Source organism: Triticum urartu, chromosome 5A (assembly GCF_056163025.1).
Source record: "Triticum urartu cultivar PI428250 chromosome 5A, HENAU_Tu73, whole genome shotgun sequence".
Classification (NCBI taxonomy): domain Eukaryota; kingdom Viridiplantae; phylum Streptophyta; class Magnoliopsida; order Poales; family Poaceae; genus Triticum; species Triticum urartu.
Window position 1 is genome coordinate 683,054,373 of NC_141877.1, and position 72,089 is coordinate 683,126,461.

The 72,089-nt window shown below is 47.8% G+C and overlaps 1 protein-coding gene and 4 pseudogenes across 1 annotated transcript; 4 read left to right on the top strand and 1 right to left on the bottom strand.

Annotated features, from left to right (window-relative positions):
• The first annotated feature begins 9,831 nt into the window (after positions 1 to 9,831).
• Positions 9,832 to 10,660, top strand: LOC125507693 (NAC domain-containing protein 100 pseudogene; annotated as a pseudogene).
• A 558-nt stretch (positions 10,661 to 11,218) lies between these two features.
• Positions 11,219 to 14,408, top strand: LOC125507692 (NAC domain-containing protein 92-like; annotated as a pseudogene).
• Positions 14,409 to 15,097: 689 nt separating this feature from the next.
• On the top strand, positions 15,098 to 46,588 carry LOC125506567 (NAC domain-containing protein 79-like; annotated as a pseudogene).
• A 747-nt stretch (positions 46,589 to 47,335) lies between these two features.
• Positions 47,336 to 48,240, top strand: LOC125507691 (NAC domain-containing protein 100 pseudogene; annotated as a pseudogene).
• Positions 48,241 to 66,327: 18,087 nt separating this feature from the next.
• On the bottom strand, positions 66,328 to 70,710 carry LOC147974146 (uncharacterized). Its single transcript, XM_087525188.1, has 2 exons — positions 70,687 to 70,710; positions 66,328 to 68,325 (listed from the first exon to the last, which is right to left on the bottom strand). The coding sequence occupies exon 2, from the start codon at positions 68,314 to 68,316 to the stop codon at positions 66,328 to 66,330; it is 1,989 nt and encodes a 662-aa protein (XP_087381314.1). The 5' UTR covers positions 68,317 to 68,325; positions 70,687 to 70,710.
• Positions 70,711 to 72,089: the final 1,379 nt, after the last annotated feature.

Genomic DNA, 72,089 nt, shown 5'->3' on the forward strand with positions numbered 1-72,089 from the left:
TCGTCGTCGCTTCCTTTGGGTGTGTCCACCATGTATACATCATGGGATGAGGTGGCTGTCCGGTGCCTTATAGGCGTTGGTTCGTGTTCATCTCCTACATCGTCGTTCATACCGTCGATGTCTTCGGAGTCGAAGTCGAGCACGTCGTTTAAATTATCAAGAGTGGCTACGAACTGGGTGGTGGGTGGGCTTTGAATTTCTTCATCATTCGCATCCCAACCTTGTTGACCATAGTCCAGCCAGGGCTCTCCTGATAAAGAGAGAGACTTTAGTGAATTCAGAATATCGCCGAAGGGAGAGTGCTGAAAGATGTCCGCGGCGGTGAACTCCATGATCGGTGCCCAATCGATCGGTCGGGGCGCGGAGGGCTCGGAGTCTGGTGAGGAGTCCGGCTCCTTGGAGTCACGGGCTTCGCAGAGAATAGGGCTGGTGTTCGGCTCGATCGCCGTAGAGATTGCAGCCCTCGAGGCGGTGTCTAACCACCAATCCTCGATTGGTGTGATCGGCTCCGAGCTAGGGGTCGGAGCGGACACAGGTGCGGCCTCCAGGGCACTGTTCGGCGGCAGAGCTAAATCATGCCCATCGTGACAGTGCGGCGCGCTCGGCTGTGGCTCGAATCCCTCGAAGATCAAGTCTCCGGGGATGTCGGCCGTGTAGTTCAAACTTCCAAATCTGACCTGGTGGCCAGGGGCGTAGCTTTCGATCTGCTCCAGATGACCAAGCGAATTGGCCCGCAGTGCAAAGCCGCCGAATACGAAGATCTGTCCGGGGAGAAAAGTCTCACCCTGGATCGCATCTTTGTTGATGATCGGAGAAGCCATCGGGCCTAAAAGTGACGACACAGAGGAACTCTCAATGAAAGCACCAATGTCGGTGTCAAAACTGGCGGATCTCGGGTAGGGGGTCCCGAACTGTGCGTCTAGGCCGGATGGTAACAGGAGGCAGGGGACACGATGTTTTACCCAGGTTCGGGCCCTCTTGATGGAGGTAAAACCCTATGTCCTGCTTGATTGATATTGATGATATGGGTAGTACAAGAGTAGATCTACCACGAGATCAGAGAGGCTAAACCCTAGAAGCTAGCCTATGGTATGATTGTTGTCTTTTCTACGGACTAAAACTCTCCGGTTTATATAGACACCGGAGAGGGCCAGGGTTACACAGAGTCGGTTACAATGCTAGGGGATCTACATATCCGTATCGCCAAGCTTGCCTTCCACGCCAAGGAAAGTCCCTTCCGGACACGGGACAAAGTCTTCAATCTTGTATCCTCATAGTCCAGGAGTCCGGCCGAAGGTATAGTCCGGCCATCCGGACACCCCCTAATCCAGGACTCCCTCAGTAGCCCCTGAACCAGGCTTCAATGAAGACGAGTCCGGCGCGCAGATTATCTTCGGCATTGCAAGGCGGGTTCCTTCTCCAAGTACTTCATAGAAGATTTTGAACACAAAGGTGGTGTCCGGCTCTGCAAAATAAGTTTCCACATATTCCATAGAGAGAATAATATTTACACAAATCTAATCTGCTGACGTATTCCGTAGCGTGACATCACACCATGACCAAGTCTTTATTCGAATTATTTTATTATCCCACCTCGACGCGTTTTGCGAGGCGGTTTCCTTGGCACGTCTTGTTAAAGCAGAGATCGTGTCCCCTTATTACGGGATTCTCATCAATACGGGCGTGGGTAACCCAACCGTACCCGTTGGTATATTTTCTCGATCAAAGGTGAGTCCCAAACGGTCACGGGGAAGGCCCTTGGTATTCAACCTCTTATAAAGAGACCAAGGCCTTACTCCTTTCTTTCAATCTCAAACGAGTTCGCCCTTCGCCTCGAGTTCCAACACCCAAGGTTCCAGATTTCAGGCGCTTCGGACCTTCGACAATGTCCGGTTCCGACCTTCGAGGCCGATGGATGCCCTCCTCCATCACGGAGGAGGACGTGCTGAAGTTGAGAGAGGCCAGGTTCTTGACCGGCGAAATCTCGCATAGGCTGCCTGCTCAAGGGTAGGTCATTCCCACTCCCAAGCCCGGTGAGAGTGTGGTGTTCATGTCTCACTTCCTTCGGGGGCTAGGCTTCCCGACGGATCCCTTCGTGAGGGGGCTCATGTATTATTATGGGTTGGAATTTCACGACTTAGCCCCGGAGTCCATCCTCCATATTTCCTCATTCATCGTCGTGTGTGAAGCCTTCCTCCGTATCACTCCTCACTTCGGACTATGGCTCAAGACCTTCAAAGTAGAGACGAAGATGATCGAGGGACGGCACGCGGAGTGCGGAGGTGCTTTTATAAGCAAGAACGCTGGTACTCAATGGCCCAAGGGCTCTTTTCAAGAGGAGTCCAGCTTATGGCAACGAGAGTGGTTTTATATTAGCGCTCCCAGGGACCCTAAGTGGGTGGCGCCACCTGCCTTTCGCTCGGGTCCCCCGCCACGACTGGCGTCATGGGTCAATACGGGGCTGGAATGGGGGCCGGCAAAGGACGTGCCCCTGTTGCAGGGCCACATCCGAGATCTCCTAGAAAGAGACATCAGTCTGGTCGTGGTGACGCAGGTTATGTTAATTCGCCGAGTTCTGCCCTGCAAACGTCGCCCCCTCCGCCTGTGGGAGTTCAACCCGGAGGGACCATGAGTTCTCCAACATTTTCTTGGCATGACGCCCGTGGAGATGTACAAATTGTTCTTCGGACCACAAGTAGTGTGTCCGAATTCTACGGAGGACGCAGGTCTGAGCTGCAATCGTCCGGATACTCAAGTAAGTAGCCTTGTGCCCGGACTCGCTATCCGTATATTTATCATAAAATTGCCCCTAAAAGAGCTGTCCTTTAAACAGGAGTGGGTAGAGAAAGCAAAGCTAATCAGGTGTCCGGCCCCCCTCCCCAAGACCACGCCGGGTCCCGTGCTAGTCAGGATGTTGGAGGTTGTGCCTTCAAAGGGAAGCGAGGGAGGGGACAAGGAAGCTACAACCTTCTCAAAGGAGGTTGTCCGGAAGGGAGGAATCAAAAATTCCTCTCCTCAGGGGAAGAAGAGGACCACCTCTGAAGACCCAGAGACCATGGCCTTAAAGCGGGGGAAGAAATCTTCGCCAGAGGGTCCTTTGCTGGGGGATACTTCGTCCGAATTATGCCCTCAAGGGGATCAGCCCTCCACCGAGCCGTAAGTAGAGAGGAGTTTTCTTTTTAAGAAACGAGAGAAATCCCTGCTTTATATCTGAGAAAAGTAATCGAAAATTTACCTTGTAGCTCGGACCTTAGCCCTTCTCAGCAGAGCTCGTCTTTCGGGGAACTTCTTCCAGAGATGATGGAGAGCGGAACGCCTCCCCCTGCCGTACCGCCTTGCGAGGCGGGCGACCCTGAGGTATCGTCACGGAGGGTTTCTCCAAATTCGGCGGGGCCGGAAGGTAGTCATATGGCCCCCAAAGCCCTCCGCGTCCGGCCTTCGAGAAGGGCCATCGGACGAGTCCGGTGCCGTCTGGTGCGCGGTCGGAGGAGCTGAAGGATCTTCTAGGGCGAGCATCCATCTCAGAGGAGCACCGTGCATTGATGGGTATGGTGATTGAGAGGATTTCATCCGCGGAGAGAGGATTGTACGAGGCCGTCAGGAGTTTACTGACAGGTTTTGAGGTACGCGAAATAATGTACCCTTTTGGACAGTTGCGCATAAATAAGATGCGCCATGTGTAGATAGTAGCCCCTGAGACTCTGTGTGTTGTCAAAAGTGACGGCGCACAGAGGATCATAATCCCAGGTCTAATATGCTGCCTTTATACGTAGGTGGCGAAGTGTCCGGTGGCCAGCCGGACTGATGGATTTGCCGAGCTAAAGCGGCAACTTGACGTGGCAGATGCCGACATCGCGCTTGTCACAAGCGGCTTGACGAGGCACAAGGTATGTAATTCTGTCGGCGGCGCCTGGTAAGAGGAGCTTTATGCCAGTATCTTACAATGTGTGTGCTTGATGCAGATGGTGCTGCTGCCATGGAGAATCTTCGGGCGGAACTTGCCCGAGCCAAGGAGCAAGCCAGGAAAAGTGATGCGGCTGCCGGAAAGGTAATTGAAGAGCTGAAAGCCGAACAGGCTGCTCACTGCTGAAGCAAGAAGGAAATGGCCGAGATGGCCATGAGGCTGAAGAACGCTACTGACCGTTGCAAGCTTGTTGAAAAAGAAGATCGGGCGGAACGGACGGACCTGAAGAAGGCCGTTGCCGATGCCAAGGATGCTCGCTCTGCGATGAGAGCTATGAAGGAGGAGCTGCGTCAGCCCGGCGAGATCGCGGCTGGAAAGCCCTTTATGCTGTGGAGGAAGTTCTGTGATCCTAAACATTCTCCGTTAGACCAGATGTGGAGTACGGCGGACACCTATCTGGATTTAGCAGCGAGTGCCGTAGATGCGGCCGAACACTTCCAAGATCAAGAAGATCGCGAAGTGGAAAAGCTCTTCTGGTCGCAGTTCCACAATCTAGAGCGTCCACTGTCATTAGCCGATCATTTGGCCGAATGGGCCGAGCTAAATAGGTTGTCTGGACTCGCCATGAAGTATGTCATGAATCATCTGTGGCCAGAGAGGCCAGAGCCGGAAAGTTATTTCAACTTGGTGCAGCAGTTCCTTGGTGCGGCGCCGCATATCAATGCGATGAAGAGGTCAGCGTGCATAGAGGGTGCGCGGATGACTCTTGCCCGTGTCAAGACATACTGGGCGGAAATGGAAGCCACCACTGTTGCATCCCTAGACTCGGATGGAAGCCGAGTACCCGCCGAGCGCTATTTTCAGGAAGTTCTGCAAGGCGCTCATTTAATAGAGACGTAGTGCTCGAAGGATACTATATTCGAATAGCATGTATTATTGTAAAACAATATTTTGATAAATTGTAGAAGCTTTTTATACTTGTGCCTGCAAGTATTGGAATACCTCGTGTGCGGCCGTTTAACATATACGTGTATATAATCTGAAAGATGGCAGTCGTCGGCTTCAGCCCCCACGCACATAATGCGGGGGTGTTCGCAGAAGGCGCATTTTCACACTTGATCCAATGTCTTGGTCCTACAAAGGAGGTGATAGCGCAGCGAACTAGGCAATCGGACTATGATGCTTTATCACTTTCACTTAGCCATAGGAGTTTGACATTGAGGCTACTTATATAGCCCCTGGTGGCGCCTGCGCTCGCCCGAACTCGGGGCGCGTATGTGCCTGGCCGGGAAACGGCCCTTCGTTAATGCGGAGGAATCCTAAAGATTCCGGTAAGTCATCGAGTGGTTGACCAGTCTCACGCTATATCATGACAGTCAGTTTTCGGCTTTCTCTAGTGAGGTGCTCGCCTGGCCGAACCGGGGCACAATCGCAGTAGTTCTCCTGGTGCCGCCTTAGCCGATAGAGCGGAACGTAAGGCAGAAAAGCACAGGAGCCGGGCAAACCCAACATTTGACCAAAGACATGATTCGGAGCTGATGCATATAAGGCCAAACTCGCGACGCCGAACACTCCCTAAGGTATTCGGTCTTTATGAGGGCGGGCGGGGTAACGCCCTTAGTAATAAGCCCCAAGTGTCTAGGTACGCGCAAAACTCTGACGTAGCCACATGCCAAAATGCCAGCCTCCTCCTTGGTTATACCAAGAAACCAGGGGATGTGTATCAACAAGAGACAATAAAAAAAGGTTTATGCATGGTCTTAATCTGAAAAGAATCCTTGGAACGGGTCCCTGCTGCACGTCTGCGCCTATGTCTCCATTGTGCCGTATCCTGGACAGGTGTAGAACGTTGTTCATCTGTAAAAGAGAGGAACTTTGTTAAAGAAAGATTGTGCCGAACATGAGTTATACTAAATAAACAAAGTATAAATCGAAATGGGTAAAATTGAGCTTTATTGTCTCTTGTTTTATATGCGCGGAGCCCCTAGTGCAGGGGTATACGGTTATTAAGCCTTTATCAATTGTATGATTATGCCAGACTCGTCTAGCCGTGTACATGGTCTTGATGACCTGTTTAGATGCTTTGGCTGGTGAAGCCGCTTTATTGTGGGGCTGTCAAGGTAGCCGCACTATTTTCCGCGCGGGAGGAACACTCAATGTTTTCCCTTTAATGAGATGATGCCTCGTGGACTGGGCATCTTAAGCGTAAGAGATGCATAATGCAGTATTGCGTTAAAGCGGGCGAAAGTTCGCGTCCCAGTAGTGCTTGATAGCTACTTGAGAATGGGGCGATGTGGAAAGTTAGCTGTTCGCAACGGAAGTTATCGGGGGAGCCGAACATAACTTCTAGCCGGAGAGAACCCATGCAACGGGCATCCGGGCCTGGCGTTACCCCTTGAAAGGAGGTTTTGCTATGGCAAATTTTGGTTGGGTCTATCCCCATGTTGCGTATTGTGTCCTAGTATAACAGGTTTAGACCACTGCCGCCGTCCATCAGGATATTTGTAAAATGGAGTCCGCCGATTATTGGATCTAATACCAAGGCAGTCCAGCCTGTGTTCCGGATACTTCTAGAGTAATCCTGATTGTCGAAGGTGGTCGGTTTAAACAACCATTGGCGAGACTCCTTTGGGATATAGGCTGTATGGCGCGTATCTGTGGTGGCGCCGTTTTGTTCGTCACATGAAGTAAGTGTACTGTTTTATCTTCTTGTGGGAAATCCTTTTGTTTTCTGGTGCTCTGCTTGTGGGGTTCGTCGTCGTCCTCACTTGGTGTATCGAGCCCCTTGTGTTCGGCGTTGAGTTTGCCGGCTTGCTTGAAAACCCAACAATCTCTGTGGGTATGGTTCACAGGCTTCCCGGGAGTACTGTGTATTTGACATATCTTGTCCAAGATTTTGTTTAAGTTGGATAGCTTGCCCCTGTTATCCTTGAGGGACGACTTTCTCTGATTCTGCCGCGAGCTTTTGAATCCGGCGTTGACTGCCGTGCTCTTTGGGCTGTTTCCCTTATTCCGGCGCTGGTCCTTGCTGCGCCGGGGTTTTCCGTTTCCATCCCTAACTTCGGATGTACATGGGTCGCTGGTGCTACATCTTGCCAACCAGCTGTCCTCTCCTGCGCAAAAGCGGGTCATGAGGCTTGTTAATGCGGCCATTGTTCTTGGCTTTTCTTGGCCGAGGTGTCTGGCGAGCCATTCATCTCGAACGTTGTGCTTAAAAGCTGCTAGGGCTTCGGCGTCCGGACAGTCGACTATCTGATTCTTTTTAGTAAGAAATCTGTTCCAGAATTTCCGGGCTGACTCTTTGGGCTGTTGAGTTATGTGACTGAGATCGTCTGCATCCGGAGGGCGGACATAGGTCCCTTGAAAATTTGCCCGGAAAGCATCCTCAAGCTCTTCCCAACTTCTAATGGTGTTTTCGAGAAGGCTTTTGAGGCAATGCCGGGCTGGCCCTTTAAGCTTGAGGGGTAAGTATTCTATGGTGTGGAGGTCATCTCCTCTGGCCATGTGTATGTGGAGGATATAATCCTCGATCCAGACCCCAGGGTCTGTTGTTTCATCGTACGCCTCTATGTTCACGGGCTTGAATCCCGCTGGAAATTCATGTTCCAGCACCTCATCGGTGAAACATAGGGGGTGTGCGGCACCCCTGTATTTGGGTGTGCCGTGATGTTCGGATATTTGTTGTGTTGCATTGCTTTCTTGGCCCGTATATAGATCTGGCTGGGCCGTATTTTTGATGCGGATCCTTTGGTGGATCGTGTGCCGGCTTGTGTGCGGCGCCGCTTGCCGCTCCATGCTGGCCATGCAGTCGTCCATCCGACCGGATGGCTTTCCTATTTTTTGACTGCGGGGCCTCTAAGGCCTCCTCGTCAAATTCAGGCAGTAGCTTTCGCTTTGGATAGCTTTTTGTGCGGCGACTTCCGGCATATTTGTCTGCGGTGTTGCGTACTTTGCTCCATCTGATTCTGAGTGCATCTTCCACAGTTTTGAGCTTTCGCTTCTGCTTTTTCAGGCTATGCGTAGTGGCGACGAGCCTTTTTTGGAGGTTCTTCTGCTCCATGAGTTTATCCAGCGTAAGGTCGTCCGGACTGTTGTTTTCGCCAGGGACGGGGTGTTCGGTTTGTTTATCCAAGTTTCCCTGTTCGGACGCTTTCTCGAAGACATGTTCATCGTCCGCTGACTCGTCCTGCTCTATGGCTGGGTGTGTATGGCTGCTGTCTCTGTCGAGGCGGGCTTCGAGTGGCGCTTACGTCGCCGCTTTGATTGCTTTTCGAGTGAACGATCCGTCGTTGCATCCCTGTGTTCCTCGTCGTCGCTTCCTTTGGGTGTGTCCACCATGTATACATCATGAGATGAGGTGGCTGTCCAGTGCCTTCTAGGCGTTGGTTCATGTTCATCTCCTACATCATCATTCATACCGTCGATGTCTTCGGAGTCGAAGTCGAGCACGTCGTTTAAATTATCGAGAGTGGCTACGAAGTGGGTGGTGGGTGGGCTTTGAATTTCTTCATCATCCGCATCCCAACCTTGTTGACCATAGTCCGGCCAGGGCTCTCCTGATAAAGAGAGAGACTTTAGTGAATTCAGAATATCGCCGAAGGGCGAGTGCTGAAAGATGTCCGCGGCGGTGAACTCCATGATCGGCGCCCAATATATCGGCCGGGGCGCGGAGGGCTCGGAGTCTGGAGAGGAGTCCGGCTCCTTGTAGTCACGGGCTTCACAGAGAATAGGGCTGGTGTTCGGCTCGACCGCCGTAGAGATTGCAGTCGTCAAGGCGGTGTCTAACCACCCATCCTCGATTGGTGTGATCGGCTCCGAGTTAGGGGTCGGAGCGGACACAGGTGCGGCCTCCAGGGCACTGTTCGGTGGCAGAGCTAAATCATGCCCATCGTAACAGTGCGGCACGCTCGGCTGTGGCTCGAATCCATCGAAGATCAAGTCTCTGCGGATGTCGGCCGTGTAGTTCAAACTTCCAAATCTGACCTGATGGCCAAGGGCGTAGCTTTCGATCTGCTCCAGATGACCAAGTGAATTGGCCCGCAGTGCAAAGCCGCCGAATATGAAGATCTGTCCGGGGAGAAAAGTCTCACCTTGGATCGCATCGCTGTTGATGATCGGAGAAGCCATCGGGCCTAAAAGTGACGACACAGAGGAACTCTTAATGAAAGCACCAATGTCGGTGTCAAAACCGGCGGATCTCGGGTAGGGGGTCCCGAACTGTGCGTCTAGGCCGGATGGTAACAGGAGGCAGGGGACACGATGTTTTACCCAGGTTCGGGCCCTCTTGATGGAGGTAAAACCCTACGTCCTGCTTGATTGATATTGATGATATGGGTAGTACAAGAGTAGATCTACCACGAGATCAGAGAGGCTAAACCCTAGAAGCTAGCCTATGGTATGATTGTTGTCTTTTCTACAGACTAAAACTCTCCGGTTTATATAGACACCGGAGGGGGCTAGGGTTACACAGAGTCGGTTACAATGGTAGGAGATCTACATATCCATATTGCCAAGCTTGCCTTCCACGCCAAGGAAAGTCCCTTCCGGACACGGGACAAAGTCTTCAATCTTGTATCCTCATAGTCCAGGAGTCCGGCCGAAGGTATAGTCCGGCCATCCGGACACCCCCTAATCCAGGACTCCCTCAACAAGCATCATACAGTTGTAAACGATAGGGACCCATGTCTATCTATCTAGCTATCTCGCATACATCCATCCAATGCCAATAAAAACAAATTAAACAAAGCCCAGAAAACATCAAGACTTCTCTGGAAAGTATCTTGCTAGTACATGCATTCGGTCCTATTTATGGATCTCCCTCCTATATCTCTATATATCATTGAATTCCTTCCATAGATAGACATATCTCTATCGTTGCCCCCAACATCTGTTCCAAACTAGCACACATTTCCCAAAGAGCCTTTACCATGGCAAGCCACCTTCAAGTTCAGCAGCAGAAATAACAGTTGAATCTGCCGCCAGGTTCAGATTTCACCCGATGAACATGGAGATCATCATCTTCTACTTGGTCCCCAAGGTTCTGACGAAAGCCCTCAACACAATGATAGTAAGGGAGGTGGATATGAAAAAAATACGAGCTATGGAATCTCCAAAATTAGGTAGACATGGGGGAGAAGGAGCGATACGTCTTCTCCTACAAGGACCTCAAGTACCTCACCGGGATACGGACCAACCGGGCCATGAACGCTGGCTATTGGAAGGCTACCGCAAAGGAGAAGGAGATCATTCTACCCCGCTGACCAAAAGTCTCATCAACATGAAGAAGACACTGGTCTTCTACAAGGGCAGGGCCCCTAGGGGGAGGAAGACAAACTGGATCATGCATGAGTACAGAATTGAGATCGTCAAGCAGCCGACACCCAATTTGTCGACCAACATCGTCGAAGCCGCCACCATTAATGTGTCTTCCAAGGTATTTTGAGTCCTTGACTAGTAGTACTCATGACGGATGAATTCTCTTGTACATACATATCTAGCTAGTGGAAATTGTTGATTTTAAATAATTTGGTTTATGTATGTTGGTAGGAGGAGTATGTTGTCTGCAGAATTTTCTATAAGAGCATAGGACGAAAGAAGGTGGTGATGCCATCATATGCCCCGCCCATTCTTATGTCTATTGGGGCAGAGCAGTATCGAGGCTTCCTCGAATCCAGTACATTGGCTCCTCTCATGGACTACAACGTGTTGTTGTCAATGGCGCCATTGCCGCTGCTGCCTGCAACTTCTGTGTACTAGATGCTTGCCATCGGGGCCGGATCATGATGGGTAGTGTGGCGCTCCCAACTTCTGTGTACATATTTTTACATTACAAAAACATTTTGTTTTACATTGCATCCAAATCTTTCAAAATGTCACAATTTTTTTTTGGACTAGTGAACATTTTTTGAATGTATGAAACATTTTTAAAATTTTGCTAACCTTTCTTAAACTGTATAAACACTTCCTAAAATGGCACTTACATTTGTTAAAACAAGTGACATTTTTCACCACCTTGACATGGCCAACACAACAAGACAAGCAGCATACAGTTCTAAACGATAAGTAGGCATGTCTATCTATCTAGCTATATCACATACATCCGTCCAATGCCAATAAAAACAAATTAAACAAAGCCCGGGCAACGTCAAAGCTTCTCCAGAAAGTATCTTGCCAATACATGCATTCGGTCCTATTTAAGCATCTCCCCCCTATATCTCTATATATCATTGAATTCCTTCCATAGATAGACACATATCTATCAATGCCCCCAACATTTGTTCCAAACCAGCACACATTTGCCAAAGAGCCTTCGCCATGGCAAGCCACCTTCAAGTTCAGCAACAGAAACAACAGTTGAATTTGCCGCCAGGGTTCAGGTTTCACCCGACGAACATGGAGATCATCATCTTCTACCTGGTCCCCAAGGTTCCGATGAAAGCCTTCGACACGACGATAGTAAGGGAGGTGGATATGCAAAAATACGAGCTATGGAATCCCCAAATGAGGTAAACATGGGGGAGAAGGAGCGATACTTATTCTCCTACAAGGACCTCAAGTACCGCACCGGGATACGGACCAACCGGGCTATGAATGCTGGCTATTGGAAGGCTACCCAAAGGACAAGGACATTATTATAGTGCCGACCAAAAGTCTCATCGGCATGAACAAGACACTGGCCTTCTACAAGTGGTGGGCCTCTATGGGGGGAGACAAAATGGATCATGCATGAGTACAGAATCGAGATCGGCAAGCAGCCGACACCCAACTTGCCCACCAACATAGTCGAAGCCGCCACCATTGATGTGTCTTCCAAGGTATTTTTGTCCTTGACTAGTAGTACTCATGACTGATGAATTCTCTTGTACATACATATCTAGCTAGTGACAATTATTGATCTTTACTATTTTGGTTTACGTATGTTGGTAGGAGGAGTATGTGGTTTGCAGAATTTTCCATAAGAGCACGGGACTGAAGAAGGTGGTGATGCCATCATATGCCCCGCCCAGTCTTATGTCCATTAGGGCAGAGCAGTATCGGGGCTTCCTAGAATCTAGTACATTGGCTCATCTCATGGACTATGACATGTTTTTTTCACTGGTGCCACCTGTCGTGGATCTAAGACTGACAGTAGAATGGGGGGTAGGTATGAGGAGGCAAGATCCTAGCTATGGAGTAGTTGTACACACGAGTTTTATGAGTTCAGGCCCTTCTCAGAGGAAGTAACAGCCCTATGTCTCGGTGCCTTGAGGCGGTCGACTAGATTATGTGTGTGTGTGTGTTTACAAAAGTGCGAACCCTTGTCCCAGAGGAGGGGGTGGCTTATATAGAGTGCGCCAGGACCCCAGCTCCCCTCCATTACACAGGGTTCAATGTTCATAAAGGTGGGGCGTTACTGGTAACGTCTACAATAGTGTTATAAATGCCCATAATGCTATAGTTTAAGTCACGACCATTGCAGAGTGGAGGGCTTCTCGTGTTTTGGTGGTCGAGTGTCTTCAAGGAAGTCGAGTGAGCACATCTTCATGGTCGAGTGGATGACGTTTTCTCTTCGACTGCTTCTGATTCTTTGTAAATATGTCCTCGGGGAGGGTATGCTCGACAGGTCCATGACCCTACCCTAGGTACATAGCTTCATCATTAGCCCCCGAATGGATGAGGGTTCAAGTCAGGAAGGGGTTGAGAACACTTCCGACCCACTCTTTGTACTATGAATATGCCTTGTCCTGAAACAATGAGTTGAGGAGACGACGTCGACTCCTTTCTCAGTCGCCTTGGTCCATGCTTGGTTGTTGTTGAGTGAACTTTCATGGTTGAATTCTGAATGATGATGTAGAGGGTGTTTGTCTTCAGTCTCACAGGTTGTTCCGCTCTCCACGGATCTCGCAGGATTCAAATTTTGGGAAGCGCGCCAGACGGGAGGAAACGAGGTTATCGGGACGGATTAGGTAAGTCTCCTCGATCCCCGCGCCACCTTTTTTGCCACGTACTACGCGCGCGACTGTTGCGGGATTTGTTTAGATCGCTTGGGTCCACTAGTCAGCCACTCGGCAGGAGGTCTTATAAAAGGTCTCGGGTAGGCCTCTGCTCCGCACGCCCCCATTCTCTCTTCTCTTTCTCCCGATCTCTCCGCCACTCTCGCTTCCGCCTCGTCGCCGGACCTCCGTTCGAGCTCGATCTGCCACGATGGGGAAGGATAAGATAGCGGCACTGGAACGCGCGAAGAAGGCGACCACGAAGGCGAAGGGCAAGCGGACCAGCCGGGGCGGATCCTCGTCGAGGTCCGGCCTGCCGGCGGGCTGGATCCAGGGCGACTGGATCCGCTCGACAATCACGCAGGATGACCTCGACGACCTGGTGGAGGGGGGATTGATCCCCCACAAGTCGGCTCGGCTCCCGGGGGACGAAACCGAGCCGCAGCCTAGAGAGGGTGAGTGCATCCTCCTAGCAACCCACGTAGATCGTGGATTCTCGCTGCCTCCCCACCCGTTCTTCCAGGGTTTTTTGAACTTCTTTGGGGCTCAGCTCCACCATTTCACTCCAAACACCATAGTCTATCTGGCCGCTTTTGTGTTCATATGCGAAAACTTCTTAGGCTGTCGACCGCACTGGGGGCTTTTCAAACACATCTTCACTTGCCGTTCCCAGTCGGTCAAAAAGGCCAAGTCGAGTGACGAGAGGACGTGGGTGATCCAGATGTGCGGTGGTCTGGGGATCCAGATGAGGAGCAAGAGTACTTTCCTAGCGATGATCTTCCTGACTCGGTCCGGGGCTGGCAGTCGACTTGGTTTTACTCCAAGGATCAGCCAACCCCTGGCCAGTCGACTGAATTTCCTCCTTTTTCCTTGGCTCGTGTGGAGAAGCCTGCTCCCCTGAAGGTAGTTCCAGAAGAGAAAGCGCAGGTCAAGGAGCTGGTTGAACGGGTCGTCCAGCTTGTCCGCGACGGAGTGACAGGGATGGATCTGCTGGAGGTCTTTCTCGGTCGACGCATCCGACCTCTTCAGGCGCGTGATAATCCGATGTGGATGTACTCTGGGCTCGAGGATACCACTCGGATCCACCCGGAGGAGGTCAGCGAGGATATCTTGGAGAACTGGTTGAGGGGAATCACTGGCAACAAAGACAACCCTCGGGGATCCAGGAGGGTGATTCCATTCGACAACTCGTGCCAGCCGGAGCAGGTATATTTCTGTTTTATCACGTATCTTTCCGATTCACCATGTGGTGTCCCGTCTGTGGTAGACTGAATGTCTTTTGATTGTTATCCTTTCAGGCCCTCATTGAAATGTACTCGATGCCCAATGGAGTGCAGGACCCCGGCGCTGACGAAGAAGGGAGCGGGGGCGAGAGCGGCGAGGAGCATTCAGAAACCGAGGACGACGAGGAGAGTGATGAATCGACCGATGAGGAAGAAGTCGACTCGCCTCCTCGCAGGGAGAGGAGGTCCAAGGACACTCATGATCCGGCACGCGATCCGGACTTGGTGGCTGCGCCAGACGCCGACTGAGAAGCCTCCAAAGCAATCCAAGGTCGCGCCGCTTCTAGCGCCGAAAGTGCCGAAAGCCATCTCTTCCAAACCGCCCAAAGCTTTGCCTCGGATCAAAGTGACCGTTCCTACTATCTCCGGGTAACCATCTGACTTGTCCTTTATGTGGATTCGATTAATTGGGTGTAACCGATTGAATGCGGGCCTTTGCAGTGCTGCTACGTCAGGGACATCTTCATACCAGTACCGGGACGAGGAAATGGAGGATGCGGTAACCTCTAACCCAGGTATGAACTCTTGCAATTTCGATTCTTGATCCTTTTACGGTCGAGTGGTTCACTTGGGGTCGAATGTTCTGTCTTGCAGCTCCACCCAACATCATTGACCTTCCGGACGACGACGAAGATGTGGCTCCTAAGCCTAGGAAGAGCAAGAAGGTAACAGCTGGCAGGGTGGCTCGGTAGGAACCAACTGCAACGCCTCCCGTCTGTCAAGCCGAAGATGCGGGCAGGGCCGCTGTGATGTTCGCTGCACCCTTGCCGAGTGGGCATCCCACGCGTTCGACCGCGCCTGTGGTGCCTTCAACTATCCAACTCCACACCACGGAGCCTCAAGCAGCTGCACCTGGGTCATCTGCACATTTTTTCACCAACTACCCCGTCCCAGACAACCAGTCAGAAGAGGCTGCGGAAGCCATCCGACAGGCTGACATGATGATGGAGCGGGTGAAGATAGGGCACGACAGCAGTCAGGCTGCCTACGACGCTAGTGCCGCTCTTCGGGCCAACGTCCAGGTGAGTAGACTTTCCGACTGTTTTTGTTCTCGAAAAATCTTCTTCTGCACAATCTCCTGTTGTTCGCGTTGAATTAGAGCACCCACTGGGTGTTGCTGTCGTTTTTGGTAGTCTCGCTCTTCCACTTGGTCTGGGCGAGTGGGATCAGAACCGGTGGGGGCACGCCAAGTGCACCCACCGGGTGTAGTCCCCGAGACCGCGGTCGACTGCTGGCAGTCGACTGTGGTCTGAGTTCTTTTCTTGACGATGCAATTGTTCTTTATCTTTTTCCTTACTCCTTGCACTCGACTCCGGCGGGCCGGGCGAGTGGGATCATAACCGGTGGGGGCACGCCAAGTGCACCCACTGGGTGTAGTCCCCGAGACCGCGGTCGACTGGTGGCAGTCGAGTGGGGTCTGAACAGCTTGTTGTCCACTTCTTTAGGTTTTATTCACTCGAAAATGAACTGCTTTCGAACCTATCGATTGACTTGTCTCTTGCCTCCTACAGAAGTCTTGTACTCTTATCTCCAAGTTTGCCGAACTCGAAGAGAAGCAGAGGCAACTCAACTTGGACTTGGAATTGGCTGAGCAAAATCTGAAAAAAACTCAAGACGAGGCCGCTGGTATGGAAGGTAACTGATTGCCGACTGAATTTCAATATATCTCTTTGATCTCTTTTTTGATTCGATTATTTCTTTTGCAGAGAAAATGAAGTTGGCTCTGGACAAGAAGGACTCGAACCTCGCCGCCGCCCAAAAAGCAGCCCAAGACCAAACCGCTCTCGCAGACAAGAAGCTTGCTTCAGTCGGAATGCTTGAAGGAGAGGTGACTAGACTGACATCTTGTCTTAATGAAGCTATCCGCAAAGTGACCAGCCTGAAGAAGGATAAGGTCGCCCTAAACGAAAAGTTGGAGTCTGCGATCCGCAAGAGGAATGACACAGAAGCTTATCTGAGGACCCTCGCCAAGAAGCTTTATCTCGTGCTGGGAGGTATTTCTTTTAATCCGACTGTGTTGATGCTTGCCATCGGATTTTGCTTGGTTGATTGAATTGACTTTCGCCTGCAGAACTTTGTCAAGACTTTGACGAAGAAACTGAAAGGGTCGAGACGGGTCTGGACCCTATCGCTTCCCCGGTCTGCGATGAAACTGCGATGAACATGCTCCGACTGGAGTCCCGTATCGCCAGCGCCACAAGCTACCTCGCACGCCTGAAGGAGGTTATCTCGGAGGCGACGCTTCAGAATGATCTGGAATCTCTGATGACTCGACTAAACGAGATCCCTGACTGAGTGCAAGAATGGAAGAAATCCTCCGCCCGGTGTCGTGCTGACGTGGCGTTGTCCCTGGTGCGAGTCCATTGCAAGGAGGTTCGTGAAGACAAGCTGGCTGCGATCAAAGTCGCTAACACCAAAAAGCACGACTTCCAGTCCTTCATGGAGACTTTCATTGCTGCCGCTACTCGGATTGCTGATGGGATCGATCTGGACTCATTCGTGGAGCCTACCAGTCCTCCTCCGGCTGAGTGAACAATCTTATGAAACTTGGATACGCTTTAAATTTGCCTTGGAATGCTGAGTGGTTTCTGTAACTGTTAAACTCCTTAGGGCTTGGTGCCCGAGTACTTTTGATTTGCTGCTTGGAGCCTTTTAGTATTTATCTGAATTTGGTTTATCTCCAAATGTGCTTGTGTTTGCCTTTGGATGGACTTTGCTTGCTGCACCTCTTCGTCCTTGCAGATAGGGATGGAGCGGACGTTGTGTTTGTGCTGCGGCTCTGAAGGAGAAGGTGGCAGTCGACCTGCACCTCGTCGTCCTTGCGGATAAGGATGGAGCGGACGTTGTATTTGTGCCGCAGCTCCGAAGGAGAAGGTTGCAGTCGACCTGCACCTCATCATCCTTGCGCGTAGGGATGGAGCGGACGTTGTATTTGTGTCGCAGCTCCGAAGGAAAAGGTTGCAGTCGACCTGCACCTCGTCGTCCTTGCGGATAGGGATGGAGCGGACGTTGTATTTGTGCCGCAGCTCCGAAGAAGAAGGTTGCAGTCGACCTGCACCTCGTCGTCCTTGCGGATAGGGATGGGTCTCAAACTTAGGCAAGTGCTGGACTGCCGTTAAGCCTCTTAGTGAGAGAACTTAGGCGAGTGCTTGACTGCAGCTAAGCCCCCGAGTGGGAGGACTGCTCTCCACTCGATAGCATTTTTCAAACTTAGGCGAGTGCTGGACTGCCGTTAAGCCTCTTAGTGAGAGAACTTAGGCGAGTGCTCGACTACAGCTAAGCCCCCGAGTGGGAGGACTGATCTCCACTCGGTAGGATTTTTTCAAACTTAGGCGAGTGCTGGACTGCCGTTAAGTCTCTTAGTGAGAGAATTTAGGCGAGTTCTCGACTGCAGCTAAGCCCCCGAGCGGGAGGACTGATCTCCACTCTGTAGGATTTTTCAAACTTAGGCGAGTGCTGGACTACCGTTAAGCCTCTTAGTGAGAGAACTTAGGCGAGTGCTCGACTGTAGCTAAGCCCCCGAGTGGGAGGACTGCTCTCCACTCGGTAGGATTTTTCAAAGTTAGGCGAGTGCTGGACTGCCGTTAAGCCTCTTAGTGAGAGAACTTAGGCGAGTGCTCGACTGCAGCTAAGCCCCCGAGTGGGAGGACTGCTCTCCACTCGGTAGGATTTTTTCAGACTTAGGCGAGTGCTGGACTGCCGTTATGCCTCTTAGTGAGAGAACTTAGGCGAGTGCTGGCTTCTGATGTTCTGCCTTTACTCTCTGACATACGTCACAAATTGCTACATATGCTGCAATATCCTTCTTCATTCCGGTCCACCAAAATGTTTCCTTCAAATCCAAATACATCTTGGTATTCCCTGGGTGAATCGAATACGGTGAATCATGTGCCTCGTGCAAAATCAACTTCCTGATCTCCGGGTCATTGGGCACATAAACACGGTCTTCAAACCATAAGGTATCGTGCTCATCCTCACGAAATCCCTTTGCTTTTACTTCGTTCAATTTCTCTTTTATAGCAGCAATCTCCTTGTCAGATTTCTGAGCTTCTCTGATCTTATCCATCAATGTTGACTGAATCTCCAATGCTGCTACATAGCCTCTCGGAACTATTTCCAAACATAGCTCACGAAGGTTTTCTGCTAACTCCTTGGGTATTTTCCCCGTCATTAAAGTATTGACATGGCTCTTACGGCTCAATGCGTCAGCTACTACATTAGCTTTTCCGGGATGGTAATGCAATCTCATGTCATAATCCTTGATGAGCTCCAACCATCTCCTTTGTCTGAGGTTCAACTCCTTCTGCGTGAAAATGTACTTCAAACTCTTGTGATCCATGTACACCTCACAATGATTTCCAATGAGGAAATGTCTCCACGTTTTCAACGCATGCACTACGGCTGCTAACTCCAAATCATGCGTGGCATAATTCAACTCATGAGGCTTCAGTTGCCGTGAAGCATACGAAACAACTCTTCCTTCCTGCATAAGCACTGCTCCAAGTCCTCGACGTGAAGCGTCGCAATACACCTCATAATCTTTGGTCTGATCTGGCAAAATCAATACTGGTGAGGTAACCAAGCATTTCTTCAACTCCTGGAAACTAGCCTCACACTCCTTAGTCCATTTGAACTTAGTATCCTTCTTCAACAACTCCGTCATAGGCTTCGCAATCTTTGAGAAATTCTCAATGAATCTCCGGTACTATCCTGCGAGTCCAAGAAAACTCCGGATCTCTCCAACGGTCGTTGGTGCTTCCCATTCGGTTACGGGTTCAACCTTTGTGGGGTCAACTGCTATACCTTCTCCAGATATAACGTGTCCGAGGAATCCAACTTCCTTCAACCAAAACTCACATTTGCTGAATTTGGCATATAACTGATGTTCCCTTAGTTTCTCCAAAACCAAACGCAAATGTTCCTTATGCTCCTCTTCATTCTTTGAATAAGCCAGGATGTCATCAATGAACACTACGACGAACTTATCCAAAAACTCCATAAACACTTTGTTCATCAGGTTCATAAAATAAGCAGGTGCGTTAGTCAATCCAAATGACATAACGGTATACTCATACAGTCCATATCTCGTGGTGAATGATGTCTTAGGTATGTCCTGCTCCCAAATCTTCAATTGATGGCACCCTGATCGCAAATCGATCTTGGAAAACACTTTAGCTCCTTGCAACCGATCAAACAGATCGTTGATCATTGGAAGTGGGTACTTGTTCTTGATGGTTACTTCATTCAATCCCCGATAATCTACAACCATCCTTAATGATCCATCCTTCTTTTCCACTAGAAGTACGGGTGATCCCCAAGGCGAAGAACTTGGGCGAATGTAACCTTTATCCAATAACTCCTTAATCTGATTCTTAATTTCCACCAAATCCTTTGCTGGCATCCTATATGGTCTCTTCGATATTGGCCCAGTGCCTGGCAAAAGCTCAATCAAAAACTCAATGTCTCTATCCGGTGGCATGCTTGGCAATTCCTCAGGAAATACATCAGGAAAATCCTTTACCACTGGTACTTCCTCCTGCACAACTCCTGATAAGGAATTTACTTGTGTCCTGTTTGGCACATGCCGGGATACATACTTGATCCTTCTTCCTTCTGGTGTGGTAAGAAAAATTGTGTTACTGGCGCAATCGATGTTTCCTCCATACATCGACAGCCAGTCCATACCAAGAATCACATCCAGACCTTGGGATTCCAGAATAATTAAATCCGTTGGGAAAACATGCCTTCCTATACTTAATGGCACTTGAAAACATCCTTGTCTGGCCATGTACTCTGCTCCTGGTGAGCTTACTAGCATAGTTGTTTTAAGAATCCTAGTGGGCAGGCTATACTTTTCCACAAATCCCCTTAATATGTATGAATGCGATGCACCAGTATCAAAAAGAACGAGTGCAGTAAATGACTTAACCAAAAACTTACCTATTACTGCATCGGGCTGATCTTCAACCTCCTCCACATTAACGTGGTTCACCTGTCCCCTATTGAAAGGGTTCGGCTTCTTCCCAGAGCTTCCATTGCCATTTCCATTCTGGCCTTCGGGACATTCATTTGCATAATGCCCTGGCTTCGAACACTTATAGCAAGTGACGTGGCTCAGGTCCTTCTTGGCTGGGGTGGATGGGGTGGTCCAATTCTGGCCGTTGCTTCCTCCATTCCCAGTACCATTCTTGTGGCCATTATGGTTGTGCGAGCTACGTCCTCCATGGGTGTGCTGAAACTTAAATCCCGGTTTAGGGGCAAAACGGGGCTTTTGCTAGGCTCCAGAGTTATACTTCCCCTGTCCATATTTCCTATTGCGGTTCTCAATCTGCTGTTGCTTCCCTTCAATCATGATGGCACGATCTACCAACTCCTGGTAGTTGTTGAAACTCGCTACCATCAACTGCATGCTTAGTTCATCATTCAATCCTTCCAGAAACTTCTCCTACTTAGCTGCATCCGTAGAAACGTCATCTGGGGCATAACGTGCTAACTTGCTGAAGTCGTCAACGTACTGGCCAACTGTCCTTCCTCCTTGGCGTAAGTTGCGAAACTCACGCTTCTTTATGGCCATAGCTCCTGCTGAGACATGGGCAGTGCGGAAAGCTTGCTGAAACTGATCCCATGTGACAGTGTCAACTGGGTAAGTGGCTGTGAAATTCTCCCACCATGCTGCCGCGGGTCCGTCAAGCTGGTGAGCGGCAAACTTCACTTTCTCACCATCCGTGCATCCTGCAGTGGTCAACTCCCTTCCTATCTTGCGGAGCCAATCGTCTGCTACTATCGGCTCGGTGCTACTGGAAAACACCGGCAGATTCAGCCTAAGAAAACGGGCTAAGTGGTCAACAGGTGGTGGTGGTGGTGGTGGGTTGTTGTTGTTGTTCTGCTAGTTCTGGACTAACATCTGCATCAATTGATTCTGCTGCTGGATCAACTGAGTGAGCTCCGGTGGAAATCCATTGTCACGTCTCGGAGGCATCTGAGGGTTTAGAAAAGATGAGATATAAGAATAGAGTGAGGTCTAAAGGGAAAACACTACCCCAATGCACATGAGCAAATGCACACAAAATCACTTCATTCAATCAAACAAGGGCTTACAATCGGTCTAAAACTATCGCAAAAGTGCTCGACTATAATGTTTACATGGGGGAAATACTACTACTATCTGGTGGTCATCTAGAAATTTGAACCGGTGGAAGACTCCATGATATCTGCTCCAGCTTCGTCTTCAAAGTCGGGTTCACTTGGATCCGAATCGGTGTCGTCGATGATGATGTAGTTGTCCGGACATGCGACGTACTCGTCTTCCTCCGTGGATGCTTACTTCCTCTTGAGTTCTTCAATCTCCTGCTTAAGATTGCCATTGTGTCTTGCTAGAGCTACGATCTCGTCCATGTAGTCCTTGCGTGTAGACTTCAGTTCTCCTTCTAGCTCGATGATCCTGGCCTTCGCATTCTTCAACTCTATCATATCATTGCACATCTAGTTCTCGTGGCGTCGAATGTGCTGGTTTAACTCCTGGATGAAAGATGCAATGGATCTATCCTTCTTGGTGCTGACTAACTCCCATTGTTCGTCTCGGCGTCCGCAAATCTGGTAGATAGTGTCCTTGAGGTCTTCTTGATAAACTTCTCCAATGCGTCCTATGGTGATATGAGCTGCCATGCTCTTTCCCAGACTCTAGGTTGGTGCATTGAAAACACTATCTATGGGCTTCGTGATTGGCGCGAATGTTCTTCCCGGAACGTGAGCTTGAATCTTCCAGCGCTCCTCTTCAGGCAGAGTGGCGTTGAAGGTTCCCGTGAAGCTTGGTAATCCAATGTTCAGGTACTTGGTGACTTCCTTCAGGTGAAATCCAAATGGTGTGCCTTCATCCGGTTGAGCGTACTTAATCTTCGCGTTCGTCATCCTAAAAGAGTAGAAAAGATGAGGAGTTAGAAAATGAGAAGAGAATGGTGATCTATGGCTTTAACTTAGTGGTCGTGTCCTACAGTCAGCGTGTGCTCTGATACCATTCTCTGTAGCGACCCGACCCGAATGGATCAAGTCTACTGTGCTCGGGTGTCATCCCTGGATCAGTAATGCTGACACCACACAGTACAGCGAAGGATTTATAGCAGAGTGGCAATCACACACTTATTACATCGTTGTCTCAAAGAGAACTTATTACAATAAATATGGCTTAAGGCCATAGTAACGATAACAGCGGAAGACTCGAAAGATAAATGGGTCCATCAACTCCAACGGCATCACTGAGTATAGAACCACGACCTAAAAGCACCTTACTCGTCGTCTGAAAAGTCTGCAACATGAGAAGTTGCAGCCCGAAAACGGGTCAGCACATGGAATATGCTGGCAAAGTAACACATAGAGAGTAATGGAATGAAACAGCTATACTATATGCATATATGGCTGGTGGAAAGCTCTATGGTTACAGTTTTTGCATAAAGCCAGTTTTTCCCTACTGCAAAGGAATACATTTATTTAACTATCATGGTGGTTGTGAAACATCGAGAATGGTTGACAGCATTCCGATCCCAATTAAGTGAACAATTAAAACCCAACAACATTAATTAGAAGTAACATGATGAGATTCACATGATATTCAAGTACTAGATACTCAAGTTGTCCATAACCGGGGACACGGCTAATCATGATTAGATTGTACACTCTGCAGAGGTTTGCGCACTTTTCCCCACAAGACTCGATCGCCTCTGTTGGATTTCTCGCACTACATGGTGTTTGAGAAACGGATGACCGAGACATAGCCTTTCAGAAGCGCTAGCACCTTACGATCGGGTAAACCGGTACACCTACATCCCCTACATCTGCTAGTCTACCACTGTAAGAGTTCGCACAACTTAGTCAACTATGCCAGAGCCCATAATGGCTTGTGGCTGCACACGGAAGTTTCTAGCATGAAAGATCTTATGATCCCTTTGAGCCTGGGTGGCGGTCCAAAATAAAACAGGCAAGTCCTGATAGACATCAGGTGCCTCAATCCACCCAGATGTGTGTTTAAGTTGCCACCTTAGATAAACCATTAAAATTATCAACTCACATCTGTCATGGATATCACTCACCCAATCCACGTCTACTAGCATAGCTTGGCATAATAAGCAAACGTAGAAGTAACTCCCAAAGGTTTCATAATAAACAGGTAATAGGTACTACCTCATCTACTTCCCATCCCACAATTTAATTAGATCCTAATCATGCAATGTGAGAGGATTGATCTAATGCAATAAAACATGGGTTGTAGAAAATGTATGATCAAAGTGTTACTTGCCTTGCTGATGATCCGCGAGACCTAGGGTTTCGAAGTAACAGGCGGCACAATCCGGGTGATCTATCGCAGACAAACAACAAGCATACAATAAGTACTCATCTAATGCACAGGTAAAGCTCGATCAAGAGAATGAACCAGAAAGTTCAACTTAAGAACTCCGATTGCAAAGAAAGAACGAACCGAACAAAGAAACGGAAAACAAACGACGGAAGAAAACAACTCGGTTCTAGCAAGTTGAAACTAGGTCAAATTTTACTATAGCAAAATCTTGTTCAAGTTGATTAGACAGAACGGCGGTTTCGAAACGAAACTCCAGGCGCTTGAATCACCTGATTCCGATAAATGAGCGAGAAGAAAGACTAGAACGAAGATCGGATCTGAGATCGCGATCGCGGAATAAATCCAACGAAAAGAAAGAGACGAACGGTTAAACAAACGGACGTCGTTAACCGGGAAAGAATCGATGATCATGTTCGTTAAGACGAATGGTCCGAAAGAAGAAAGAAAACCGATCTAGGGTTTTCGGAAAAGAAAACCGAAACAAAAACCGGAAGAAAAAGAAAAGAATCGGAGAGAAAACGAAACGGTTCTTTTAGGAAAAACCGGACCGGGGAAGAAAAAGAGAGGCGCGGCTACCTCCGGCGAGGCTCCGGCGAGGGGCTCCGGCGGCGGCGGGGTGCAAAGGCGGCGGCGGCGGCTAGGCGGCGGCGGCTGCGGCTGCTGCTGCTGCTTGGGGCGGCTTAGGAGGAGAGGGGCTTGGGGTTTTGGTGTGAGGAGAGGGGGTGGTAGAGGGGTATGTATACTAGGAGGGGGAGGGGGTAGATGCTTGGGCAAGGGGCAAGGGGGGCGCCGGCCTAGAGTCCTACTAGGACTCGGCCTAGGGCGGGGCGGCGGCTGGCGCGCGCGGGGAGGCTGGGCCTGGCCGGCTGGGCCTTGGCCCAGGCGGGCGCTGGCTTCTTTTTTTTTTATAGTTCCGCGCACAGAAAAACAAAGAAAAAGAAAACTAAACGAACTCCAAAAATTATAAAGTAAATTTTCCCCGACTCCTAAAAATGAGCCGAACAAAATGAACTTTACTCCGGACCTAGAATGCAATTTTTGAAAACGCGCATTTTTCCCTATCCAAATAAAATGCAAATAAACACCGGAAAACAAAAATTGATTTATCCATTAGATCTTCATTTTCCTAAATTTTGGGAAAGTCATATTATTCCCTCTCTCATTTTTGATATAGGAAAATAATTGAAGATGAAATATATAAATCAAATGATCCTCTTTTCCAACATTTGAGAGAACTCAAATATGAAAATAACGAAATCTCCAACTCTCTCCGTGGGTCCTTGAGTTGCGTGAAATTTCTAGGATCAACCAAAATGCAAGAAAATATGCTATGCATGATGATCTAGTGTATAACATACCAAATTGAAAATTGGGGATGTTACAAATGATTAAAGCCAATTTCGCCGCTCGCCGCCAGAAACAAAAAGAAACAGAATTGGCTCAAGTGAAAGAAGCATTGCCAATTGGTAGACGCAATGTAAAGAAAGATGATTCAGAACATGAAATTGCTCTGGTTAAAAGAGCCGAATCAAGAAGTATATATTCTGAATCCATCAAATGGAAAGAGGCAAGCATTATTGAGAAAGGGCATCGCAAGCATAGCAAAGCGACCATACTTGATTTTTCCAAAGTTAATGGAACCTACTTCCTGCCCTATGAGTTTCGTGCCAGAGAAATTGATGAACTTCAAGGACAAGAACAAGTAGCCGAACAAAGTTCGGCCAACAAATTTATTCAATGTAATGATGCACGGAATCAAGAAAAAGATGATGAAGAGGCGTTGGGGAGCCATCCAAAGGCGGAGCAAGATATTGTTCAAGTCACACCACCATCATGCTCTCCCAACATATTTGAAGAGGTATGTTTAGCAAGTAATTTACCTATTTTCAGATTTGGTCAGGACTTTATTGTTGATGCATATATTAGAAAAATCCTCATAAGTAATTTTGAAAGACCAATGAAGAAGGGTAATTTACCTGCTAGCAATAAAGTTGTTATTGAGCATATCGGTCAACCCATTACGCCATTTATAAAGACCGATAGTGACTTATTATTACAGCCAAAGCTTTCCCCGTTGCTTTATCTAAAGTTCATATCTATTTGGGTAGCTTTGCTTATTTCATACTTGGCTTGCACTTGGTATCAATTGAGACATGTATGTTCTAACCATTTTCGTTTTAGAAATTTAAAGCCAAGGTTAAATTCTGTTGAGAAAACCGATGCTAGTATAATATCTTACCCAAAGACATCGGAAATAGAGTGCAAAACACAATGCATAGCCGAATGGTGTGGTGCAAAATCTGAACCATTCGTTTGCTTAATTCCAAAGTCGTTCTCACATCAAGATCGGCTAGAAAATAAAAGGTTTACCTTTAATTCAAACATGTGTGATAAAATCTTTGATTTGTTGTTGAGGAATAATATTAGAATTCTTGATCACCATGTTGAGCCATCTGTCCAGGGACAAATGTATTGTAAGTTGCATGATTTGTCCAAGCATAATTTTGAGGATTGTAACATGTTTCGTCAAATAGTTAAATCGGCCATTGATAAAGGACGATTGAAATTTGTTGAGACACCAAGAGATGACCAGTCTATTCCGATTGGTCCTGAAGGTAGAAAGTTTTTGCATCGGCTGCTTCAAGCCGATCCATTTGAAGAGAAGGTAAAAATTGCAGGTGATGGGATCAAGATTTGAAGTAAAGAAGTTGTCGAAGAGCATAATGAACATAATCTTGAGGGCAAGAATTCCATCGAAGCTACAATGGAGACGCCAAGGACTGGGGGGCAGCAAGAAAATCCAATGATCAATGAAAGCAAACCAAAAGGAAACAAAGGCCAAAATAAGCGCAAGTGTAAGAGATCAAAAATCACCTTCGCCGAACTATTGGATAAATATCAAAAGAAGAGTGAAGAGAAGAATGCTTATTGGCCCAATCATGCAAAGAAACCAAGGTCACCCCCAAGGCGCAAATATGAGGATCGGTATTGGCAAAGTGAGAATTTTAATGCAACATATTCATATCCTTATTTTGGGCCGCCAATGCCAATGCCGTGGATGCCTCCCTATGCTCATATAGATCCATATCCATCATGGAGCAGGTATGATACAAGGGCACATTCTCCATCTTATTTTAGACCATCTCACCAATATTATGCAGCTCCGAGAACATCAATATCTGAACAATCAAATGTTAAAGACCGTTTCAATCATAAGGAATTGGTCCAAAGCTCAAGGATGAAGAAAGAGGTGGTCAAGAAAGTTTACCGTGTTAAAAGAGATGGTCGTAAGAGTGCAACTTCAGATTTGATCTCAAATAAAAAAGAGCCAATTAAAGTGTTAACATTGGCTACTAAAGGCAATGAGACAAAGCAACCAATTATTGAGAGTCAAAGTGGCAAATCTGAAGAAAAGAAGTTGAGAGTGCATAAGGCCAAAAAGGAACTACCATTGGTCAAAACAGAATTACAGATGAGATGCCCACTCGGCTTAATGTATTGGCAAAAGAAGGAATTACAAAAACTTAGTGCACAAGAGCTGAGACAGAAGAACATGGCATGGGTTCCCAAGAGGATCATTCATAACAAAAATGATGTGCATGCTTCTATTGCAACAAGTACAATAAAAGTAAAGAAAGAGAAGAATGGAAGCAACAAACAATTAAGCCGAAGATGTGGATCACAACATCAAAATCTTCGGTTAGCACATCATCCATTTTCTTCAACAATGCCATTGATGCCTTTGCCATGGAATTCATCCACAGGTATGATCAGTTACCCTCCATTGAATTATTTTGATCCATGGATGCAACATAATTTTCTATATCATGACATAGTATTACCAAATCACTATACATTTGGTTAGTTACATTTTTGTTGCTAATACAAAGGGGCCGAAATATCTTATTGCTATTTCATTTGTTTATTTCGACTATACATACCTTGGTGGGTGAATACTACATGGACCTCATTGTAATGGCCGATATTTATCTATCGCCCTAAGAATATATCTAAGAATGGCCGGTGTGGTATTCTAACATCGTCCTTTGTTTGAGATAAGTCCTTGCAAAGGAATTTGTCAAATTGATGCCATTGAAGATATTATGCATAGACCAATTGATCAAAATTGCAAAGTGAAATTATGTTTTGATTGGGTGTGCTTTGGCTTATTAGTTTTCAGAATTTACGTAAGGCCAAATCATGGTTGATTTTTTTATTGAGCATCATATTGACATCATGCATAATATTGTTTTTAGCTTGATCTCTCTAGTACCATGGAGATTATATATTGATGGTTAAATTTGTAACAATGGCCAAGGTGTTGGTGTTGTTTATTTATCTCCATATGAAGCTATTTTGTGAAGCCTCATGTCGCTTAAAATATTTATGCACAATGATCAAAGCCGAATATGCATTGTTATTCGGATTGGAGCTTTACCTTGATATAGGTGCTATACATATTGCGGCTTTTGGTGATTCGTTATGAGTAGTGCAACAAATATACAAGGGTTATCAATGTGTTTTGACGAATCACTTATAGTTTATCTTGGGTTATGTCTAGATGAAGAATTTACCTTGGGTTGCATTAGAATTGTTCATATATTTAGACATGACAATTGGAGAGAGTTGGCATAGCAAGCATCCGGCTACCATGTCCATCATGTTGTATTGCATTTCTCTCAATAGCCGATGCTTAGTCTCGTCAACATAGGTAAGGCTGAACCGAAGTCCACAACTTCGGCCACTAATGAAATTTTTATGCAGGCGAAAGTAAGGATTGGAGAAAGTTTATTATTGATTGTCTACAAAATCCTAGCAAAAGGGTGAACAATATGGTTCGGAGGATGACATTGAGATACATATCTATGGAACTTTATCACCGGATTGTTAATGAAGCTGAGAAGGTTTCACCCAAGTTTGCATCAGAAAGTTCACACAAGACATGGCCGATATATACTTATCGTCCTAAGAACATATAAATGGCCGATGGAGTGTTGACATCGTCCTTAGAACAAACTTGGTACAAGTATTTTTCGGCACTCTAGCTTTACCGAAAAACAGGGGGGCATGTGTTGACGCTCAAAAGTGGCACGATCATAAAGCAACATGCCGGGGCGAAAACCTTGCCAGGATAAAATCTTGCCGGTGTGAAAGCTTTCCGGTGTGAAGGCTTGCCGGCGTGGAAAGCTTGCCGGCATAGAAAGATCGCCGGTGTGGAAGCTTGCCGGTGTGAAATCTTGCCGGGGGAGAAACCTTGTCAAGGAGGAACCCTTGCCGGAGTACAAATCTTGCCGGAGTGAAACCTTGCCGGTGTGAAAGCTTGCCGGGTAGAAACATTGCCGGTGTGGAAAGCTTACTCGGATGGAAAACTTGCCGGGTTGGAGGCTGTGATAGTCAATCGAACGAGAAGTTGAAGATGGGCTCAAAAGGTTATTCAAATGATCTCGGATGGAAAAATGATCTACACGGGTTGTCTTTGTCTCGTCGAAACGATCGATTTTGATATAAAAATCGTTCAAATCCGAGTTCGTATGCAAAAGTTAGAGCAATCGGAGTGCAGCCCTGTCACGAGGCGAGATGTGGCACGCCCCACCAGACACATGTCTGACGGGTAGCGCGAGGAAATAGCCTGTGTTGCGCGAGGAAATAGCGCGCCCCACCGATCTGACCCTCAAGATGATCTCTGATAAAAAAACCTTCAACATGAAAGTTGTTCATCTCGTCGAAACGGTCAAGATTGCTTTTGGGCTTGTTTTCATCCGAGATCGTTTACCACCACAAAAAAGACCCGTAAGGTGCAGCTAGTTTAAACAAAACAGTTTTGGAAAGTTCGGATAAACCAGTCCGAATTTGACTAGGGTTTTGGACGTGAATTGATGTAATTTTCTTGTAAGGAAAGCCTAGATAAATTCTTTGCTTGTACGAGAAGTCCAGCCACCTCTTATATATGTTGGGGGTGACGGCCGATTGAAACAACACCAATCGAACCAATCTATCAATTACACTTTTGTGTTCATCTACTTTTATCCCTTACCCTTGTATCTTTATTTCTCATTCTTCATTCGTTCTTCGCGCTGAAGGGCAGCGATCCACGAGGCTCTAGGGGCGAGCGAATCAACCTAGGGCAGCCCATAGCCGCCGCAATCCCTGACGGGGTCCCTCCCGGGTGCGCGGGGTTTCGGGTCTGCAAAAGCGCCCGCTGACTGTCCTGCGTATCGCGCTGTCGGTCGGGTCTCCTTCGACGTGAGCTGCGTTGCATCACCCCCGGCGTCGAGGGTACACGGGACGTGTTCGTGTGTCAACAAGAGGGAAGTGATCTTTCGGGCAGGCCCGATTGATATGCTTGAAATCGATGCACATGCGGAGTGAGTCATCTTTCTTTGGGACCCTGACAACATTGGCTAACCACTCGGAGTGGTAAATCTCTTGGATGAACTCAGCTGCCAAAAGCCAAGCCACCTTTTCGGCGATTGCTTTTCTTTTCTGGACGGCGGACCGTCGAAGATGCTTTTTGACTGGTTTCACTTTCGGGTCGACTCGCAAACGATGCTCAGCGAGTCCCCTGGGAACACCTGGCATGTCAGAAGGCTTCCATGCAAAGATGTCCCAGTTCTCACGGAGGAACTGGATGAGCGCTTCTTCCTATTTGGAGTCAAGTGTGGTCGAAATGTGGGTCGGAGCTGCATTGGGGTCCGTCGGGTGAATGTGAACAGACTTCGTCTCGCCAGACGACTGGAATGCTGAATCCGTGGCTGGCTTCTTGGCTCGCAACAAGTCACTTGGGTCTGCATTTGTCTGGTATTCTGCCACAGCCATCTGGGCATCGGCGATCTTTGAGCCCTTCTGGAAACACTCTTCCGCCTTTTTTCGATTACCAGAGATAGTGATCACTCCTCTGGGACCAGGCATCTTCAGTTTGAGGTACACGTAACAAGGTCGAGCCATGAATCGTGCATAAGCTGGCCTGCCCAGAATTGCATGATATGCACTCTGAAAATCCACGACTTCAAACGTCAACTTTTCTTTGCGGTAATTTTTTGCATCATCGAAAACCACATCGAGTGCAATCTGACCGAGGGACGCAGCCTTCTTGCCTGGGATGACCCCATGGAAACTCATATGGCTTTCACTGAGTCTGGACATCGGAATGCCCATTCCTTTCAACGTTTCTGCATACAGAATGTTCATGCCACTGCCACCGTCCATCAGGACCTTTGTCAGTCGAGTGCCTTCGACCACCGGGTCGACCACCAGCGCCTGCCTCCCAGGGGTGGCGATGTGCGCTGGGTGATCAGACTGGTCGAACGTAATGGCAGTCTGCGACCATTTCAAGTAACTTGGTGTCGCCGGAGCGACCATGTTCACTTCTTTTTTGATGACTTTCAATCGACTCTTGTTTTCAACATCAGCAAAAATCATCAGAGTGGAATTCACGTGAGGATAGCCATCATCATCTTCTCCTTCACTCTCAGCCTTGTCTGCCTCCTTCTCCTTTTCCTTGGGCTGTTTCTCTCGGAACTGCTGGATCAGGAGCCGACACTGTCGAGTGGTATGCTTCGAGTAAATGAAATTACCTTCTTCGTCTTTTTTGGTGTGGATATGGCACGGCAAATCCAACACGTCATTTCCATCTTGATCTTTTACTTTCTTGGGGTTCCACGACCCTTTGGGCTTCCCCTTGAACTTTCCTTGAACCACAGCCAAGGCCTCACCCGGAGCAGCTGGTTCGGCCTTGCGTTTTTGTTTCCGACTAGAGTTTCCTCCTCCGGCATCGTGGGCGACTGCTTTGTGCTTGCCGCTCCGCAGTCGCTCCTCCTCTTCACCATTGGCATACTTGGTGGCGATTTCCATCATCCGAGTCAAAGTCATGTTTCCTGTCCGACCGAATTTCAGATTCAACTCCCGGTACCTGACGCCTTCCTTGAAAGCACAAATTGCCTGATGATCAGACACATCTTCCACCGTGTGGTGCAGGGTGATCCACCTCTGGATATTATCTCTCAAAGTTTCATTCGGTTTCTGGACGCAACACTGTAATTCTGTCAAACCTGCTGGTCGCTTGCAAGTACCCTCAAACGTTCTGACAAACACTCGGGCGAGATCTTCCCAAGTATAGATGCTGCCCGACGCCAACTGATTCAGCCACGCCCTAGCCGAGCCCTCCAACATCAGAGGAAGGTGTTTCATGGCCACCTCATCATTGCCGCCACCAATCTGGACAGCCACTCGGTAGTCTTCGAGCCAGGTGTCAGGCTTGGACTCTCCGGTGAACTTACTGACTCCAGTCGCCAACCTAAAGTTCGGGGGAATCACTGCAGCTCTGATAGCTCTGCTGAAGCACTCTGGGCCAGAGACATGCACCCTGTTGCTGGTTTGCGGGCCTCTGTCATGGCCATCTTGGTGAGCTCTGTTCCTGTCGACCAAGCCTTGTACAAGAATAGATCTCGCATCAAAGCCTGGCTCCCTGGGGTCGACTGGAATACCTCTTCCGACGCTGTTAGGGCGCCTGTCCTCATGTGGCCGCGGCACGTACGACCCACTCCTTGGAGGAGGCGTGGGCACTCGACGGCGACCATCGCGATCGGCTCGACGATCATACTGCTCCTGGTTTCTGTACTGATCACGCCGCTCTCCACGTCCCTCATGCCTCGGGGGCGATCTCGGGCTATGGGCCGACTGGACCGTATCTGCGACCACAGATCTGCTATGGATCCTATCGCGCGACTGAGACACGGCTGTATTCTGCTCTCCTGCCGCCCGGAGCAGGGCCCTGATCTGCGCCAGACCTCGGCCAGCTTCTGACTGGGAAGTTTGAATCGACTCTGCTATCCGGGCAGCAGTTGCTAGATTTTGGATCGGTGTCCGGTATACCTGAGCCAGAGGTGGAAAACGTTGGCGTCGGCTAGACTCAGGAGCACGTTGACGAGCGCGATCGTCGAGTGCACGCTGTAGGTTCTCCATCCGAGTGCGCTCAGCTAGATTGGCCAAGCGAGCCTGTTCCAAGGCCTGGGCCTCGGGCGTTTCTCCAACTATAGGAGTATGCAGGGCATCCATGTTTCGGCGACGAAGTTCTTCTCTCTGCTCCGAGGAGAGAGGCTCGGGGCGGTACTCCTCGTGAACGCGCGACGGATCGCCGTTCCCGTCACCTCCGTCTTCACGATCGAAGCTAGGAGGACCGCGTGGTCCATTGACCATCAGGACATCCGCTGCCGAGTCATTGCTGCCGCACTTGGATGCAGTCTCTACGGAGCCAGTCGACAGATCGAACAGGCTGTAGAGAGACTCGTCGGGCTTGAGCGCCGCGACTTGACGGGTGGCCGACTGGCGGGCCACCGCATGCTTCACCCACCGTTGAACCCTCGACCGGCTGGTGCGCTTGTTCCGGCGGGTCGCAAGGAGGGGAAAGCCGTAGGAGTCAACTGGTACTGGGTCGACGATTGCCGCAGGAGGACGCCGCGGACGCACGCGTGAAAGTGCGTCGCCCCGCGAGCGGGGAGCGCATCGACGTCGAGTGGTGCCTCCTGAAGCCAAGCGGAGTCGTCGGCGACAAACACAAGCGTGCCGAGACGGATCTCGCGGCCCTCAGCCAAACCTCCGCCTGGAACCATGATGATGGGGATCGGAAAAATTGCAACTTCTCCAATAAGTCGCTAAGACACCTGCCCCAAGGTGGGCGCCAACTGTCGTGGATCTAAGACTGATAGTAGAATGGGGGTAGGTATGAGGAGGCAAGATCCAAGCTATGGAGTAGTTGTACACACGAGTTTTACGAGTTCAGGCCCTTCTCGGAGGAAGTAACAGCCCTACGTCTCGGTGCCCTGAGGCGGTCGACTGGATTATATGTGTGTGTGTTTATAAAAGTGCGAACCCTTGTCCTCTTGGGGAACGTTGCAGAAAACAAAATTTTCCTACAGTTTCACCAAGATCCATCTAGGAGTTCATCTAGCAATGAGTGATTAGATGCATCTACGTACCTTGTAGATCGCGAGCGGAAGCGTTCAAAGAACGGGGATGAGGTAGTCGTACTCGACGTGATTCGAATCACCGAAGATCCTAGCACCGAACGGACGGCACCTCCGCGTTCAACACACATACGGAACAGCCACGTCTCCTCCTTCTTGATCCAGCAAGGTGGGAGGAGAGGTTGAGGGAGATGGCACCAGCAGCAGCACGACGGCGTGGTGTTGATGGAGCTGCAGTACTCCGGCAGGGCTTCGCCAAGCACTATGGAGGAGGAGGATGTGTTGGAGAGGGAGAGGGAGGCACCAAAGACCAAGGTAAGAAGTCCTCCATCTCCCCACTATATATAGGAGGGCCAAGGGGGGGGCACCGGCCCTAGGAGATCTAATCTCCTAGGGGGTGCGGCCAAGGGGAGGAATCCCTCCTCCCCAAGGCACCTAGGGGTGCCTTCCCCCTTTGGGACTCTTCCCTCCATGAAACCCTAGGCGCATGGGCCTCTTGGGGCTGGTGCCCTTGGCCCATGTAGGCCAAGGCGCACCCCCTACAGCCCATGTGGCCCCCCCGGGACTGGTGGCCCCACCCGGTGGACCCCCGGGACCCTTCCGGTGGTCCCGGTACAATACCGGTGACCCCGAAACTTGTCCCGATGCCCGAAATAGCACTTCCTATATATAATTCTTTACCTACGGACCATTTCGGAACTCCTCGTGACGTTCGGGATCTCATCCGGGACTCCGAACAACATTCGGGTTACTGCATATACATATCCCTACAACCCTAGCGTCACTGAACCTTAAGTGTGTAGACCCTACGGGTTCGGGAGACATGTAGACATGACCGAGATCGCTCTCCGGTCAATAACCAACAGCGGGATCTGGATACCCATGTTGGCTCCCACATGCTCCTCGATGGTCTCATTGGATGAACCACGATGTCGAGGATTCAAGCAACCCCGTATACAATTCCCTTTGTCAATCGGTATGTTACTTGCCCGAGATCCGATCGTCGGTATCCCAATACCTCGTTCAATCTCGTTACCGGCAAGTCACTTTACTCGTACCGTAATGCATGATCCCGTGACCAGACACTTGGTCACTTTGAGCTCATTATGATGATGCATTACCGAGTGGGCCCAGTGATACCTGTCCGTCATACGGAGTGACAAATCCCAGTCTTGATCCGTGTCAACCCAACAGACACTTTCGGAGATACCCGTAGTATACCTTTATAGTCACCCAGTTACGTTGTGACGTTTGGCACACCCAAAGCACTCCTACGGTATCCGGGAGTTACACGATCTCATGGTCTAAGGAAAAGATACTTGACATTGGAAAACTCTAGCAAATGAACTATACGATCTTATGCTATGTTTTAGGATTGGGTCTTGTCCATCACATAATTCTCCTAATGATGTGATCCCGTTATCAATGACATCCAATGTCCATAGTCAGGAAACCATGACTATCTGTTGATCAACGAGCTAGTCAACTAGAGGCTTACTAGGGACATGTTGGTGTCTATTATTCACACATGTATTACGATTTCCGGATAACACAATTATAGCATGAATAAAGACAATTATCATGAACAAGGAAATATAATAATAATGCTTTTATTATTGCCTCTAGGGCATATTTCCAACAGTCTCCCACTTGCACTAGAGTCAATAATCTAGTTACATTGTGATGAATCAAACACCCATGGAATTCTGCTGTTGATCATGTTTTGCTCTAGGGAGAGGTCTAATCAACGGATCTGCTACATTCAGGTCCGTGTGTACTTTACAAATATCTATGTCTCCATTTTGAACATTTTCACGAATGGAGTTGAAGCGACGCTTGATGTGCCTGGTCTTCTTGTGAAACCTGGGCTCCTTGGCAAGTGCAATAGCTCCAGTGTTGTCACAGAAGAGTTTGATTGGCCCCGACGCATTGGGTATGACTCCTAGGTCGGTGATGAACTCCTTCACCCAAATTGCTTCATGCGCTGCCTCCGAGGCTGCCATGTACTCCGCTTCACATGTAGATCCCGCCACGACGCTCTGCTTGCAACTGCACCAGCTTAATGCCCCACCATTCAAAATATACACGTATCCGGTTTGTGACTTTGAGTCGTCCAGATCTGTGTCGAAGCTAGCGTCGACGTAACCCTTTACGACGAGCTCTTCGTCACCTCCATAGACGAGAAACATTTCCTTAGTCCTTTTCAGGTACTTCAGGATATTCTTGACCGCTGTCCAGTGTTCCTTGCTGGGATTACTTTGGTACCTTCCTACCAAACTTACGGCAAGGTTTACATCAGGTCTGGTACACATCATGGCATACATAATAGAACCTATGGCTGAGGCATAGGGGATGACACTCATCTCTTCTATATCTTCTGCCGTGGTCGGACATTGAGCTGAGCTCAATTTCACACCTTGTAACACAGGGAAGAACCCCATCTTAGACTGATCCATATTGAATTTCTTCAATATCTTATCAAGGTATGTGCTTTGTGAAAGACCTATGAGGCGTCTTGATCTATCTCTATAGATCTTGATGCCTAATATATATGCAGCTTCTCCAAGGTCCTTCATTGAAAAACTCTTATTCAAGTAGGTCTATAGATCTTGATCTATCATCATCTTCTACCTGGTCCCCAAGGTTCTGAAGAAAGCCTTTGACACGATGATGGTAAGGGAGGTGTATATGAAAAAATATGAGCTATGGAATCTCCCAAATGAGGTAAACATGGGGGAGAAGGAGTGAGGGAGTCCTGGATTAGGGGGTCTCCGGACAGCCGAACTATATCCTTTGGCCGGACTGTTGGAGTATGAAGATACAAGATTGAAGACTTCGTCTCGTGTCCGTATGGGACTCTACATGGCGTGGAAGGAAAGCTAGGCAGTACGGATATGGATATCTCCTCCTTTGTAACTGACCTTGTGTAACCCTAGCCCCCTCCGGTGTCTATATAAACTGGAGGGTTTCAGTCCGTAGGACAACATACAATCATACCATAGGCTAGCTTCTAGGGTTTAGCCTCTCTGATCTCGTGGTAGATCAACTCTTGTAATACTCATATCATCAAGAATAAATCAAGCAGGACGTAGGGTTTTACCTCCATCAAGAGGGCCCGAAACTAGGTAAAACATCGTGTCCCCTGCTTCCTGTTACCATCCGCCTTAGACGCACAGTTCAAGACCCCCTACCGGAGATCCACCGGTTTTGACACCAACATTTGTGCTTTCATTGAGAGTTCCTCTGTGACGTCGCCGTAAGGAAGGATGCCTCATCTCGTTGTTAAAAACAACATTACGGCTGGGGGAGCTCTGGCTGTCGGCCAAACTCTCTGGCTAGGCAGTTTCGTCATGACCGCCTGTTCGGCCGCTGCACCGACGATGACTTCTCGGGTCATCAAAAAAAAGCCTCCACGTCAGCTCAGAATTCGCCGAGCAGATGGATCCAATAGATCTCTCTTCCCTAAACAAACTCTTGGATCGCATCGCCGCCTTGGGAGTCGCTACGGACTATGATCGGATTGGGCTTAAACCCGATCAAAGGGAGATTAACTCTCCATCGGTCACCCATCACATTGCGGTGGTGGAGGAACAATGCGGCAATTCTTCCTCTATTTTGAGGACTAACTATGTCCGGATTCCTGAGCTCTCCGAGCCGGATACCCGCTTACGGGAGGACATCACCCAAGCCCTGAACCTAGAATCAGGCAGCGGGCCAGACTTATCAGGAAGCACTCCGGAACCCGAACTTCCAAGATTGGAAACTCCTCGGCCCCTGGGTCTCAGATCGGGTAGGGGTTCGGACTCAAATCCACCCACGCACCCAGACATATACGATCTTTCCCACATCAGGCAAGAGCCCATGAAACAGTACATCATTATTGGGCCAGATTCCTCCTTGTGATGAACAAGGTTAAGGACTGTCGCGAGGAAGATGCAATCTCACTTTTCTGCAATAATTGCACGGACAAGGGAATCCTTAACGCCTTAAGTCGCCGTGACATATCATGCTTCGCTGACTTGGCGTCCATAGTATGAAAGTACTGTGCGATGGAAAGCGCTTGGAAAACCGATACAAAATTTTGGGATAATCCGGCTCCGAATATACACCCAGTCCAAAGTAAAAGGGTGACTATCATAAGACACCTGAGCTAGTTGCAAAGAAACAAAAACCCTCTACAGGGCATGGAACCGTACTGGAGGGATGGCTTAACGGACCCTGCAAAATTCATAGTACAACGGATACCATACCAACACACAGCCTTAGAGCATGTTGGATACTCCGGCAGGTGGCCAAAAGTGGTGAGGATCTTCTTATCCCGAGTACCACAGAGAACCATCCCGCAGATAACAATACGGTATTAACAGTTTTTGAAACCTTCGCATCTAACAATAGGCGCAAGTGAACACTCCGCAGCCTCGCCGAAATCTGCCACCTGGCAGCAATGAATCCATGGAGTGACACGGCTATTACCTTCAATGCCGGTGATGAACCTAAATTCCGAACTGCCCGAGCACCAGCTGCACTGGTCCTCAGTCCAATTGTGGACGGCTTTCGACTCACCAAAGTACTCATGGACGGCGGCAGTGGATTAAACCTCATCTATGAGGAAACTCTTCAAAAAATGGAAATACACTGGAACCATGTTGAGCAAAGTAGCACAACCTTCAGAGGAATCATCCCCAGTCGGGAAGCACGCTATGCTGGGAAAATCACACTAGATGTGGTATTCGGCACGCCGGAGAACTATAGGTCCGAAGAAATTACATTCCAAGTGGCCCCGTTCAGCAGTGGATATCACGCCCTTTTAGGGCGGGAGGCGTTCACGATCTTCCAAGCCATACCCCATTATGGGTACATGAAGCTCAAAATGCCTGGGCCCAACGGAATCATCACCCTCGCTAGTGATCCGGACACAACACTCCGCGCCGAAAACAAAACAGCCGCATTGGCCCTCGAGGCATTATCCTAGGCCCTTTCGGCCGAGGAATTAACAGCGCTACGCTCCACGGTGGACAGGGACGACGTAATACTCGACAAGAGATCCAAGTCCACCTCTTTCAAACGAGCGGATGAAATAGTCAAATTCCAAGTCCACCCAACGGACCCTACAAAAACAGCCTCCATCGGGGCACAGTTAAACTCCGCTGCGGACGCCGCACTACGAGATTTCCTGCGCGAGAATTGGGACATATTCGCTTGGCACCCCTCAGACATGCCAGGAATCCCACGCAGGCTGGCCGAGCATAGTCTCAATATCCTAAAGGGATTCAAGCCGGTCATGCAGGCTCTTCGGTGTTTCTCTGAACCTAAGAGACAGGCCATGGGAGAGGAACTAGCCAAGTTATTGGAGGCTGGATTCATTAGAGAGATAAAACACCCGGACTGGCTAGCAAACCTGGTGATGGTACCAAAGAAGGACAAATCCTGGCGCCTATGCGTCAATTTCAAGGACCTCAACAAGGCTTGCCCAAAGGATCCCTTCCCCCTCCCCCGCATTGATCAAATTATTGATACTACCGCAGGACACGAGTCATTGTGTTTCCTCGACGCATACTCCGGCTACCACCAAATCAAGATGGCGGAGCCCGACCAAGCCGCAACGGCATTTATAACACCATACAGCCCCTTATGTTTCAACACAATGCCTTTCGGGCTCAAAAACACCGGCACAACATATCAGCGCATGATCGAGACTTGTGTGGAGAAACAGATCGGCAAAATAGTAGAGGCATACGTAGATGATGTGGTCGTTAAAACCAAACACGTCGACTCTCTAATAGACGACTTGAGGCTCACATTAGACAACCTCTGAACATACGACATCAAGCTCAATCCGGAAAAATGCGTTTTCGGCGTACCAGCAGGAAAGCTCCTGGGCTTCATTGTCTCCAGTAGAGGGATTGAAGCTAATACGGCCAAAATCCGAGCTCTGTCACAGTTGGCTATCCCAACGGACCTCAAACAAATCCAGAAACTGACTGGATGTGTGGCGGCTCTCAGCCGCTTTATCTCCCGCTTAGGAGAAAAGGCTTTACCCCTTTATCGCCTCCTTCGGCGCACCAAACACTTCGAGTGGACGGACGCTGCCACAGCCAGATTGGAAGAAATAAAAGCCATTTTGGCAACCAACCCAATCCTGGCCACGCCAAACATCGGCGAACCAATGTTGTTGTATATTGCGGCAACTCATCAAGTTGTAAGCGTAGTGCTCGTCGTCGAACGAGAAGCTGACGGACATAAATTCCCTCTTCAAAAGACGGTATACTATGTATCCACTGTCCTCACTCCATGCAAATCACGGTACCCACATTATCAAAAGATAGATTATGCGGTATTCATGGCATCCCCGAAGCTGCGACACTACTTTCAAGAGTGTTCGATTATAGTAGCCTCGGAAGTGCCACTTAATGATATTATAAACAACCGCGACGCTATGGGCTGGATTGCCAACTGGGCCATTGAGCTCCTCCCGTTCGACATAAAATACAAACCTCGGCGAGCCATTAAGTCGCAAGTATTGGCCGACTTTGTCACCTAATGGACGGAGGCCGAACTCCCTAAAGAGTACGACGCATACTCCAATTGGATCATGCACTTCGACGGTTCTAAAATGATGGCTGGTCTAGGGGCTGGCGTCGTCCTGACGTCCCCAACTGGAGATACCGTTCAGTACGTACTGCAAATATTGTATACAGACTCCAACAACGTAGCCGAATACGAAGCTCTATTGCATGGTCTTCGGATGGCAGTCTCCATGGGCATTCAACGCCTGGAGGTGCATGGGGATTCAAACCTCGCAATATCCCAAATAAATGGAGACTTTGACGCCAAGGATCTGAAAATGACGGCCTATCGAAACGCCATCCTTAAAATGTCAGCTCGGTTCGAGGGGCTCGAATTTCACCATGTGGCTCGGGAAAACAATCAGGTGGCGGATATCCTCTCCCTGTAGGTCCATGAGGGAGAATTATACAAAAAAAAGCACTACCAGAGTCCTTCAAAGATGCATCTCCGAAGAGGAAGGGCGGAACCTTTTGGCAGAAATTCATGCCGGACTCGGCGGTCAACATGCCTTCCGTACAGGATTCTATTGGCCAACGGCCCGGGCAGATGCACAGGACTTGGTCCAACGTTGCGCTGGTTGCCATCTCTTTGCAAATCAAAGCCACATGCCACCCACCGCCCTCCAAACAATCCCCATTACATGGACCTTCGCGGTCTGGGGGCTTGACATGGTTGGACCCCTTAAAGGGGGAACCCACAAGAAAAAATACTTACTGGTCATGTTGGATAAATTCACCAAATGGATAGAGGCCAAACCTGTTAAAACAGCCGAATCCGGACCGGTGATAGACTTCATATCCGGGGTCGTACACCGTTATGGCGTCCCCCACAGCATCATCACTGACAACGGCACGAACTTCACGGCCGATGAGGTAAAACTCTGGTGCAGCAAAATGGGCATCAAGCTCGATTATGCTTCAGTCTATCACCCACAAACCAACGGCCAAGTTGAGCGAGAAAACGGTCTTAAAATGAGCGGCATTAAACCCAGATTAGTGTGTTCCTTAACGAAGTCTAACACGCACTGGGTAGAGGAGCTAGACTCCATACTCTGGGGGCTGCAGACCATGCCGAATCGTAGTACCGGATATACACCCTTCTTTATGGTGTACGGCACAGAGGTAGTCTTGCCCTGTGACATAATTCATGACTCACCTCGAGTGCGCATGTACGAAGAAAGAGAAGCCGAGCTCGATCGGCAGGACAGTCTGGACACCCTGGAGGAGGAGCGCGACGTAGCAAAAGCCCGTTCCGCATTTTATCAGCAACAGGCTCGCAGATACCAAAGCAGAGAAGTATGGGCCAAAACTTATAACGTTGGTGAACTAGTTCTACACCTGCCGGATAAGAAAAAGAACAAGCTCGGGCCCAAATGGGAAGGTCCCTTCATTATTGACCAAGTTCTGACCAGTGGAGCGTACCGACTGCGGGATGCATCGACTAATCGACTCGAGCCAAACCCATGGAACGCGGCCAGGCTCCGAAGATTCTACGCCTAGCGCCGGACTCTATGTTCGTCCCCTTCCTCTGTCCATTTTTTGCATATACATAATTTGTCTTGTTTTTCCTTTTTTCTTTTATTCTTTCTCTAGGCCTTCAAGGGACAACTTGTGCCTCGCTTGCACATTATAGATGCGCTAGCCGCGCTCATCATACCTAGGGGCTTCTTTCACAGAAGCTTAATTATTTATCTGGGCCTCATGCCCCGCACATGTGTTATACTTCCGCATGTACCTTTTTTCGCCATTATATGCATCGATATGACTTAAGTTTTGGCCAAGCTGGGTTGCCTGGCTCTTGTATTTATGCCCTACGTTCCCGTTAATTCGGCTAGGGCATAAGGGGAGCACCTCTGCGATTGTTACTGCCGGGTCAGCTGGATGTGTACCTCAGACTGGGTGAAGCCGAAAGTTAGCATTCTTAAGGGAATATTTGGTCGGTCAACAAAATATGATTTTTATTTATTTTCCATATGTGCCCCCAGATGTTTTTCCTGCGTTTCCTATCGCAGTCCGGACATGCACTTTAGGGCATGCGTACCCAGGGAAAGGAACCCTTAACGGAACTATTCTCCCTGGAAGATGTTTCTTACTACCCATGTAATATAACATAACTAGTTCGACACTTGTTCTGTTCAAGCACTAATGACCCCTACGCCTGGTCTCCACGCATACCCCGGTTCTTATATAACTGAGCGGGTATTCGGATACACTCTGGACTATCGGGTCTTGAGGTTGAAGCGAAAAGGTCCGCCATGACAAATGATCTACAATCCGGCTAGAAGGCATTATACATGTCACTTTAATTACATAGTCATGCAGACTCACTAAATTACTCTTCTATACCATCCAACAGGCAGTCTAGCCTACAATCCTGTTGGGAATACTTTGCAGCTAATTCTACTTGCCCATAAACTAAGCTAACGGGGATCTCTTTTCCGTCGGGCCCCACAGGTCCGATCTCGGCCATGTGATTTGGGTCAGCCTTGGTATACCGCGTCTTCACCATGGCCCAGGCTTCTCTGGCACCTTGACGACATGCCGATATCTTCCATAATCGGAAGCGCCGCCATGCTCCCTTGAGCTTCTCCGTAAGCTCTGCAACGCCTTCTGGCAAGGAGACGGATGGCTACAAGGCCTGGGCAACACCTTGCATCACCTGCCGAACTTGTTCGTGCAGATGTGAGAGCTCGGATAGAAGATCACCCACAGACCCGGGCATTTCCTCCGCGGGACGACCCGTTAGCATACCTACAGACATAACGCTGTTAGTCGGCTTCTTTGCCGAACTCCTTCAAAAGGATTCGTTCAAGCACTTACTGAAAATGCCGCGCCGAAGCCGCTTATTCTCCTTCTCAGAGTCTGCAAGCTGGGCTCGAACGTCTTTTAGTTCCACGCTCAGCTTGATATTGGCATCTTGGAGATTGTTTTTCTCCCGCCTAACCTTAGTCAGCACGCGTTTGCCAGCCTCTAGCTGTCGCACGACATGCTGGTCCTCCGAATTTTCTCTGGATTCATCTGCAACATCTATTGTTAGATTTGCAGCCACGCCGCACACTATATGGTAACCATCATTCTTTAAAGTAAATGTTACCAGCGGGAGACTTTTTCGGTTCCTTCAATGCGGCAACAGTGGCCCGCAGTTGGGTCTTGCATTCCTCTAGCTCCTGTGACAGCCTAGTATTCTTCTTTGTAAGAACCTGCACAATAAAGATGATCCTTAAATCAGTTCTGCTAACTGTTTCAAGTCTCAGGGGCTACTGATACATATAAATCGTCAGGTTTACTTACCCCTACATCATTTACATACTGATCCGTGGCTCTGGCTAGACCATCTTGAGCAGCACGGAGGTACGCTTCTCCAGAATTGAAGGCATCAAATGCCTCTGGTGAGAAACAAGCATCGCGGAGTACGGCCCGGCGGCGCCTATGATTCATGGCGCTTTCCACTTCTGAATTTGTGGCGGATAATCTATCCGCATCCTCTGTAGGAGGATTATCCTGCGCCCACCCCACATCGGCTTCCACCTCTATGTCCGGTCCTGGCACCCGACTGGTGGACGAGTGATTAGCAACATCGCCGGACATATTCCGGCGAGCGTTTTTTCTGTTAATGAAACACGGGCGTCATTACATTTCGAGAAAGACGACAACCACGGAGCGGGGTTTTTGTTATACCTTTGCACCGGCGTCTCCGTCCTGACCGCCTTCCTTTTTGGCCTGCCCGGCCTCGATGCCTCTTGTTGGCAAGTTGTTGCGGGTTTGGCAGGGCGTCCCGAATGCCTTCCCTGCAAAGACGCCATATGTATATGGTAGGTGAAGTGTCTAACAGGGGATCCTAGTTTTTGGAGTTGGGATTTTTTGGTTTTCTTACGTGCGATGCAGGAAGCAGTCCGGGATAGTCGGCCATAATGGCCACCATGGCATCATCGCAGCTTAACTGATAGAACTGCCAGTCTATCAGCTCCACGAATATAACCAGATCTTCTTCAAGTCCGGAGTCGAGGGCCCGGTCAGGGTCCTCTGGTTGTGGAGAAGGGCTGCTGACCTCCTTTATGGCTTTTCATAGTTCCTGTCACAAAGTGGCAAGATGAATACTTACGACAAAGAATGCGGGAAAAATGGGAGTAAGGAGATATAACTTACCCAGCTTGGAGGATTGTACATGGAGAATCCATCCCGTGGCTTGATGCGGATGAACTCCTCTTCCTCTCCCTTGAACAATTCTGACAGAATTTTTGCTAAAGCGGCAGCATTGTCCGGACCCTTACGCCCGCAGCGGGTGGCATCATCCGCCCCGTTAAAACACCACAAGGGGTGCCCACGATATTGAAGTGGTTGCACTCCCTGCATTATGCAAATCGACATAACTTCGATTACTGTCAATCCTGATTTAGCTAGTGCTTTAATCCGGTTCATCAGGTAGAGGACTTCTCCATTGTATTCCACCTGGGGGCTCCGCGGGCGCCAACTTCGGCGTTTCTTCAGAGGAGCATTGCTGAACTCAGGAAGACCCCGCCGAACAGGGTCCGGAAGGGGAACGTCCTCCATATAAAACCATTCCGAAGGCCAGTCTTCGGACGACTTCTTCGGGGTACCGGACAGGTATCCCGTACCGGCGATGCGCCATATTTTGGCTCCGCCCACTTGATAAAGTGACCCCTCTGTGTGCGAGGGACGAGGCAAAATAGCCTTTTCCACAGCTCGAAGTGAGCCTCGCAGCCCAGGAACAACTCGCAGAGAGCAACATAGCCGGCGATATGTAGCATGGAGGCAGAGGTGAAATTGTGTAATTGGAGGCCGTAGAACTCCAAGAGCCCGCGGAGGAACGGATGAATTGGAAATCTGAGTCCCCTTAATAAATAAGGAACAAGGCAGACCTGCTCCCCGATAGAGGGACTAGGAAAGCTCTTCGCTTGCTCCCCGCCATTGTAGGTGGCAAGCCCGGCTCGAACGGGCACCATGTATGCTGGAGGGAGAAATCCCTTAGTCTGCAGTTCGATTAATTGACTATGTGGGACTGAACACCTCTCCCAATCACCGGGCTTAGGGCTACGGGGGCGGGAGGAGGAGCTGCAGAGGACGGCCATGCTGGAATGGATCTTTTCGAAGCGCGCTCTGATGGATTCTCGCTGGGGGAGAATGGTATGGATCAGATTTGAGAATCCCCGTCCTTTTAATAGACAATTTATTTATCTGGCTAGGGGGCGAATGTAAAAACGCCCTGGCGCCTCGTATTGGGCACAGAAGCCAAGAGGTTCAACATTTATGAGGCCGAACACTGCTTATGAACACTCGAAAATTGGAGAGGAACCCGCCTTGCAATGCCGAAGACAACACTGCGCGCCGGACTCATCGTCATTGAAGCCTGGTTCAGGGGCTACTGAGGGAGTCCTGGATTAGGGTGTCTCCGGACAGCCGGACTATATCCTTTGGCCGGACTGTTGGACTATGAAGATACAGGATTGAAGACTTCGTCTCATGTCCGGATGGGACTCTACTTGGCGTGGAAGGCAAGCTAGGAAGTACGGATATGGATATCTCCTCCTTTGTAACCGACCTTGTGTAACCCTAGCCCCCTCCGGTGTCTATATAAACCGGAGGGTTTTAGTCCATAGGACAACATAAAATCATACCATAGGCCAGCTTCTAGGGTTTAGCCTCTCCGATCTCGTGGTAGATCAACTCTTGTAATACTCATATCATCAAGAATAAATCAAGCAGGATGTAGAGTTTTACCTCCATCAAGAGGGCCCGAACCTAGGTAAAACATCGTGTCCCCTGCCTCCTGTTACCATCCGCCTTAGACGCACAGTTCGGGACCCCCTACCCGAGATCCGCCGGTTTTGACACCGACAAGGAGCGATACTTCTTCTCCTAGAAAGACCTCAAGTACCCCACCGGGATACGGACTGACCGGGCCATGAACGCTGGCTATTGGAAGGCTACCGGAAAGGACAAGGAGATCATTTACCGCCAATCTGAAGTCTCATCAACACGAAGAAGACACTGATCTTCTACAAGGGCAGGGCCCCTATGGGGAGGAAGACAAACTGGATGATGCATGAGTACAGAATCGAGATCTACAAGCAGCCGACACCCAACTCGCCCACCAACATCGTCAAAGCCGCCACCAATAATGTGTCTTCCAAGGTAATTTTAGTCCTTGACTAGTAGTACTCATGACTGATGAATTCTCTTGTACATACACATCTAGCTAGTGACAATTATTGATTTTAACTAATTTAGTTTATGTATATTGGTAGGAGGAGTATGTTGTTTGCAGAATTTTCCATAAGAGCAATGACTGAAGAAGTTGGTGATGCCGTCATATGCCCTGCCCAGTCTTATGTCCATTGGGGCAGAGCAGCATCGGGGCTTCCTCGAATCCAGTACATTGGCTCCTCTCATGGACTACGACGTGTTGTTGTCACTAGCGCCCCGTTGCTGCTGCCCACAACTTCTGTGTGCCAAATGCTTGGCATCGGGGCCGGATCATCCATGATGGGTAGTGTGATGTTCCCAACTTCTGTGTACATATTTTCACATTAGGCAAACATTTTGTTTCACATTGCATCCAATTTTTTTAAATGTCACAAAAACATTTTTGGACTAGTGAACATTTTTTAAAATGTAACATACATTTTTTCAATTATGAAACAATTTTTAAATTGGGTGAACCTTTCTTAAATTGTATAAACACTTTCTAAAATGGCACTTACATTTTTTTAAACACGTGACATTTTTCACCACCTGGACATGGCCCCCACAGCAAGACAAGCAGCATACAGTTGTAAAGGATAGGGAGGCATGTCTATATATCTAGCTAGCTCGCATACATCCATCCACTACCAATAATAACAAAGTAAACAAAGCCCAGAAAACGTCAATGCTTCTCTAGAAAGAATTTTGCTAGTCCATGCATTCAGTCCTATTTAATCATCTCCCTCCTATATCTCTATATATCATTGAATTCCTTCCATAGATAGACACTTCTCTATCATTGCCCCCAACATTTCTTCCACCCCAGCAAATTAAACAAAGGACAGGGAGGCATGTCTATCTATCTAGCTAGCACACATACATCCATCCACTGCCAATAAATTCAAATTAAACAAAGCCCGAACAACATCAAAGCTTCTCTGGAATGTATCTTGCCAGTACATGCATGGTCCTATTTAACCATCTCCCTCATATATCTCTATATATCATTGAATTCCTTCCATAGATAGACACATCTCTATCGTTGCCCCCAACATTTGTTCCACCCTAGCACACATTTCCCAAAGAGCCTTCGCCATGGCAAGCCACCTTCAAGTTTAGCAGAAAAAACAACAACTGAATCTGCCACCAGGGTTTGGGTTTCACCCGACGAACATGGAGATCATCATCTTCTACCTGGTCCCCAAAGTTCTGAAGAAATCCTTTGACACGACAATGGTAAGGGAGGAGGATATGAAAAAATACGAGCTATGGAATCTCCCAAATGAGGTAAACATGGGCGAGAAGGATCGATACTTCTTCTCCTAGAAAGACCTCATGTACCCCACCGGGATACGGGCTAACCGGGACATGAACCCTGGCTGTTGGAAGGCTACCGGAAAGGACAAGGAGATCATTCTACCACCGACCTAAAGTCTCATCGGCATGAAGAAGACACTGATCTTCTACGAGGGCAGGGCCCCTCGGTGGAGGAAGACAAACTGGATGATGCATGAGTACAGAATCGATATCGACAAGCAGCCGACACCCAACTTGCCCACCAACATCGTCGAAGCCGCCATCAATAATGTTTCTTCCAAGGTAATTTTAGTCCTTGACTAGTAGTACTCATGACTGATGAATTTTCTTGTACATACATATCTAGCTAGTGACAATTATTGATTTTAATTACTTTAGTTTATGTATATTGGTAGGAGGAGTATGTTGTCTGCAGAATCTTCCATAAGAGCACATGACTGAAGAAGGTGGTGATGCCGTCATATGCCCCGCCTAGTCTTACGTCCACTGGGGCAGAGCAGCATCGGGGCTTCCTCGAATCCATTACATTGGCTCCTCTCATGGACTACGACGTGTTGTTGTCACTAGCACCACCGCCTCTGCGGCCTATAACTTCTGTGTACCAGATGCTTGCCATCGGGGCCGGATCATCCATGATAGGTAGTGTGATGCTCCCAACTTCTGTGTACATATTTCCACATTAGACAAACATTTTGTTGCACATTGCATCCAATTTTTTTTAAATGTCACGAAAACATTTTTGGACTGGTGAACATTTTTGTAAATGTAACATACATTTTTTCAGTTATGACACATTTCTTAAATTGGGCGAGCCTTTCTTAAACTGTATAAACACTTTTGAAAATGGCACTTACATTTTTTTAAACACGTGACATTTTTAAACACCTGGACATGGCCCCCACAAACAGTTGCAAAGGATAGGGAGGCATGTCTATCTATCTAGCTAGCACGCATGCATCCATCCACTGCCAATAAATTCAAATTAAACAAAGCCCGGACAACCTCAAAGCTTCTCTAGAATGTATCTTGCCAGTACATGCATTCGGTCCTATTTATGCATCTCCCTCCTATATCTCTATATATCATTGAATTCCTTCCATAGATAGACACATCTCTATCGTTGCCCCCAACATTTGTTCCACCCTAGCACACATTTCCCAAAGAGCCTTCTCCATGGAAAGCCACCTTCAAGTTTAGCGGAAAAAACAACAACTGAATTTGCCACCAGGGTTCGGGTTTCACCCGACGAACATGGAGATCATCATCTTCTACCTGGTCCCCAAAGTTCTGAAGAAAGCCTTCGACACGACGATGGTAAGGGAGGAGGATATGAAAAAATACGAGCTATGGAATCTCCCAAATGAGTAAACATGTGGGAGAAGGAGCAATACTTATTCTCCTAGAAAGACCTCAAGTACCCCACCGGGATACAGACTAACCGGGCCATGAACGCTGGCTGTTGGAAGGCTACCTGAAAGGACAAGGAGATCATTCTACTGCAGACTAAAGTCTCATCGGCATGAAGAATGGAGAAGATGTTTACCCACGTTCGAGCCCTCTCGAAGAGGTAAAATCCTACGTCCTTCTTTGATTGTATTGATATGCTAGAGTATCGAGTACAAGATGATCTACCTCAAGATCGTACATTGTGTTTTAAACCCTAAGGCAAGTAATAGTGCCTCTATGGACAAAACCCATTGGCTTATATAGCCACCGGTGGTACCTAGGGTTATAGATGGCCATGGCCAATCTAGGAATAAACACACCAGTTATTAGAGTAGTCCTTGAAGTATACACCAAGTCTTCGGCGGTGTATGTCTTGGTCACGCCAGGGTTCGTAGGTTCTGGAATCTTTCCTTGTGGATATCGGCGGGCTGTAAGCTCGGCCCTTGAACTGTGGGGCGTATAGGTAAGTTGCCCCTAGTCCAAGACACCGTCAGCTGGGTTGTAGCTTTTCACGAAAAAATGAGATTGGTTTTAACTTTATATAACCATGCTTTGTGTATAAATCTCAATGAAGTTTTCCTAGCGATCATATATTGTGAACATGTCATCGAGCCAATCTTTTTAAATTGGGTGTTCCTAGATCTCAGTTGACTGAGACTTAATCGAGTCTAAGTCAAGTAACATAACATGTAAGAAAGAAGAAGAAAAACTAAAAAGATAATTTTGCATGGATCTTGACATAAAATCCCATGAATATAGCATCGACCGAGACTTGGTTAAGTCTTAATCAACTGACATTTAGCAATCCCATTTCGAATTATGTAATATGGATCACAACTGGTATCACGTCGAGTGCTCTTGCATGTGCATTTAATTTTCTACACATACACTTTGACCTGTATCACATAAGTTTAATTAAACACTTGTCATAGTTTTTACATAATAAAAGTACAAACCTCTTTATCATAAGATGCATAGTGCGCACAACCAAAATTATTACAATGAAATGGTGAAATGGCATCAACAAGTCGACTCTTTATGGAACCTTTGAGCTATTGGCGTAGAAGGCAAGAGTAATAAAGCTCACCTTAAAAAATTCAGACCAACTGTAGTTTTTTTTACTGAACACAATACATACTGAAAGTGCGTTATATAGACTAGAGGGGGGTGAATAGGCGATTTTTATGAAAGTCTTCAAAATGTGGAGGTTTCGAAGACAAACGATGGAAATAAACCTGTTACCATGCAGCGGAAGGTAGACTACACTAGGCAGACCATAGTCAAGTATTCAATGAAGTGAAAGCACAACGACTTATAGCAGCTAGGTAGTAAGGATCAGGTAGGAAGATATTATGAAGCTAATCAGAACAAGCAGTCACTTAGTGAAGACAAAAGATAATGCAATCATACAATGACTTCACAAGGACCAATAGTAAGTAAAGGGAAGGGAAGGATGAAACCAGTGACTCATTGAAGACAATGATCTGTTAGACCAGTTCCAGTTGCTGTGACAACTATACGTCTGGTTAGGGCGGCTAGGTATTTAAACCTGAGGACACACAGTCCCGGACACCTAGTCCTGAACACGTAGCTCAGGACACCCAGTCCTCACCGTATTCCCCTTGAGCTAAGGTCACACAGACCTCGCCCAATCACTCTGGTAAGTCTTCAAGGTAGACTCCCAAACCTTCACAGACTTCGTTCACCGGCTATCCACAATGACTCTTGGATGCTCAGAACGTGATGCCTAACCGGCTGGAGGATTCACAGTCCTCAAGTGTAATAAGTCTTCAGATCACACAGACAGGAAGACTTAAGTGATGCCTAACACTCTTTGGCTCTGGGTGGTTAGGGCTTTATCCTCGCAAGGAATTCTCTCTCAAAGGCTTCGAGGTGGGTTGCTCTCAAATGACAAAAGCCATACTCTAACTCTAAGCAGCCAACCGTTTATGGTTGTAGGGGGTGGGCTATTTATAGCCACTAGACAACCCGACCTGATTTGTCCGAAGTGACCCTGGGTCACTAAGGAACTGACACGTGTTCCAACGGTCAGATTTCAAACTCACACGGCAACTTTACTTGGGCTACAAGCAAAGCTGACTTGTCCGACTCTGGACAAGATTCGCTCTCATAGTCTTCACTCGAAGACATAGGTTTTGGTTAAGCATCACTTCAGTCATTCTGACTGGTTCTCTTGGACCCCACTTAACAGTACGGTGGTTCCTATGACTCAACAGAGAAGAAAAGGAACTACGAAAGATCTAAGTCTTCGAGCTCCATAGGCTTCATGTGATGTCTTCTCTTGTCATAGTCTTCAATGAGAATATCTTCATAAACCACCTTTGACATCAATGTCTTCATACATTTTTTGGGGTCATCTCTGGTAGGAAAACCGAATCAATGAGGGACTTCTACCTGTGTTATCCTACAATTCTCACAAACACATTAGTCCCTCAACTAGGTTTGTCGTCAATACTCCAAAACCAACTACTGGTGGCACTAGATGCACTTACAATCTCCCCCTTTTTGGTGATTGATGACAAACTAGTTGAAGTTTTTAACGGGGAATATAATATGTGAAATTGTAAAGGATAAGGAATTGTCTTCATAAGTTGCAAGGGCTCCCCCTGAAGATGTGCATATAAGTAATTTTCTTCTGGAATGCAAATGCACATGGCAGGTTGTACTTTTGGAGATCCTCTTCAACTTATTGATGACAATTCATTATGCATGAGAAGGTATGCGAAGATAATGACATGAATAATGGAAAATGGACGTCTGCCAAAATGATCTAAGTGCGGAATTTATCGTCGCACATGCGGAATTTATCATCGCATCACAAAGTGGCAAATAAGTAGCAGACGACCATCGAGTTTAAGTGTTACAACTCAAGGAACCAAATGTATCAAAACGAGAGTTGTAAACACGAAGCAAAATATAAAGCAACCGCCCATAGGGACCCGCTTGAAGACTATCAAACTCATATGCTTCTCCCCCTTTTGTCAGTAAGTACCAAAAAGGTCTGACGACATAGAGCATCTACTCGTTCCCATGAAGAGTAGGTGAAGCAGCAGGGTCGTCGGTGGTGTTCGGCGGTGCAGAAGAGCTTGGAGCAGTGTCGAAGCGTGCTGAAGGAGGTGGCGGTGAAGTAGCATCGTCTTCATCCTCTATCACTCTGGCATTCATAGTTGCAGCAGAGGAGGAGAACTCAGAGTGTTCAAGAGATGGAGTTCATTGTAGCACTGCCCTTCGAGGAGGTGTGGAGTCAAACTTGAAGCGTTCAGAGAAGCCATCCTCTTGAAGATCATCTTCAGAGCACATTAGCGTCAGTCCTTTCCAGGTGCGTCGAGAGGTTTCATGCGTAACAAAGGCATTCTTGGTGGCAAGATTGCGAATGCGGTTAACATCCACCAAGAGGCTTTGCATTTGGCGCTTCAGCCAGTCATGATGCCTATCCTGTTTCTGATGAAGAGCCACAAGAAGCTCTCGATCGTTGAGAACACGAGATCGCTTCTTGGGTCGTTGGCCAATAGTGCTATCGGTGGCTTCAGTAAGGGCAGGATGTGGTGCACGTGTAGTTCCAGCCAAAGGATACACACGAGTGACTGCTTCAACTCCTTCAATGTTCTGAGAAAAACATTGATGCTCCGCATTCTGAAGACTTAGAGGTTCCTTGGCAGGCTCAGGATAAATGGATTCAACAGACATATCCACATCAAGCAGAAAAATCCGATGATTGCGAGCAGATGGCTGATATGAGATAGCGGAGTGGAGTTTAATCAGCCGCATTATCCATGGAGCGTAGAACTTCAAGCCAAAAAGATCAGAGCCTGAGGCAGCAAGTTGGCGGATGAAGAAGTCCTGTGCATTGAAGCATTTGCCATGAAGAATATAGAAGACCAAAGTCTTCATTGCACCTTCCAGCTTGGCATGTGGAGAATGTCCTTTGATGGGCCAGAGAGTTTGCCTTATGATGTGATAAATGGTCCTTGGCAGATACTCAAGGTCTTCAACGAAGAACTCCTTGGGATATGCAGCATCTTGGGGCAATGGCTTCATCATACTGAGCATCTGACTCATGTTAGGTTCAGGCCTCTGAAAGATGCTCTCCACAGCTTCACTGTGAAGCTGACAGCCATGTTCGTAGAGATCGCCAGGAGTGGGCAGACCAGTGAGCTCAATGATGTCAAAGGCTTTGGCTTCGTGATGAACATTGCCTGTCATCCACTCCAGGACCCAAGTCTACGGATCTCTGTTGTACCCACGGATGTGAAGTGTGGCATAGAATTGGAGAAGCAACTCTTCATTCTAGTGCTCTTGGTCGGTGACAAACGGTAGCAATCCAACCTCTTTGAAGCAATCCAGAGCTTCTTCCAGACAGGGCAGACCAGCTATTGCTTCAATGTCAAGACGCTTATGTGGGAAGATGCGACCTTGATTGTATAGAATGCAGGAGTAATAGCTTTGCTGCAGATAGCTCCAGAACCGATCAGAAGATATTCTTTCCCTTGAGTAGGGGTTCCTGGAGCTATTGAAGAAAGTGTTGTCTGCTTTGAAACCATTGACATTGAAGGATCTAGGTGCTGATGCAGGACCTGGAAACCTGGGCAATCTTGGGATTGGCTTCTGGACCTGAGGCCTGTGCTCAACATGATAGTCAAACTGAGGACCAGCTGCAGGCGCAGGAACAGAAGCAGCAGGATCAGTGGCTTTGCTGACTTCTGGTGCTTGGGTTGGTGAAGGCTCAGCAGTAGCTTCTTGGTGGGACGCGGGAGGAGCAGCTTTTGGGGTTTCTTCTTCATCGGCTGATGCAGCCGGAATGTCTTCAGCAGTCGCTTCAGACTCAGAGACTGGAAGCCTTGGTCCTTTCCGAAGCCTGCGTAACGCTGGCGACGCCTGTGGAGTTGGAGTTGGCTGGGCCTCAAAGTCTTCTTCCTCTTGTGCTTGTGGGCGATCAGCCCATGATGCATCCTGAGCAATTGGCGTCAGAGGACGACCAATGCTGATGAGCTCACTGTGCGTTAGCACAGGCGATGATGCCTGTTGGTGCTCGAGCTGAGGAAGAACTGCATCATCTTCAACACAGTCATGGTGACCAATGTCTTCAGCAGCGGTGGGATCAGCTGCTGGAAAGTCTTCAGCTTCATGAGCCTCTGTGAAAGCAGGCTCATGGACAGTCAGTTGGCACTCTTGATGTTCAGCGTCAGGGCGAACCATGGAGATGGGTTCAACAATTAAGGGCTCTGTGGGAGCAGCCTGTTCCTTCTTGGTCTTCTGCTTCTTCTTAGAGGGAGCAGCATCAGAGGCTTCAGAATGTTTTCTCTTTCTGGCTTCAGCCTCAGCAGTACTTGTCTTCTTCAGTTCTGAAGCGGTTGACCTGGCCTTTGGCTTCGAGCCAGTATGCTAGTTGGGAAGACAATGGGATCTGCTTCCTGCCTTGGTGCGTTGGGTTCGGCCACGGTGGGCTTCTTCTTCGGCTTGGCAGCCATCCTGGGATCAATGCCCGGATGCCCAAGGGCCTTGCGCTTCTCAGCCTCGTTGTAGCCTTGCACACACTTGTCAGCCAGGCTCTTCATGCGCTCACGAGAACCCTGAGCTTCTGCATGTTTCTTGAGAAAGGCTTCTTTGAGCTCGTGTAGCATAATCTTGAAGTTTTTCACCTCTTGCACATTGAGCTTGGCCATATGCTTCTTGAACTGAGCTTTTTCATAGTCAATCTTTTGCTTCAGTTCAACAATGCGCTGGGCAATAGCTAATTCTGAAGCAATGGCGCCATGGAAGGTGACACTGAGGCCAATTGGGAGTTGCAGATCTTTGAAGCTGAGGTTGGGCGTGTCAAACCACTCATCAATGAAGTTGTGTATGATTGCCACGTCAAAGAGAGGCAGATCATTGAAGATTTCTGCTTCTTCCTTGCTCTTGATGAGTTGCTCAAGAGCATCATCTGCAAGATCTTCATCACTGGACAGATCGATGGCATCGTTTCGTAGAATGGCAGCAGTTGTCAGTTCTTGGCCGGTGTGTGGCATAGGCATCTTGACTTGCTGGGGCTTGGAGATGCGTGATAAATCTTCAGACTGCACACTGTCTTCAGGAGGTGCAGTAGCCAGTGGCTTCGCCCGTGAGATTTTTGGTGCAGAGGCAGGCTTTGAAGCTTTAGGCTGCTTCAACTTCTTTGGCCTCGGCGCTGCAGGCGCTTCATCTGATTCAGCGTCATCTGCAGGCTCATGCACGGCAGTCCCTTGAACCAGGATATGGGTGATGAGACCTTCAAGGTTGTAGAAAGGACCGATGACATTGGGTTTTGCATCGCGAGTTCCATCGGCATGGGGAGCAGAGGGACCAGGGTTGAAGTCTAATCCCAAAGACTTCTTGTTCTACTTCGCTGAGTTCTTGGCAAACTGGAAGTTGCGCTTGAACAGATTGTCGTCACGACACCATAGTAGTGACGATGGGTGTGCATCTGCAGGCTGTGGCCCATGGACCATGCAGGGATAGAAGCCTTGTTCAATGGCTTCTTCTCTACACCTGGGTTGAAGATTCTTGTATAGGATGTCTCCCCACGGTCGCTTGATGGCATTTTTCTCAGCATATTCCTGGGTCACAAACCGGTATTTGAACCATTGTTCTGCCCAATATCTTCGAATCCATTGGATTCGGGTCTTGCGCTGATTGTAATCCTCTTCAGGATCTGTCTTGTAAAGCTCTGAGAGGTCATCAGGCAAATCTCTTGATGTGCCCCCACGACGCTGTCTGCCACCCTTCCTTACTGATTTCTCTGCAGCCATGAACTTCAAACTGAATGGCTTCAACACGTTCAAAGGCTTCAAAGGATTTCGCTTGCTGGACAAACAGGAACTGGCTTCGGGAGAATTTATATGATACTGTAAGAATTCTGCAAATGAATGCAGACTATGAGAACCAAGGGATTCTCCCACGGACATGTACCTGTGAAAGCATTAAGGTGCGAGGGAAGGGGAAGAGGTCATATACATTCTCAGAAGATTTGAAGATAAATCAGTTTATAAGACATTGACCTCATCGTGCGAAGACATTCACTCATAGATAAGGAGTTGGTTCCAGATTTGTATGAATCCACGGATTAGTACAAGTGAGGAATCTAACTACTTTGTGAAGCATAAGTGAATATACTAGGCATATTATGAGATGCAGTATGAACTAGATCCAACTTGTGTGAACAAAAACCACTTGTGGTAGAAAGTGATGAATTTGTAGGATCAAAGGGGCCGTAAAAAGGAAGTTTTATTTACCACACAAGGAACTGCTAGACGGAGTGGGAGAGGAGGCCGAGCAGTTCGATCGTCCGTGCCCTAACTTGGCGACGGAGGACACCTACGGCGACAGCGGAGAAGACGATGTCCGCGGTCGGCGTGAAGACGGCGTCGGAGAGGTTGCGGCAGCTAAGAGCTTCGTCGCCGGCGTCGTCGAGGGCTAGCGGTGGCGCTAGGGTTCGTGCGAGAGTGGAAGAAGAGATAATGACTGTGGTGAGGCATGTATTTATAGGGACAGGGGCGGCTCAGTGTTATTACACAGGTGCCCCTGGCGATTCACATCTGAGGAACACGTGGCCATCATGTAGCATACCAGAGGTTGTTCCACGTCCCACGCACGCCTGGATTGCCGGGTGGTCGTTCCCACTTCTCCGGGTTTCAGGTGAGGGAGTTAGCAATGAAAGCGGACTTAATGTTTGTCTCTGTATCTTCTGCTGACAAGGACACAGAGAAGACATTTGACAGTTTCAAGAGAATGCATATGATTTGGAGAGATAGAGTTTGAGATAGAAAGCATAGAGAGGTTAGGGTCTGATCACATTCACTTAGTTCAAAAGATTCAACAAGAAGACATAGCTATAAGTGAATGTTGTAGAGGACAGAACACTAGTATATATATATAATCAACATAGTGAAGATAATCATGAAGACATGTTGAGATTGAAGCCAAACCAAATGTGAGGACATAGCAAATGTAACGCCATGAGTGAAATACTTCAAACAGAACATTTGGTGGTGGCGTTACCCACCGTATACGAAGTATTAGACCCAGACACGACGCACAATTATCGTGGCGCTCCGAAGTCAAATTCCTCATTAATGTATTCACACTTAGAATGCATGTCTTCATTGATTGAAGATATACTTTACTTCGTGTGTTGCATATTTAAGTCATCAATATGCATAAGTGTTAGGATGTGTGCCTGATCACAGGACATTTGAGGATTCCAAGATATTTAGCTCACATCGTAACTTGCAAAATCTCTTCTCATCCAAGGGCTTGGTGAAGATATCTGCCAATTGCTCTTCAGTGTTGACGTGTATGATATCAATGTCTTCCTTCACAACATGATCTCTGAGAAAGTGATGACGAATCTCAATGTGCTTTGTCTTCGAGTGCTGAACTGGGTTGTTGGCAATCTTGATGGCGCTTTCGTTGTCGCAGTAGAGTGGCACTTGCTTCAGATGAATGCCATAGTCTTTGAGTGTTTGCTTCATCCATAGAAGCTGAGCGCAGCAAGATCCAGCGGCAATGTATTCAGATTCGGCAGTGGAGAGAGATACACAGTTCTGCTTCTTTGAAGACCAACATACAAGTGATTGTCCCAGAAAATGACATGTGCCTGATGTAGACTTGCGATCCACCTTGTCACCAGCATAATCAGCATCCGAGAATCCAACCAGATCAAACTCTGAGCCCTTTGGATACCATAATCCTAGAGTTGGGGTGTAAGCCAAATATCGAAGAATTCGCTTCACAGCTAAGTGATGTGATTCCTTTGGTGCCGCTTGGAATCGAGAACACATGCAAACACTAAACATAATATCTGGCCTAGATGCACATAAATAAAGTAAATAACCAATCATGGAGCGGTATACCTTTTGATCGAACTCTTTACCATTGTCGTCGGGACCCAGATGATGTTTGGCTGGCATTGGCGTCGTGAAGCCTTTGCAGTCTTGCATACCGAACTTCTTCAGGCAATCTTTGAGATACTTCTCTTGAGATATAAAGATGCCGTTGCGTTGCTGTCGTATTTGAAGACCAAGGAAGAACTTCAGCTCTCCCATCATGGACATCTGGTATTGCTCTTGCATCATATATCCAAACTCTACACTGTATTTCTGATTGGTGCAGCCGAAGATAATGTCATCCACATATATTTGGCACACAAACAGTTCACCATCATATGTCTTCGTGAAGAGAGTGGGGTCGAGGGAACCAGGTGTGAAGCCTTTGCTCTTCAGGAAGTATTTGAGTGTGTCATACCAAGCCCGAAGGGCTTGTTTGAGGCCATACAATGCCTTGTTGAGCTTGTATACCATGTCAGGATGTTTTGGATCTTCAAAGCCAGGCGGTTGTGCTACATACAGTTCTTCTTCAATCTTTCCATTGAGAAAAGCGCTCTTCACATCCATTTGATATAGAAGTATGTTATGATGATTTGCATAGGCCAGCAGTATGCGTATGGCTTCAAGTCGAGCCACAGGAGAAAATGTTTCATCGAAGTCAATCCCCTCAACTTGAGTATATCCTTGAGCAACGAGACGAGCTTTGTTTCTGACAACTTGACCATGCTCATCTTGCTTGTTGCGGTATATCCATTTGGTGCCTATTATATTGTGCTTCCGAGGATCAGGACGATTAACCAGTTCCCATACATTATTCAGCTCAAACTGTTGAAGCTCTTCTTGCATAGCTTGAATCCATTCAGGTTCCATAAAGGCTTCTTCAACTTTCTTGGGTTCTGTTATTGAGACGAATGCGAAGTGCCCACAGAAATTTGCTAGTTGTGTTGCCCTTGAACGAGTGAGCGGACCGGGTGCATTGATGCTATCAATTATTCTCTCAATCTGCACTTCCTTGGCAACACGAGGATGTACAGTGCGAAGATTTTGCTCTTGCTGATCATTGTCATTGTTAGAGGGATTGTGCTCAGGCTGAGCATTGTCTTCAGGTTGATCAGGTGTGGAGATGATAAGTTCCTCTTCAGGTTGAGCTTCAGAGGGTATGATTTATCCAGTTCCCATAAGTTTGATTGATTCACTGGATGGAACTTCATCTAGCACATTTGGCAGGTGCTCTTTTTGTGAGCCGTTAGTCTCATCGAACCGCACATCCACTGTTTCAACCACTTTATAATGAAAGAGATTGAAGACTCTGTAGGAGTGCGAATCCTTTCCATATCCAAGCATAAAACCCTCATGTGCTTTTGGTTGAAATTTTGAAGTGTGATGTGGATCCTTGATCCAGCACCTGGCGCCAAATACTCTGAAGTAACTGACATTTGGCTTCTTGCCAGTAAGGAGCTCATAAGATGTCTTGTTCAGAAGCTTGTGAATATAAACACGGTTGATTGTATGGCATGCAGTATCAATGGCTTCAGGCCAGAATTTTCTTGGAGTCTTGTATTCATCAAGCATCGTTCGGGCCATCTCAATGAGTGTTCTGTTCTTGCGTTCGACGACGCCATTCTGCTATGGCGTGTACGGAGCTAATAATTCATGTGTGATGCCCAAAGTATCAAGATATGTATCAAGGCCAGTGTTCTTGAATTCAGTGCCATTGTCACTTCTGATGTGCTTTATCTTGGCGCCATAGTTGTTCATTGCTCGATTGGCGAAGCGTCTGAAGACATCCTGCACTTCAGTCTTGTAGAGGATTATATGCACCCAAGTATATCTAGAATAATCATCAACAATGACAAAGCCATAGAGACAAGCAGTAGTAGTAAGAGTTGAGTAATGAGTGGGACCGAAAAGATCCATGTGGAGCAGTTCGAAGGGTCGAGTCGTTGTCATGATTGTCTTCGAGGGATGCTTGGCCCTCGTCATCTTTCCAGCTTCACAGGCACCGCATAAGTGATCTTTCTTGAACTTGACGCCCTCGATGCCTATGACATGCTTCTTCTTTGCAAGGGTGTGGAGGTTCCTCATGCCAGCATGCCCTAGCCTCCGATGCCAGAGCCAGCATTCTGAAGCTTTTGCTAGAAGACATACGGCAAGCTGTGGTCCTGCTGAGAAATCTACCACGTACAAGTCATCTTTCCGATACCCTTCAAACACTAGAGACTTGTCAGATTCCATTAGAACAAGGCAACGATATTTTCCAAACATCACAATCATGTTTAAATCGCAAAGCATTGAGACAGACATTAAGTTGAAGCCAAGGGATTCAACAAGCATGACTTTATCCATGTGTTGATCCTTTGAGATTGCAACTCTACCTAGACCCAATACCTTGCTTTTACCAGTGTCAGCAAATGTGATGAGACTTCTGTCAGATGGACGTAAAGTTGAGTCCATGAGAAGGCTTCGCTTGCCAGTCATGTGATTTGTACACCCACTATCAATAATCCATTCTGAAGCAGCTGGTGTTGTACCCTACAGTGCAGTTAGGGGGATAGGCTTCACGAATAGAATTGTGAAGCAAAAATATTTGACGAACCAGTGGATTATTAAAGCTTAGATCGAGATTAGGACTGATAGGGAAGGTAGCAAGCAACTCAGGAACAAAGTACATAATAAGACCATTTGGGCATTTGATCTTGCGCCCTACAAGATGTTTAAGGTCCCCAGCAATAGTGTCAGACGATTTTGGTTTTCGTCTGGAGACCTTTGCCTGCAAAAGAGAGTTAAGCTTTCTTAGTCACCCACATCTTCAAGGGTGGCTTCGAAGCAATGAGTCTAAGTGTAGCATCTGAGAACTTTGGCTTTGCAGCCCTAGCGAAAAGTCTTGCTGGAGGACAATAGTATTCATAAGAATAAGCAGAATAGTTCTTGGTCTTATGAACATGGCGGTTTGATGAACCGCGCTCATATTCATAGGCCTGAGTATGGCTTCCCTTCAAAACATTTGCGTTAGTTTGACTCCGGTGAGTCCTCTGTCTGTATGAACCCTTTGGACCGTATGAAGCCTGTGGTCTGGGGTTTGTCTTCTTCACCTGTGGTCATGATGACATTCACAGGAAGATTCTCCAAACACCTTTTGGGCACCCAGATCTTCTTCATAGGCGGTCCATTCCTGCAGTTAGTACCAATATACCTGGCAAACACTTCACCATTCTGATTCTTAAACAGTTTATAGTTTGCATCGAAGGATTCATCAATGATAATGGGGTTAGCACAAGTGAAGCCAGATAGAGTGGATGGATCTGCTGAAGGTTCCTTTGCAGCAACCCATGTGGTTTTGGGGTACTACTCAGGTTTCCAATAAGAGCCATCGGCATTCATTTTCCTTACGAACCCAACACCCTCTTTCCTAGGGTTTCGGTTCAGGATCTGCCTTTTGAGGACATCACATAGTGTCTGATGCCCTTTGAGACTTTTGTACATCCCTGTTTCAAGCAATGTCTTCAACCTAGCATTCTCATCAGCAATAGCAGTGGTATCCTCAGCAGAGGGGTTAGTTCCCACATCAACAGTTGAAGATATTGCAACAGTAGCAGCAGTAGAATATTCAGCAACAGAAGTAGCATTATCACGCTCAATGCATTTAAGACATGGTGGTTCAAATCCTTCCTGAGCTGAACTGATCTGTTCGGCGCGAAGCGACTCATTTTCTTTTTGAAGATCTTCATGAGCCGCTCTCAATTTCTCAAGATCTTGCTTCCTTTGAAGATAATCATAGGAAAGCCTTTCATGAGCTGTTGAGAGCGTTTCATGACGACTTTCAAGTTCCTCATACATAACGTGAAGATTTTTTATGTCTTCAATTAAGGACTGAGATCGAGTCATTTCAGCGTCTAACAGATCATCGCTTTTGTCTAACAGTTTTTGAATATGTTCCATGGTTTTCTATTGTTCAGTTGCAATTTTAGCGAGAGTTTTGTAGCTGGGCTTGGAACCACAATCAGAGTCATCGTCACTAGACGTTTGATAGTGAGTAGTGCGTGTGTTTACCTTGGCACCGCGTGCCATGAAGCAGTAGGTGGGAGCGGAGTAGTCCTTGTCATTTGCATCGGTGTCGGTGATGGAGTCATTGTCTTCAGTGTTGAAGATGGACTTGGCAACGTATGCTGTAGCCAGACTCGCAACGCCAGAATCGGACTCCTCCTCAGACTCCACCTCCGCCTCCTCAGAAGCGGACTCCTCCTCTGAATCCATTTCCTTGCCAACAAACGCACATGCCTTGCCAGATGAGCTCTTCTTGTGTGATGAAGACTTTAAGGAGGACTTGGAAGAAGACTTTGAGTATTTCTTCTTCTTCTTGTCATCAGAATCATACTCCTTGCTCTTCTTTTTCTTCTTGTTCTCAATGTCCCACTGCGGACACTCAGAGATGTAGTGGCCAGGTTTCTTGCACTTGTGGCATGTTTTCTTCTTGTAGTCATGAGCAGAAGTTTCATCATTCCTTGAGCTTGATCGTGAAGACTTTCTGAAGCCTTTCTTCTTGGTGAATTTTTGGAACTTCTTCACAAGCATAGAAAGCTCCTTTCCAATGTCTTCAGGATCATCAGAACTGCTGTCAGATTCTTCTTCAGATGAGGAGACAGCTTTTGCCTTCAAGGCACGAGTTCGCCCATAGTTGGGATCGTAGATGTCTCTTTTCTCAGAAAGCTGAAACTCATGTGTGTTGAGCCTCTCAAGTATGTCAGACGGATCAAGTGTCTTGAAATCAGGACATTCTTGAATCATCAGGGCTAGGGTGTCAAACAAACTGTCAAGTGATCTCAGGAGTGTCTTGACGACTTCATGCTTGGTGATCTCAGTAGCGCCGAGGGCTTGAAGCTCATTTGTGATGTCAGTGAGTCGATCAAACGTGAGCTGGACATTCTCATTGTCATTTCTCTTGAAGCGGTTGAAGAGGTTGCGAAGGACACTGATTCTCTGATCTCTCTGGGTTGAGATGCCTTCGTTGACCTTGGAGAGCCAGTCCCAGACTAGCATAGATGTTTCCAAAGCACTCACGCGGCCATACTGTCCTTTGGTCAGATGACCACAGATGATATTCTTGGCAGTAGAGTCCAGTTGAACGAACTTCTTGACATCAGCAGCAGTGACACCTTCTCCAGCCTTGGGAACGCCGTTCTTGACGACATACCATAGGTCGACGTCAATGGCTTCAAGATGCATGCGCATCTTATTCTTCCAGTAGGGATATTCAGTTCCATCGAAGACGGGGCATGCAGCGGAGACTTTAATTATCCCTGCAGTCGACATAGCTAAAACTCCAGGTGGTTAAACCGAATCACATAGAACAAGGGAGTACCTTACTTTGATAGCAATTGAAAGTGCGTTATATCGACTAGAGGGGGGTGAATAGGCGATTTTTATGAAAGTCTTCAAAACGTGGAGGTTTCGAAGACAAACGATGGAAATAAACCTATTACCATGCAGCGGGAAGGTAGACTACACTAGGCAGACCATAGTCAAGTATTCAATGAAGTGAAAGCACAACGACTTATAGCAGCTAGGTAGTAAGGATCAGGTAGGAAGATATTATGAAGCCAATCAGAACAAGTAGTCACTCAGTGAAGACAAAAGATAATGCAATCATACAATGACTTCACAAGGACCAACAGTAAGTAAAGGGAATGGAAGAAAGAAACCAGTGACTCATTGAAGACAATGATTTGTTAGACCAGTTCCAGTTGCTGTGACAACTATACGTCTAGTTAGGGCGGCTAGGTATTTAAACCTGAGGACACACAGTCCCGGACACCCAGTCTTGAACACGCAGCTCAGGACACCCAGTCCTCACCGTATTCCCCTTGAGCTAAGGTCACACAGACCTCGCCCAATCACTCTGGTAAGTCTTCAAGGTAGACTCCCAAACCTTCACAGACTTCGTTCACCGGCGATCCACAATGACTCTTGGATGCTCAGAACGTGACGCCTAACTGGCTGGAGGATTAACAGTCCTCAAGTGTAATAAGTCTTCAGATCACACAGACAGGAAGACTTAAGTGATGCCTAACACTCTTTGGCTCTGGGTGGTTAGGGCTTTATCCTCGCAAGGAATTCTCTCTCAAAGGCTTCGAGGTGGGTTGCTCTCAAACGACAAAAGTCGTACTCTAACTCTGAGCAGCCAACCATTTATGGTTGTAGGGGGTGGGCTATTTATTGCCACTAGGCAACCCGACCTGACTTGTCCGAAATGACCCTGGGTCACTAAGGAACTGACACGTGTTCCAATGGTCAGATTTCAAACTCACACGGCAACTTTACTTGGGCTACAAGCAAAGCTGACTTGACCGACTCTGGACAAGATTCGCTCTCATAGTCTTCACTCGAAGACATAGGTTTTGGTTAAGCATCACTTCAGTCATTCTGGCTGGTTCTCTTGGACCCCACTTAATAGTACGGTGGTTCCTATGACTCAACAGAGAAGAAAAGGAACTACGAAATATCTAAGTCTTCGAGCTCCATAGGCTTCATGTGATGTCTTCTCTTGTCATAGTCTTCAATGAGAATATCTTCATAAACCACCTTTGACATCAATGTCTTCATACATTTTTAGGGGTCATCTCTGGTAGGAAAACTGAATCAATGAGGGACTTCTACCTGTGTTATCCTGCAATTCTCACAAACACATTAGTCCCTCAACTAGGTTTGTCGTCAATACTCCAAAACCAACTAGGGGTGGCACTAAATGCACTTACACATACGTAGGCGTGCATATATAAAAGCATACACTCATCCCTATGAACACACACACACACAATTCAGATCAACTACCATCCAGACGTGAAAAGCCGCCGCCTTGTCCTACGACCGACTTGGGCGGCATAGCTGCCAACACCGTTCTAGCCTTCCTCCAGCTCCTCTTGGTCTCGCCGCCGCTAGCCAGGGATGCCGGAGCAAAGCCCCTCGCAATGGTCGGCGGCAACAAGCACTCTCCAGCACGTGCATCTGCTCCTCCACATTCCTCTCTCGATTGGATCTCGATATCCGTGCAAGGCTCACGCCGCCGCCGCTGTCCTAGATGGGCCTCCTTCCCGCGGCTCTTCCCGGTCTAGGCCTATTCCGATGTCAACGTCCATCCATGTGGACATGGTCCCTGCCTTCGACGTGATTGGGTAATGCCTTTTCATATATGGATCGACACAACAGTGTTTGCTAGGGGCTTCGGCTGCCGCCGACTGTACAATGGTGTGATGTAGCTGGGAGGCTCCATGGTTGTTCTGGGGTAGTCGTTCCTCGTAGATGCCGGATAGGACCGGATTTTTTCGGATTCGGCTTCTTCATCTCTGATGGATGTGATGGCATGGATGACCAAGTGACCATGAGAAGATCTGCGTGAGGGATCCCCTCCTTAGATCCAGTGGTTGCCTTCGGCGGTGAGAGGCAACCTATGGACGACGACTTGACGCAAAGGATATGACTGTGCAGCGACGACGGTCGGTTTACTAGCTTTGCTGGATGTAGCTACTGGTATAGTGGAAAGGTGGTAGCGGCAACACATGATTGACTTCGACGAGCTCCAATGTGAAAACCTAGGCCTGATCCGAGTTGGTTATAGCTGACAATGATCATGTTTTTGTATCTTACCTTGTTGAAGAGATTGCTCTGATATGCTCGGACTAGTTCTTCAGGGTGAAAACCTAGAATCTAACCTTTGTTGGTTGGATACAGTGACGGCGACACTTGAGCATGACTCCCTTCCCGAAGGTGTTGCTGTTAAAGAACTTCATTGTCCTTGTGGTGTCAAGAGATGATTGGTGAGAATATGATCTTTGTAGTAGTTTCTCGATTGCGGATTAGATCCCTTCGGGATACTTTTCCTCGCTTAGGAATAGCTATGGTCTTATATGACTTTGCTATTTGCCAGCGTGTTCTTTTTGTTTGTGTTTGGGGTTGGTTGTGTGCATCTTAACTATGCATAGGCCGGTATATTTTTGTTACTCCCTCCTTTCATCTATATAGGGCCTAATGCGTTTTTCGAGACTAATTTTGACCAAATATTAGAGCAACAATATATGACATGCAACTTACACAAAGCACACCGTTAAATTCGTGTGTGAAAGGAGCTTTCAATGATATAATTTTCACATTGTGCATGTCATGTATTATTAATCTTGTCAATAGTCAAAAGTGGTCTTAAAAAACGCATTAGGCCCTATATAGATGGAAGGAGGGAGTATGTTTTTATCCACTTGATGCTTCATTTTGAATTAGTAAAATTCACCCTTTGTCGAAAACAACTGTTCGTTAGATGTTGGGTAAACCCAAGAGATTAGCTGTGTTATTCATAATACACCAACAAAGTGGTCGATTGATCATATAAATGGAAAACAAAGGGACACATAAGGCATTACGACTAGGAAGAAGTAGCATTATCAAAAACAAAGTGAATATTTGAAAGATAACTTAGACAACAGATATGTTAATCTCGTTGTCGACATCTCTGTCGGCACTAACTTCATGGCCTTCTTCTTCTTTATCATCATCAGGTGCTTCTTTTCTGATCATGACGTGCCACGGCTTCTGAAACCTGTCTGCGAATGTCTCCATCCCCATGTTTGACAAGAGTAGCCAGACACGGGACAAGAGTTCCACACCATCGCTCATTTTTTGGGCGTGCAAGTATCCCCTGCACTTACAGGCAGAGTAGCATAGCATCTCAACCCATACCCCCTGGACGACCTCCCACCTCTCCCCTTCGTCCTGCAGCTCCAACAACTCTTTCTGAAGTCTTACTGCATTGTGGACAAGATTTCCCAAGGGTACCTTGTCGCCCAGTATCAGCTCGACATTATGGCAGGCAACGTTGAAGATACTGTTCCTTGTCCCGGGCATCAGCATCTCAGGATGGATGCAGAGCAGGTAAGCCATGTAGCGTGATATCACCGCACTCCCAGTGGCGCACCCAGGAATGTTACCGGCAGTGGTGTAATCATAACAGAGGAGGTCCGTGGTGATGTGCCAGAGCAGGACGCTTCTATCGAACGCCATGTTCAAGCTCCACCTCAAGTGAGGAAGGCTCCTCTTCCTCAGAGTCCAGTGGCCCTTGCGGCCATTGAAGTTCCTGAAGCTAGCAGCATTGTGGATGTACTCTTTCCACCCATCCCTCACATATCGATGAACAAACTGTAAAATTAGGGCAGAGCATCTTGGTGGTGCTTGTTCTATATAACAATGCATGTTAACATAGTCCTTGCAGGAGACAAGTGTGGCAAGCTTCATCAAAACAGTTGGCCGCTTGGCGCGATAACCACACGACAAGAGGCTATGCTGGGAAACCTTGACTGATTCTGTGAAACTGATGAAAGGATCGAGCAAGAGAATTATGACTTCTAGCAACGTCGTACAAGAGAACAAGATGTAAGTTACCTTGACATCTGTTGCATTGTAGTCATGGTAGTATTTGTGGCCTATGGAGAAGAGGATGACAGAAACTAAGGCTAGGAATGGGAGCAACAAATACGAACATAAGCCAAGGCCACTATTTAGCATCGTCTTTCTCGTGTAGAAGTGCTCAAAGGAGGAAAGTAGCATCATGTCCAATATGTGATGTGCATGTCGGAAATCAAGGGCAATGAATTCCCGTAAGATTTTAATCCGACTAGAGTATGGAACTGGTATGTCTGCAAGTAGCCTGTAGACATACTTGTCCACCAAGCAGTGTTGAGCTAGTTTTACCGTTGCGTCTTGATCATGGGCTAACTCTGACTCCAGTACACACTTTCTTGCTTCTTGTGCAAATTCTTGAAGATAAATGTCCTTCTCTTCGGCTGCTGCTTCTCGTAATCCACTTGACTTAGATCCATAGCTGTATCCGGAAGTGCAGACTTGCCAAAAACGTGCAACCATACCTTGTTTCCTTAGCGCGGATGGAGACAAATAGGCAACCATGGCACTGATACTGGCGCTCTGGAGAGCCCATGGCTTCTGGCAGGATCTGATGATCCCAACGACAAACATCAGGATTGCGGCCTGCAGCAGCTTCTTGTCGCCGGACCACGACTTGCAGAAGACGTAGAGGGCGACGGTGATCTGGGATGCCACGGTTATGGCATGCCGCACCCACAGCTCGTTGTCTTGGATGCTGTAGGCAGTCATGGTGTGCTGGCCGCCAAGGTGGATGAGGAGGACAGGCGCCCATACAACCTCCAGGCCGCTCCCGCTCCGATCGCCGGGCGGCTGCCTGTGGCGGTTGAAGAGGGTGGCCAGCGAATATATCGCCAGAGCATCGCCGCCTAGATAGGCAAGCCACATGAAGAGTCTGAACCAAGCTGGAAGAGCACGCCTCCGCACCAAGGAGGAGAAGAAGAGGAAGTACTGGATGAAGAGGCTGCCCAGCACCAGAATGTGCAGGTGCCAGTCATCCCACCATTGCACAGCGCCAGAGAAACCCATTCTTCTTCCGTGGCTCTCACCGCCCAAAAAAGATGCATATATACATGCCCTCAAAAAGACAAAGCACATGCGTGTCTTCTGTACCTTGCGTGCTCGTGGCGAGATCTTAACATGCTCCTGACGATCTTCATTATATTCCAGGCTTAATTGAGTTAATTCACACTGCCCCTTACTTTTATCTAGGGAGATGGAGTGCATGCATCCCACTCGGTGGTTTCCCTTCCTTGAAAAGGAGTTTAAGCATCTGCTGCCCACCATTGACCCTTTTGCACGCTACACCTTTGGGTAGTCATTTAACCTGATATATAATCTTCTATATCTAAATAGCTAGCCCCACTAAGATATTTCTCTCAACATGCAAGTATACCACCTCATCATTCAACATGCATAAGAAAAAGCCCACCTCAACATACAACTATGCATATTAAAAATCCACTACAACATGCATGCATGTAAAATTCCATTTTATTATGCTATTTATATTTAATTCTTATATACTTTCAGAAACTATTGTTTCAAGAATTCATATTCCATATAATCAAAATCTCATTGAAATATTGCAAACATTTCCGCAACAACGTGCGGGGCATCATCTAGTTACTAACAATGATTCGCAACATCCTTATTTTTTCTAGTCCTACGCATCCCTTTGCTTGTTCGTGCTGCTTTTGCATTAAAACCAGCACGACGAGAATCCACTACTTTTGCCATTAAAAGTACGATGGGCCTCTTGCCAATTGTGTTACATTTTTTTTTCTAGCTTGACTAGACAGGGTGAATAAGGAAGTGATAGTTGCCTACGACGGTGTGTAAGTGGTTAAGCAAGTTGGTTAAATTAGCGGAAACTGATTAGTGAAGAAACGATATTAAAGTTTGGAACCACCGTACCTTTATACACATACAAGCTAAGTCAATAATTTCCTTAGTATCTTGAAATCAGCTCAGTTGACGAGCGGTTGTATGTGACTTTGTTACGAGCTAAGGTCTGGGAAGCTCTGTGTCGCCGCCACAGTCCCTCTTGGGATGTTTTAATCATTTTTCTGAACGTTGAAACCTGGAGTACAATTAACTTGTGAGTTCATATTCACTAATGTTGAGCCTCAGCCAATGGCACTTCAACCGGCCATATCTGCTAGCCTCTTCGTTGTTGTGCATTGCCCTTTCTCAGACTCGGAATTGGTGCATAGTTTGCCGGTACATCCAAACTCCATGTGTGGACTTTCTCCTATCCTCCTACACATAAGCCAATATCTTCGTCTTACATAACCGAGATATATAGCCATGCAACTTTCATCTTAGATTGCATGACTCGATGTCATTCTTCACTCTTATTTTGCCTTGCATGATCGTAGAGCTGACATGTTGCGTGGCTTTGCCATTTGTTCCATATTTTTTGCATTTTAGGCTAGATCATTGCACATTATTGAACACTGTGAGAGGCATTCTTTTTTATACTAGACAAATCTTCACGCATTCTTGCGGAAATTTATACCAAGGTCCTGATCCGAGTGCGAGTCCGAGATCTAGATGGAAACATCGGTCTAGCCTTCGGTCTGGTCCAATACCCAGCCCGAAAATGCAAGCTCGTCGCGGGAGTCTGCGGCATACTCCAGGTTTTCAAACCTGACGGTCTACCCTGGAGTGAGGTTTTCAATCTTGCCAAGATGGCCAGTCGAATCAACATTATATTTGGACGAAAATCCATGCATGCACGCTAAGTATATATGGTAGTGATTTAGCCTGATATAATACTAACAATGATTCTCATCATCCTTTCTGTTTCTAGTCCTACGCATCCCTTGCTTGTTCGTGCTGGTTTCCCATTAAAACCAGCACGACGAGAATCCACTACTTTTGCCAATCAAAGAAGGTAAGCGTACGATGGGCCTCTTGCCAATTGTGTTACATTGTTTTTCGAGCTGGACTAGACAGAGTGAATAAACAAGTGATAGTTGTCTACGACAGTGTGTAAGTGGTCAAGCATGTTGGTTAAATTGGTTGAAAATGATTAGTGAAGATATGGTATTAAAGTTTGGAACCACCGTATCTTTCTACACATACAAGCTAAGCCGATAATGTCTTCAGTATCTTGATGAAATCAGCTTAGTTGAAAAGCGGTTGTGTGTGACATCGTTTGGAGCAAAGGGCATCTTCAAGGCGGACCCGTAAACCCCGCACAACCGTTTGGACTACGTTGTCCGGACCACCGAAGCTATCCAACACGATCTTGTATCGGTTCGCAGGGCGTCCCGGACATAATTTCTCCCGCAAAACAAAGACAAAAGTTGGGGAGGTTTCAGGAGTCCGGACACGCGAAACGTATGAGTCCACCCAAAACCCGTCCCGAACCACGCGACTCCATTCTCCCATTTTTTTTCTCCTTCCTTCTTTCTCTCTTCCCGTCTCCGTTGCTCCCCTACCCCGGCAACCACGCCAGACCCTCTGCCGGAAATCCGTGTCTCCGTCACCTCCAGAGATCCAGCAGGGCTCCGCACCGCTTCTCCTTCGTCTCCGTTCAACCCCTGTCCTTCGCCCGCCCCGCCAGGAACCATCCTCTACCATGCCCGGCAACTGTTCGATGAATCCCGGAGCTGAAAACAGTTGTCCCTTTTTGTTTATAGCAATGGATTCCGATTTGGAGTACATATACGAGCAATATGTTGAGGCCTCCGACAGCTCATCAGGCGAGGAGGAGTAGTCCGATGAGACGGCGATGATGCGGCCAGTCCTTGAAGATGTGGAGCGTACGGAGGAGCATGTTCTCAATTTCAAGGGCTCGATCAAGTGTCATCGGGTGCTCAACCACAACAGGACTCGCAGTCATTTGACACTGATGGCTGACTACTTTGCCCCCGATGCACTATTTGTTGACCATTTTCGATGGCGTTTTCAGATGCGCAAGCCTGCCTTCGATCGTTTGTACCATGGCGTCCCGTCCTATGATGACTACTTTATCCTGAAGAAGGACGCCGTGGGAACGATTGGCTTCTCTTGTTACCAGAAGCGCACGACTGCACTCTAGAAGCTTGCATATGGCACGGCCACAGACTCATGGGACGAGTACCTATAGATGTCTGAGAGCACATGCAGAGATGCTATGGTGCCGTGGTCGAGGTGTGTGGAACTTAGTACCTGAGAGAACCAACTGTGGCAGACACCGAGTGGCTACTAGGAATCTCAGAAGCCGTGGTCGAGGTGTTTGGCCACGTACCCCTCTCCCCCTCCGGCTATTAATTTGAGCCCCTCCTGCCTCTCCGAGCACTCCAAACCCACCACGCAACCTCCACAACCCTGTAGCAGAGCCGCAACCCGGCCAGGCAGGCCTCTGGCCACCGTCCCCGACCCGAGCTCGCCGGCGATCCCCATAGCCCCTTCTCCTCACTCTGGTGCCCCTCGAGCTCGAGCCACTCCTCAGGCGACTCCCTGGTGGTGCACTGGTGCCGTCCGGACACGTTGGAGCCCCTGGAACCTCCCCTCTCCGTCGTCTTCCTCATCTCCGGCGAGACCCGACCGCAGCCGCTGCTTGCGAGCTTGGTTCCGAGCTGCTCCGGCCATCTCTCGTCGAGTCACGGGGTACAGGCAGGTGCTCCTCGACCTCCTCTCTCTTTCTATCCCTCTGGATCCGGCCAAGGACCCCTCCTTGCCGGCGTGAGCTCCGGCGAAGCGCCGCCTCCGCTCTCTCCCTCTCCCTCCATACCTGAAGCGGTACTCGTGCCTGAAGCGGTACGAGTGGAGGCGTATTCTGAAAATACGACATCGACGTCACCCCCCTA

Bases quoted from the DNA above. Each gene is read 5' to 3' on its own strand.
- LOC147974146 (XM_087525188.1), bottom strand. From the start codon at position 68,316: ATGGGTTTCTCTGGCGCTGTGCAATGGTGGGATGACTGGCACCTGCAC.